This window comes from Phallusia mammillata, chromosome 3 (genome assembly GCF_965637545.1).
Source record: "Phallusia mammillata chromosome 3, kaPhaMamm4.hap1.1, whole genome shotgun sequence".
In the NCBI taxonomy this organism is placed as follows: Eukaryota; Metazoa; Chordata; class Ascidiacea; order Phlebobranchia; family Ascidiidae; genus Phallusia; species Phallusia mammillata.
This window is the reverse complement of record NC_137254.1, coordinates 17,767,805-17,838,184: the sequence shown is the minus strand read 5'-3', so window position 1 is coordinate 17,838,184 and position 70,380 is coordinate 17,767,805. Positions and strand designations below refer to the sequence as shown.

The 70,380-nt window shown below is 37.4% G+C and overlaps 6 protein-coding genes, 1 long non-coding RNA gene and 2 pseudogenes across 11 annotated transcripts in view; 5 read left to right on the top strand and 4 right to left on the bottom strand.

The window, feature by feature from the left end:
* The window catches only part of LOC145217639 (uncharacterized), a 23,552-nt gene extending 11,636 nt beyond the window's left edge, over positions 1 to 11,916 (bottom strand). The window contains exons 1-5 of the mRNA XM_080084940.1: positions 11,664 to 11,916; positions 10,038 to 10,157; positions 8,439 to 8,570; positions 3,526 to 3,636; positions 548 to 670 (exon numbers count right to left, since the gene is read on the bottom strand). Coding sequence (XP_079941066.1) covers positions 548 to 670; positions 3,526 to 3,636; positions 8,439 to 8,570; positions 10,038 to 10,157; positions 11,664 to 11,826 — 649 coding nt within the window. The 5' untranslated portion in view covers positions 11,827 to 11,916. The remainder of the gene's footprint in view (positions 1 to 547; positions 671 to 3,525; positions 3,637 to 8,438; positions 8,571 to 10,037; positions 10,158 to 11,663) is intronic.
* Positions 11,917 to 19,576: 7,660 nt separating this feature from the next.
* On the top strand, positions 19,577 to 26,913 carry LOC145217640 (uncharacterized). Its single transcript, XM_080084941.1, has 4 exons — positions 19,577 to 24,733; positions 24,794 to 25,009; positions 25,303 to 25,509; positions 26,143 to 26,913. The coding sequence occupies exons 1-4, from the start codon at positions 24,569 to 24,571 to the stop codon at positions 26,335 to 26,337; spliced, it is 783 nt and encodes a 260-aa protein (XP_079941067.1). The 5' UTR covers positions 19,577 to 24,568; the 3' UTR covers positions 26,338 to 26,913.
* A 3,024-nt stretch (positions 26,914 to 29,937) lies between these two features.
* On the top strand, positions 29,938 to 31,938 carry LOC145218710 (lactadherin-like). 2 transcript variants are annotated; one of them, XM_080086117.1, is made up of 6 exons: positions 29,939 to 30,110; positions 30,245 to 30,295; positions 30,355 to 30,417; positions 30,615 to 30,770; positions 31,269 to 31,438; positions 31,640 to 31,938. In XM_080086117.1, exons 1-6 carry the CDS (start codon positions 30,065 to 30,067, stop codon positions 31,775 to 31,777), a joined length of 624 nt encoding a protein of 207 aa, XP_079942243.1. In that variant the 5' UTR covers positions 29,939 to 30,064; the 3' UTR covers positions 31,778 to 31,938. The 2 variants fall into 2 exon arrangements, with proteins under 2 accessions (XP_079942244.1, XP_079942243.1); XM_080086118.1 differs by lacking the exon at positions 30,355 to 30,417 and having other exon boundaries at positions 29,938 to 30,110.
* A 7,047-nt stretch (positions 31,939 to 38,985) lies between these two features.
* On the bottom strand, positions 38,986 to 40,565 carry LOC145218713 (uncharacterized). The gene is made up of 2 exons (XR_013857701.1): positions 40,346 to 40,565; positions 38,986 to 40,217 (listed from the first exon to the last, which is right to left on the bottom strand). It is a non-coding gene; the product is annotated as an uncharacterized LOC145218713 (long non-coding RNA).
* Positions 40,566 to 42,154: 1,589 nt separating this feature from the next.
* LOC145218711 (lactadherin-like) lies at positions 42,155 to 44,044 on the top strand. 2 transcript variants are annotated; one of them, XM_080086120.1, is made up of 6 exons: positions 42,155 to 42,244; positions 42,380 to 42,430; positions 42,493 to 42,534; positions 42,712 to 42,879; positions 43,288 to 43,457; positions 43,654 to 44,044. In XM_080086120.1, exons 1-6 carry the CDS (start codon positions 42,199 to 42,201, stop codon positions 43,789 to 43,791), a joined length of 615 nt encoding a protein of 204 aa, XP_079942246.1. In that variant the 5' UTR covers positions 42,155 to 42,198; the 3' UTR covers positions 43,792 to 44,044. The 2 variants fall into 2 exon arrangements, with proteins under 2 accessions (XP_079942246.1, XP_079942245.1); XM_080086119.1 differs by having other exon boundaries at positions 42,484 to 42,534.
* A 2,736-nt stretch (positions 44,045 to 46,780) lies between these two features.
* On the top strand, positions 46,781 to 50,033 carry LOC145219767 (uncharacterized; annotated as a pseudogene).
* Positions 50,034 to 55,060: 5,027 nt separating this feature from the next.
* Positions 55,061 to 56,766, bottom strand: LOC145217960 (lactadherin-like). Of its 2 annotated transcripts, none has more exons than XM_080085345.1 (6): positions 56,707 to 56,766; positions 56,529 to 56,579; positions 56,425 to 56,475; positions 56,061 to 56,228; positions 55,405 to 55,574; positions 55,061 to 55,262 (listed from the first exon to the last, which is right to left on the bottom strand). In XM_080085345.1, exons 1-6 carry the CDS (start codon positions 56,750 to 56,752, stop codon positions 55,125 to 55,127), a joined length of 624 nt encoding a protein of 207 aa, XP_079941471.1. In that variant the 5' UTR covers positions 56,753 to 56,766; the 3' UTR covers positions 55,061 to 55,124. The 2 variants fall into 2 exon arrangements, with proteins under 2 accessions (XP_079941471.1, XP_079941472.1); XM_080085346.1 differs by having other exon boundaries at positions 56,425 to 56,466.
* A 2,752-nt stretch (positions 56,767 to 59,518) lies between these two features.
* LOC145219766 (52 kDa repressor of the inhibitor of the protein kinase-like) lies at positions 59,519 to 64,826 on the top strand (annotated as a pseudogene).
* Positions 61,979 to 66,702, bottom strand: LOC145217959 (uncharacterized). 2 transcript variants are annotated; one of them, XM_080085342.1, is made up of 13 exons: positions 66,555 to 66,702; positions 65,972 to 66,166; positions 65,544 to 65,918; positions 65,300 to 65,476; positions 65,118 to 65,202; positions 64,450 to 64,782; positions 64,261 to 64,392; positions 63,674 to 63,838; positions 63,307 to 63,603; positions 63,061 to 63,241; positions 62,828 to 62,993; positions 62,552 to 62,763; positions 61,979 to 62,483 (listed from the first exon to the last, which is right to left on the bottom strand). In XM_080085342.1, exons 1-13 carry the CDS (start codon positions 66,629 to 66,631, stop codon positions 62,248 to 62,250), a joined length of 2,631 nt encoding a protein of 876 aa, XP_079941468.1. In that variant the 5' UTR covers positions 66,632 to 66,702; the 3' UTR covers positions 61,979 to 62,247. The 2 variants fall into 2 exon arrangements, with proteins under 2 accessions (XP_079941468.1, XP_079941469.1); XM_080085343.1 differs by having other exon boundaries at positions 63,061 to 63,112.
* Positions 66,703 to 70,380: the final 3,678 nt, after the last annotated feature.

Below are 70,380 nucleotides of genomic sequence, written 5' to 3'. Positions count from 1 at the left end.
GGCGGACTAAAATGTTAAATGGTAAAAAATGATAAAGTTAAAAAGAACGTTCCTTCCTCGTGAGGTGGTTGCGAACTCACGAAAAACATGACAACAATGGAATTAAAAAACTAAAAAAAAACTAGTAAATAGTCTCGATCTAAAATCCACCATTTTGCGCTAAAAAGTTGGACTATGCACAATTTCAATTACCAAATTACCTTAGTACAAGTATACAGTGACTACATGCATTTAAAAGCGTTCTGGTCGAATCCCTTAGTCTTGCTAGTATAAAGACGGATATTCGACTCGAAAATCGCATTTGAAGGAGACACAAATATTAAGTCACAAGCCTGAGGAATGTACTTGACCGTCTAGAAATACAAAGCACTAGACGTTGAGCCTACTGATCAACTGATGTATCCAAAGCACCACACATTTTTCCATCCTAAACATATCCGCCTTACAATCATAGTTTCTACTTACAGTTTAGTTTAGAAGGATAGAGACTGTTTAATTTGGTTATTCAGCCTTGTGGCTTGTGAGTTTAGCTTTTAGTTTAACGAACCTGGGGGGGCACAATTGGCTTCGTCGTCGTCAAAGTCGGCGCAGTCATGAAATCCATCACAAACATATTGCGGTGCGAGACAGTAACCAGATCGACATTCATGCTCTCCGGGGCCACAACCTCCTGTGATGTTCGAACATAACATTAATTTCTACAACACATAGTATGCGGCCCGCGCCAATCATAATTAAACTTATCCGGCCCGCAGTGAAAAAAATTTGGTGACCCCTGGTCTAAAAGAATGAAATGAACAGGTTTTCTTGTGGTTTCAAATTTTTATTGTAGTGACATAAACAGGCTATGACTGTGCATATGTAACATACCATGTTAAGTACATTATACTTATACAACATGTGGCATACAGTTGAACTTTTGTATTTGCGTGTATTTTCCACCAGTGTATACCCTCATCGTTAATAATCATGCCATAACTTTGTTTTATTTGTTCTGTTAAACGTTATGTTCTGTTTCTTCGATATATGCGCTATTTCGTTGGCACTTTACTGTTTGCAATAAAAAACAACACGGCATTTGGTGTGTTATGCTTTGTAGCTCTAAACAACACGCAACACGCGTGTTGTATGAGTGTGTTCAAACAACACACCAGGTGTGTCGCGAAACTGAAGCTTCAAACAACACGGCAGGCGTGTCGTTCAACAACACACCTCCAAACAACACACCACTTGACAACACGGCTGAGTGTGTCGTGCGTTGTATACGGCTTCAAAATTGGCGTGTTGTTACAACACACCGGTTCTTAAAATGGAAAAAAAGTCGAGGTCATTATGAAATACACATTATAAGACATTATTAAAACATCTTGTTTTGACATTTCTAAATGGGAAACCCAAACGTCACTCTGATGTATGTGACATTGTTTACGAAGTAACTCACTTTATGGCAAATTAAATGGGGGCAGTTAAACGAAAAACAGCACATAATTGTAAGTCGGTTCGGGTTCGAGCCCAGGTCGAGCATTTTGGACCACGTTTGGGGTTTATACAAAAAAGGGTTTAAATCGGGCCTGACTTTACACTCTGTGTCATAATTTATATGAATAAATTTAACTCGGTGAGTAGCCAGTTGCTGGACCTGGCCCAATGTCAAAAAACTTTTAAACACTCTGTTTTACGACTAATCGTCGATTGTGTTTGTTGTCTTGGTTTTTCCTGAGGCTTCAATTTATAGGCCTGTCAATCAAATCTTCGGGCCTAAACGGGATTCACAAAAACATAACGATTCGGGTTCGTATTTCAATTTTCAGGCCTAGCAAAATAAGTTTTTCAAATGTCCATTGGTCCTCCAGTCCTATATCAAAGGCGCAATGACAAATAATCCGGTCACAAAGCACTCATACATATGGCAAGGCACAAACTAGCCCTCTGTGGGATTCGAAACTGAATCCATGTTATTTCGTGGACTTGCGCTTTAACAACAAAGCTACGCAGGCTCAGAGGGAAGCGCGACGAAAGTCGAACCACAAGAACTGTTGTCTGTCTCGAATGCTGCACATGTCAAATTTGCCTTTAGAGATCATTACTCGACCATCAGTCAGTTAAGGTGAATATGAATAAAACTGGGATTAGCCCTGAAACGTCTGTGCAGACCAACGATCACGGCACTGTTATATGCAAATCATAGTACGCCAATCAACGACGTAATACCGAATCATGTGGCCATCGAATATTCCCACATATCGCAAGGCACAGACTTAAAAAAACTAGCCTGTTATGGGATTCGAACCCACATGGTTTATTCCAGGACTCGCGCTCTATCAACTGAGACACGAGTCTCGAGCCTGTCTCGTTCTCGCATGCTGCAAATGTCAGTTTCGTAGTAGAGGGTCGGCAGTTTAGACAGAAATTAAATAAGATGACATGAATTTACTACTGGGATCAGCCCTAAAGCGTTTAAATTTCTGTCTTGCTGTATGTGGGAATGTATTGTGACGGTCTGATCTGGTTGAGATGACTTTACTATAATTTAACTGTGAGTATGCCCCGATCGATGGTCTGCCACACAAAAAACGAGCTGTGTTGCTTGATTGAAGAACTGTGTCACGAGCTTCATGAATAGCAAAAAAAAGTTTGGTCGCACTGTTGGCAGAAACAGTCAGAATAACAAAATTATGTGGTTTCGAAGTGGAAAAAAAACAGGGACATTCGAGCGATTGTTGGACAATCTCGCACCACACTATTGTAAAATATGATATATGATAATGGTTAATTCAATATGATACCAGTAACTGTAAACAGTGCCCATTGCTTTTAACGTGGTACCCACTGGGCATTGAAAGAATAATACACCACAACATACCAGGCACAACTAAATCACTTCCTGTCAATTTTCCATTTAAAGCGCAGACAAGCCCCGACAAATTATGCATTGTGATTTACAAAAAATGCATTGTGCCTTATCTTCTACAAACACGTAGTAAAAAGAAGTACCCAATACAGTGAATACTTTTTACTTTAATTTACTTTAAATTTACTTTAACTGGTCGCTGCAAGTGATATTTTACTTTGTTGTTGTTGTTTTTTGTTTTGTTTTTTCACGGGATTCGAACCCAGGAAGCACCCGGGGACGAATACCGATCAGGTTTTTTATGTCTGTATGTGGGTCAGTTTTTTTTTTTTTTTTTTCTTCACGAGGTTCGAACCCAGGACTCTCCCGGGGACGAATCCCGATCAGTTTTTTTTTATGTCTGTATATGGGTCAGGCGCGCCAGACCGTTCGGCCAAGTTCCTGCCGGGTCAGTTGTTTTGGTTAGTTTTAACTGCTCTATCCTCTAGCAGCGACCCCCAATGTCCCAATTATTCTCCAGAGCTCTTCAATGATGACAAACGTCCCCAGCGGGTCGCTGGCGCCCACGTAAAGAACTACTAGCATAGACGCTTCAGGGCTGATTCCAGTATTGAATTTATGTCCATCTTAACTTTTTATGTGTTTAAATAATATTTGTTAAATTAATTTCTTACCGGAGCAATCGGTGGCGATGTTTAGATAACATGAATTCAAAGAACAAGCAAAATACATTAGATTGCATGCCCCAGCACAGTCGAACTGATGAGGAGGGCAATTGTCCACATCTGAAAGACAAAGACAAAATAATCGTAAAGTTGCTTTGTTCTATCAACCACTGCGTTTCTTGCATCCATGACTCTTAGCCATAAAATATTAAAAGTTTCCCGACAATAGTCAAGCATGTTATATGCATGAAGTGGTAGAGCTACAGTGGTAGAGCTCATTTTCAGCGCTTTTGACTGATTTCGCACTATATTTAAAGGTAAAGCTACTAATACCATAACCCATGTTAGCGCCGCATTTAGCTATTTTCGATTGGTGGCGCAAAGAGCACAGATCCCTATTAAAAACGGTGAATCTCAAAATATGCTGACGGTTAGGGCTAAGAGGGTTGGGGTTAGGTATCATCATTAAAAATTCAATGAAACTGAAACTCTAAAATTTAGTTCCTAATGTAAGATTTTTAAAGACTTGCTTCCCAACCTTACCCTTCTTTGGCAACTATATCTGTGGTGTGCAACAGGCGGCCCGCGGGCCACGATCCGACCCGCTCTCACCAACACACTGATTCAGAAAAATAATGCAATTCTTTTGAGAATTCAGCAAAAATTTCTGCGAGTTTTTAGTGAATCTCCCAAGTTGCTATACTAAACGTAATAAGTATAAGCTAAACCAGCGTTTAACAACCGGTGGAATACGCAGCAGTTTGCAAGTACGTTACCGAATGTGACGAAATAGTTCCCTTTGTCTAGTAAACAAGTATTTTGTTACGAAGCCCAGTGTTGCGGCGAAGCGCTGTATGTTAAAAATGTGATGCTTTCGAAAAATTTCAAAATGATTGTGTTCATGAAAAAAATGTATGACCCTCGCTTGTGCTCCAAAACTGGTTATATGGCCCACCGACAAAAAATGTTGCACACCCCAGCACTAAATAAATGATTCAGATCCTCCACTTAACGAAAATTAGCTGAATGTGCGGCTGACGTGAGTTATGGTGTTAGAAGGTCTAACTTTGAATATAGTGCCAATTGAGGCATATCTCCGTCAAAAGCTTTTGGAAAAAATACGCGTTGATTTCCGTCGAGACGAAACTACACATGTCAGAGTTGTAAGACGGGCTGGGCTCTTCGGACCGGGTTTGGACGTTTTTTCATGAAAACGGACTTAATTCGGGCCTGACTTTACATTCTGTGTTATTAATTTATTAATTATAAATTACTTAGCTAAGTAGCTAGTTGCTGTACTAAACCTAATGCCAAACAGTCCTAAAACGTCTTCTTTAACCCATTGTCTAAGCCAGCGTGTAAAGACGTACAATGGCTTTATTATAAGCTTGTCAATCAAAGTTTTGTGCCTTGACGGGCTTCTCAAAAACGATTCGGATTCGGGCCGGCCGCATGGTCTAACAAAGGTTTAAAGCAGCCGTGTGCAACCTGCGACCCATTGCTTAAAGGTTGTCCGGCTCACAGGGCGTTTGGATTTCAAATGTACTGGCAAACGAGTCCAATTATTATATATTTTTGAGCAGATTAATTGCGCCTAGTTTTTCTGCGACATGACAGTATGCAACTAGAATCAAATGCGAATTTTACTTGTAGTTAAGCATATTTAGTATGCAACAAGTAAAACCACCTTGTGTTATATAAAGGTGCGACCCGCAATCTAACCATGGTAATTGTATTTGGTCCCATATTGACAAAGGTTGCACACCCCTGGTTTAAAGTATTTGTTGTACAGAAGTCGCTGTTGTAGTTAACAGCAAAAAAACATGATAAAAAATATTTTTATTGATGCCGTTGAGGCCTTGCAGACAGGGACCATGCAATTATGTTCAATAATTGAAACAATTAGCAAAAGCTCGCACTGAACACTTGTTTGCGTAATCGCAGGGGCGAACTGAAAGTGTCAAAGCGGTTTTTATGATTAAACCCTCAAGCACATTTTATTCGTCTTGCAAACAAACACCGCGGACAATAGGCGCATCAGCTTAAACATGCTGGCGTTTGAATACGTTGTGTTTACTGGCGATTGTTTGTACTTTTTGTGATCTCGAGGCCAAGGTTGGGTATTTAATATGTCACAGGGGACACAATATTAAGACTACGTAAGGTGAATACAACATCCTACTACCGCTTCCCAAACTGCTTTTTAGCATCATTTAATTAGGTAATTCTAATATAATTTGATGTTGAATGTACAGGATTCTCCTCTACCGAGTAATGTCCCATTCTTTTCAACAAACGAAGGAAATTGTTTGCGCATAATCGTAATATTATTTTGTCCGTGATGTAACAATTTTTTCGCCGATGGGTTAGAACAGCGGTTCCCAAACTGGGGTCCGCGGTCCCTTAGGGGTCCGTGAGGCAATTTTGGGGGGACCGCGAAGCGGTTGAAATAACTCTATAATCTTATTTGGCGTCAGTTTGTTCCACTAAATAAGTTTAAAATCAAAGTAGAATTGAGAATCGACTGTCTCCATCGCTAAACAATGGCCTTTATTGAATGACAACTATCAAAAATGCAATTGTTCGCGCACAATCGTAATGTTTTTGTCCTGTTTGTGATGTCACATGCTGTCTTTGAATGATTGTTATGCGCAAGGCTAAAATCCTGCAATCAACTTTCGTTTTTATGAAATACACATTAAGGCTTAAGGACCGCGAGCCCTCGAAATAATGGCAAAGGGACCGTTTTGAAAAAAATATGAAAAAGTTTGGGAACCACTGGGTTAGAAGAATTGCGCGAAATGGACCGTGCGTGCTGTAGTAGTAATTAAATTAGATTTTAAACTATTTAATGAAAATTTCGTGTTGCTGGGTGACACATCTGCTCAAAAGGAAGAACTTTTATGCAAATAACAATCTCATAGGGCAGTGGTTCTCAAACTTTTTTGACCGCGACCCAAATCTGAGCATTATGAACATCTCACGACCCAAGCCTCAAATATCAAAAAATGTAACAATTTCGAGGCCACGTCGTGGCCGCACTGGGTCTGCCCATGTCAAAATGGCTGCAGGTTTAACGAGTTCGATTCAACAATACTACATAACACAACACATATTGTGGCTTTGCAGCACCATAGAAGTGAATCCCAAATCTAAAAAAGGTTCCTTGTACGAATACTTACTCATCCTTAAACGGTAACTGTTACATCTCCACGTTCAGTTTCGCATGATAAACTTTTATTCCCCGTGCTGTGACGTAACAATCGTCATGTGCGTAACAGTACAATTGGAAGGCTATTGTCAGTATTTTGCAATGATTAGTTCATTTTACTGTACAACGTGGTCGAGTGAGTGGACTTTATTATTACTACATTAAGTAAATTCGTTTGGGTAGAATTGAACCACCATAGCGCGACCCATTTTTTGACCCTGCGCGACCCACGTTTGGGTCGCGACCCATACTTTGAGAACCACTGTCATAGGGGGGATTTTGAACCAGTGCCTTAGTTATCGCGGACCAAACTAAATATAATTCCTAAATCTGAAATTATATTTTATTTGAAGTCTAAGTTAACAAAGCAAATGTATAGTTTCATCCTTCAGAAATCATTTTCTGGACAAAAATAGTTTTACATGGTTTCGGCATCCTGGCAAACCTGGATCAATTTTATGAGGTTTTTGCATTTCATATAACAGTATGAAATAACACAGAATGAGTACAGTCAAAACTGTAAACAAAGATTGCCTCAATGTACCAACAAAGCCCTAAAATAGTTTTCTAGTAACTGTATGGTAACCACTCAAGCTTAAAAAAAGGAAGTTAGAAAACGAAACTTCAAAAAAACATTTTTTTTCATTTTGTCGTTGGTGTAACTTTCGCAACATAAAATCATGAAATCTGGCAATATTGCGTTTCAAACTTTTTTATGGAAAGAACAGCAAAGAGTCGAAATATCTTTCACGCTGTTTTTCTTGGGCGAGAAAACAAAGGCTTACCGCATATTGTCTAATTACCGCCAGCGACTTTCTCACTAAGCGACTCTCCAGATAGGAGCCGGGAATAACTGCGAGACAAAAAACTTAATACCCACTGAAAGTCGGTTAGAAATAAATAAATTCCGCACTGGACGGGTTAAAGTTACATAAAGTATATCAATATCTTGCGGCACCATTGAGAGCTGCAATTGCCATCCCAGTGTGCCGCGGCAGCCCGGTTGGGAACCACTGCTCTAGCCGCTAGCTTAAACACCCCTGGTTAAACAACGCTTGGTATGTTTAAATTTCTTTTATATAATTTGTGTTTAACTTGTATTGATGTGTACTCAAGCCAATAACTGGTTTAAGTGATTACCAGGCATTGTCACGTAAAATGTGACCGATTAATGTAGATTTAATTCGAGACATTTTGTGTAGTGCTTGTGTGCTGGTATTATCGCTATGACGTCATAATAGATGTGTCCATGGCTTATGTCCGTTATTTTGTGGTAGAGCTACTAACGTAAGAACTCACAGTAGCCAGGTTTGGGAATTTCCGATACGGGGCGCAACGAAGCATAGGCGTTTCTGCAAAATTGCTGACTGCGCGCAATTTGTGTAATAAACTGAATTGATTGCCAGACGAAGTAATCCTGCAAAACTAGATAAAATGTTTTCGACATAAAATTGGTTTAGACATGTTACGTTTGCATTACTGACAAAAGTGTCCGGACCTCTTTAATTTTTACTTTTTGTATCTGGTTGTCACGGTAGACTCATTTATCAGACAAATGTTTGCTTATGCAATTGCGAGATCTGATATTGCATAAGATTCCAAAAATACGTTTTGGTCCTCGCGGTCTCTCAGAAATTGCTTGGCGGACCCTTAAGGGACCGCGGGTCCCAGTTTGAGAAGACCATGACTTTAACCGATTACAGAAACTTACCAAGTGGTATTTCACTGGGATCACAACCACTTTCATCGTTGTTGCTTGCACAGTCATGAAAACCGTCACAGCGGTGATGGTTCGGAATACAGGCCCCGGAATCGCACATGAACTCATCAGCCTCGCATTGACCTGAAGCACAATTCCATTTTTACCCAATGATTTCGCTATTTTAACCTCATTGGATAATTAGGTTATAGAGTATACAGTGATTGTTTTGGGGCAAGTGGGACGTCACATGCGCTGATTGTAAGTTGTAAGTGTTCGTTTATGTGTGGGTACAGTTAACGAGCGGTGCGCATGTACAGGATCGCTTGGATCGCTTAGTGCAGGGGTCGGCAACCTTTTTTGCACTGCGGCCCGTTTTTGAAACTAAAATTTTATCGCGGACCGGTCTTTCAGAAACTACAAATTTTGGCAATAAAAACGCTTAAATTAGTTCATTATCCCCGGGATATATGGGCAAAATGTTTTATAGCATTAACCCTGAAAAATTATACGGCCCGGTAACGAACTTCTCGCGGACCGGTGCCGGGCCGCGGACCGGCGGTTGCCGACCACTGGCTTAGTGCACCTTAATATCACGTGATGCACCCTTTATTTGGTTGGTACATATAGATGTACCATGTAATATAAGAGTGTTACAAGTAATGTTTTAACATATGCGAGAAGCGTTGATAATAATGCATCAAGCGATCCAAGTGATCCTGTATATTTCAAATACAACCGTTAGAAAATCTCTTCTAATGCGCAGTAGTAATAAACCGGCGGAGCTACTAACACAATGGTAGAGCTACCAACATAGGTACTCACGTTACAGGCCTGCTAATTTCCGGTAGATAGCACAACGGAAATATTTCAAATGCAGTCTCGCTTTTAATTTAAATAACTGCGTTCTTTACGCCCTCAATCGATATTTAGCAAACATTTTGTGGTGTGAGTTTCTGTAATAATAGCTCCACCTAACACCATTCCTTACGGCAGACCCATGTTGCTAAATTTCGATAGGTGGAGTAAAGAGCACAATTATTTATTTAGCAGCCAAAGAAGGATAGGGTTAGAAAGTTTTAAAAAGTATAGTTAGTTTTATTGCATATTGAATGATAACAACTAACCCCATCCAAAAAAGCACTAACCTCCAGCATTTTTAGAGATATTTCGTTTATCGGAATTTAGCAAAATGTGCGACCGCCTTAAAGTATAGTGTCAATAGGTTTTCCCAATTAACCTGGCGCCTAAAATTGTAACCAATCATTTTGCACACACACATTGTCTCGTGCAGGTATCGGCAACCTTTTTTAGCAGGGCGTGCTGATTTACTTGTTATTTCCACATGGCAATGGCTTCGCGCGTTACTATTTTTCTGGGTAATAGTGGCTTGTGCTTGGTGATCCTAATAGTAAGCAGAAAGCAGAGTGTTTTGTGCAAGTAGGCTGATTTTTTAGGCAATGCAATGATAAAAAAAATCAGTGCAACTGGTTAAATTAGTCTTTCAATATCGGCAAATCGGTTGGCGTGCCATGAAAAAACACCACGCGTGCCACGAGGTACCGGCCCTTGTTCTAGTGGATGATCAGAGAATAAATTGAAACATCTTACCATCGCAGACCGGTTGTTCGTCACCTGCTGGGCAAACATTTGCTTCGCACAACTGCCTGTTCCAACGACATTCCATCGAGGGCATACACTGGAACTGATGAAATCTGCACCCCTCAGTAACTACACAGAATGCGGACAACATCAGAACTAAATACGAAAGTACTAAAGCAGAGTTGTAAGTCGGACTGGTTAGGGCTTAGGTTTTGTTAACAAACGGGGTTAATTCGGGCCTGATTTCACATTCTGCGTCGGTAATCTTTGTTAATATTTGTATCCCAGCTAAGCACATAGTTGTTTGGCTTAACCCATTGCATAGCCCAACGAAAAGCCTTGTTTGAAGCCATCGTATATTATTGTCCATTCTGTATGCCTTCTGTATCACAGGCCTGTTAATCAAAATTTCGTAGCTTCTTGAAAAAAAATCGGGTTGGGGCCTCGAGCTTATAGTTTTGAGTACGAATTTCGGGACTTCTTACAACTCTGCGCAAAGTGTTGTGTAACCAAAGGCGCTATATATAATAAGTGTATGCACATTGTTCTTTTCGTTGTTTATTGAACACCATGTACCGCTAAATTACCCGGCTTAATCGATTTACAGCATGGGTGCACAACCTGCAGCCGTATGGCCATGTGGCCGCAGAAACGAGTTTATGCGACCGTGATCATGTTTATTAAAATATACGTACTGGCGACCGTGATGTAAATCAACTTTTTTGAATTTCAACCTCTTCTAAACAGATTTTGTGAGACTGGAAGGAGTATTTTCAGCTTAGTATCCATTCGCGTCAGACTTTTTGCACGCTTATTGTGTGCAAACAATGCGAAAAAACAAGCGTCACAATATAGATTATGACGTCATATACAGTTACGACTGAGCGTCAGACTATGTAGCTAATCTGTGTATCATTTAGAAATTAATTTCAGCTTTTTAGGCGCATTTAACATCATGTCAGATCTTTCCCTGTCTATTTATTTTTTACCTTAGTTTTCAAGGCAAGTTTAAACTTAGTGTTCAAGACAATTTTCGGTCTTGTTCTTTCATGTTCGGGGCCTGTTTACAATTATGGACAGTGTACTTTGTATTTGAAATCTTCGGGTTGGTTGTGAAAAACAATTAGTGGTTTGCCTTCTATAACAAATGTGCGAGTGCAATCAGGCACTATTAAGCTTATCAAGCGGAATATATGACAAACAAATATTACGTTATATGTACACTATGGCGCCCCCAGTGTTTAATTGTTGTGAGCTGCGAATGTAACGTGGCAGTGGTAGTCTAGTTGTGGTCGGTTTCTTGTGGAAGACAGATCTGGTTTATCTGTCGCATTTTTAGTTCTGGTTTCATTATTTAATAAAGATGGTAACAACAGACAACGGTAGGTTTACAGGGGACTGAAAATACGTGTAACATAAATTTATGCAGGGGAATCCAAAACAAAATGACTCTCTGCTTTTAGAATAAAAATTGAAACTTTACACTTGCAGGTGTGGTCAAAATACGACAGGAGCAATTTCAGATGACTACATATGACGTGCGCTAATTAACTAGAAAAACTCTTCGGGTTTGAAGCAGTAACAAGTCCGCATTTGACAGTTAATGAGCGTAACCGATACTAATCTATTTTTTACTTGGACAATCCGTTTCGTCGTCACCAGCAGCGCAATCCTGCCGTCGGTCGCAAACCCTGGCAAGAGGAATACAGGCTCCAGATGCGCATGCAAATTCATCAGCTGTGCAGCCTCCTGCAATAAGGGGGAACGAAAGAACATTAGTGCGACTTTTTTTATCCATGAAAAATAGGTAAGGTGAAATAACACACCACAGCTTATCAGCAACAGCAGTAGTTCCTTATCACTATCTAAACACGTACTTTTTAGGGTAGTGGTTCACAACCGATGAGAAATTCCCACCAGTGGGAAATTGTATACACGTCGGGGAAATTGTGAAAGTAAATTGTACCTATGCCACAAATTAGCTTGTATGGTGCATTGAAACTTATACATTTTATGACGTAACAGTGCGTCTAATGGTTTCTATCATCACGCTATGTTCTGACCTAGAGTAACCTGTTGCTTTTGGGTGCTGTGGTGTGCGTTTTTAAACGAGGTCATTCTATAGTGGAGAGAATACAGTTGTATCGGACCTTGGACTTTTAATGTAAAATACATCGGACTTTGGACTTTTTAATTCAAAACATTTTAATTCGTGTAATTGTCGTGTCATATCATCTCGGTCAACCCCGTTCATAACTCGCCTTTTTCTACACAAAAGCTTGACCACCTGTTAAACCTGTTTTTCTTTACTGCTCCGGTCAATTACTGCTTAAGGCTATCGTTTTATCATCCCCTTACGTGTTAACGTGAAGCAACGTCTTAATCTGCTTCCAGCCATGTTAAACTTTACACTTCTATAAGCAATTTAAAGAATAATTACGGTTTAGAACACAGTTAATCTTCTCGGGCGTACGTTTTACGACTATGCCGGTGATAACGAGATTTGACCTGAACGCTATAAAGATCGACGCATTTTAGACTTAAAATCAGTTATCTAAAGTTACCTAGAGTTACCATAACAGCGCAAGAGTGACCAGAGTACGCATTGGAATTGATATCTCATTGTTGATTCGTGCGCGGTGACTTTTGTGTTGCGTGTTTAGCCGCAAGAGGCGTTTTCGTGGTATGCCTTATTGAAATATAATGTGGGAACGTTAATTTAGCTTTGCGTCTTGTTGTTTGTTTAGGCAGCGATAGTTTAATTATTAGAGTCAGATATACGGCAGTGTTTTTATTGTCTACCCACAGGGTCAGTACACAGTAAACATCTCGACAGTTCTTTATGTGCCAATAGACAGCGTTCAACACAAAATAGCAACAGTTAGGATATCTGACCTGACTAGTTAGTGACAATCTATATCGTTGTTTTATACTTTACTCGAATATCTATGGCCAAAAATCAGATTATTTATTCCTGAAAAATATTTTAATCAAATAAAGAACATTATTGTTATTTTACAGCACCAAACTTTATGATGAAAATACGAAAGGTAAAAATTTTGTGAACTCTCATTTAGGGACTTGAGTTGCCACCATTTACAATCTTTTTTTAAAAAAAAATGGAGAAGCACAAGTTTGTGGCATTATACCGAGCTGTCTACCTTCAATAAACAAAGAAAATCTTTTGAAATGTGAAAGCTTTAAAACAAAGGGCAAGCCTTTTCAACATACCGTCGCAGTTAATTTCATCTGTATCGCAATCTGAAAAAGAATCACATCGACTGCTTAACGGGAGGCATGCATTGTCCCCACATTGGAACTTGTGGTTCGCGCAGCTTTGGCCACTACCTGTTAATCAAAATAGTTAATAATTTGTTAGCAAATAATAATCTTTCTTTCTTTTGACTTTTTTTGAACTTGGCCACAAAGTAGTATTATGTCAGAGCCGAAAAAATTTCGCGGGATTAAAAAATAGTATTTTGCATAAAATTATCGGTTTCTTACCGGCTTTTATAAAGAAGAAGAAAAAGATTGCAAAATAATTCCAACGTAATAATGTCATGGCTGTGGTTAAAAAACTGAACCGAAAACCTCTTAACAAAAGAGTTCATTAGTAAGCATCCACAAATTGATGTTCTATTTTAGGAACCTAACAGATAAGTTGACCCAATCAAACATTGAATTGGATTATGCTAGAATGCACGATTTTAAATATTCTGAGAAAATATATTAAAGCCAGTATTTGGGTGCCTTCTGTTGGTTTCAGTTAACCTGACAATGACAAAAAAATGTTGAAAGGTAGTGATGCTTTACACGCAATTACTGGCTTTGCTTTTTTGCTCAGAACACTTTAATACCGATGTCATACTACAACACGCATTTGAAAAATCTCCAGCCTCGCAGGTATATCTTCCTACATCTACACTATGATATATCGCACACCTTACTGTAGAAGTACATAGCACTAAGAGGGCTTGATCCAATAAAACGTTACAACACGGAAACCGACTCAGGAAATCACATTAGGGTTGTAAAGCAAATGTTGAGTGATATTAGCTGATCTGATCATGCCGCGATGTTAAAACAGTCCTTCTAACTTTAAATTACCATAAATTCACGTATTACTACTTACGAACCATAAGATTTTTAAAACTTTCATTTGAGGCTACATGTGGAATAATACAAACGAATGCCTTAACAGTTTTATCCAAACTTTCATAAAAAATATAAAAAAATGAATAAATAAGCTAAATGAATTAAAAGTAAGTAACACGCATAAAAACCAGTGTTTCAAACAATAATCTGGAATTGCAAATGTGTTTTATTTAATGTAAAAGCCGACTTCACTGTGGTTCCCAAGCCGTTGCTTGGCCATTGTGAGCCAGTTTCATCTGTGCTGTATGTCCAGTTGTGGCATCGCACAGACTAGGTGATGCATGGGGTTGTACCCTGTGCTCCCAACAAACTGGAGTGCCGTTGAATGGCTACACTAGCCAATGCGGCCGATCTCTCGTCACCAGCTGCACTGATGAGACCTTATAGGTCGAAACAGTGTGCACTGTCTGCAGCTTATGTTTTATTTAAGTCCTGATAAAAATCATAACAGGTGAATTGCAAATACATCGGTTGATGCTGCGCAACTTAAATGCAAATGAAATCGCAGCAGCTAGCAAAACAGGAAACGGTTGTTGAATGCGGTATGGAGTATGGTTAAAAGCTGTGCATACTGGCAACCAATTGTTGCCAAGCGCGCAACAGTTAATATACAATCCAATGCTTCACAATGCATAGCAACGAAACGCACTGATTGTGTTTTACATTCAATTTATCGTCAATCTTGGGTTTATTGCAAGTCCTTTTGAATATAAATCCTGGTATATTGATTCTGGGAATCATTCCCTGTTCTGTTGCCATTGTTGCAACGATTTCCACCTCCCATAGTAATATCACACGTTTTGGGAAATCTTTATTTCCAGGTTAAAATCAGTTTTCAGTTTTTAAAAAACAAATATATTTCGCTAAAATAAGCATCTTCAGTGTCTACAGAGAGCAATAAAAAAGTTGTTACTGTGTTGTGTTTGTCGAACAACCACGTACTGCGAACCTGGATATAGCCGAAGACAGGTGGCTTAATAAAATCGATGCAAAAATTAACATTAAAAAAATGGTTTTACCGAGGTGTAAGTGACGTGTGTTTTTTTTTTCTTCGCCTCTTACGTTTTACTGTTTTTATCTTCCTTGCGTTTCTTATCTATCACTGCGTGTTTACTGTCGGTTTAGTCTGCTAGGCTTTCAGTTGAGAAAAGATCATGTTTTTTCTAATTTTAATCCCTTTTATTGCTCTCTGTAGACACTGAAGATGCTTATTTTAGCGAAATATATTTGTTTGTTTTTTAAAAACTGACAACTGATTTTAACCTGGAAATAAAGATTTCCCAAAACGTGTAATAGTACTTTTGAATGTATATTAGTTTGGTGCTGATATTGGCAAACACTGTGTTGGCATTGGTGTTAAAAATACAAATTGTTTCTTACATTTTAGCCACTTAGCTAATTTGCAACAAAACATAGATATTCTGCGTCGCAGATAACCCAATTTGCCACAAGTTAGCTATCCTGCAAGGTTTTAGTTAATTGTTTTCAAAGCGGTCTAAAAGCGTCTTCCAGGTTTAACTGGGGAAATGAAAACATTTTGGGAAAATTATTGTGTATAGTTGTGAAACGTTATGATGACAAAACGTTTTGACAGAACCCTCGACTTCTATTCTTCAGATATTAAGTAATGATTTCGATTCTAAATTAAAAAAAAACACCCGCTTTAAGATCAAGGGTGTTCTTGAAATGTGTTGTAATAAAAACGGATTAAATGGATTGTCAGTGACTTTACAGAGGAATTTATGCCGGATACGTTACAACTTGCATGCAAACTAACTCGAAACAGCTAGCAAAACAGGAAATAACGGTTGCTCATTGTGCTGAGGAGACTGGCAACTAATTGCTACCAATCGCGCAACAGTTAACATACAATCCAATATTTTTATTGGAACGAAAAACAGCGATGGATTTTTACATGCAATTTATTTTAAATCTGGCGTTTATTGTAAGTCCTTATATGAGAATATTAGTTTTTAGTCCACCAAAAGCTGGTTTTGACAAAAACGATGTTGGCATTGGTGTTAGAAATCCAATTCGTTTTTTACATAGCAGATTTTCCAGCTGATACAATGTAGACTGAAATCAAGTGTTTTATTCTTAACCTCGCAAATTCTTACTTTTTGTAGAAATTGGAATAATCGGAGTTCTCTCGGTTTGTTCATATTGTTAGTCTTACAAGATATGGATCAAGTATGTGCTCAGGTTGCATTTAATCAACCCGTGCTTAACTCTGAATCTAAAGCAAAAGAACATCTTACCATGGTGAAAAAATGGCTTGTGTAAAAATCGTCATCCCGGTCAGCATCTAAGAGTCATCTGTCTGAATAAGCTGTGTACAATTTCGGAGCAAGAAACAAGATATCAGAGTGATGGAGATTCCTGATAGATTTCTGAAACAAACCGACTATTAATTACAACGGCATATTGAAATATACGTTTTTCAAGCCAATAAATCATTTCATTTTGAGAAATGGGCACATGAACCCCGCGTTTATATTGGGTACATAAAATTCTTGCCTTAATTTGACAGAAACAAACTAAATTAACAAAAACAAGCAAAATAATTTTAATTTGTTTTTTACATACGTGACATATCTAGGAATTCGTACAAACTATAAGCAACCTGAATAATAAGTTTTTTTTCTTTTTTGTGAGTTTTATAGGTTAACGATAATGGCTTTTACACGTAATCAAACTTCTGTGTTATTTAGAAAGTTGCTTCCAGGTTTAACTGGGGAAAGAATGTTTTTGGGGGAAAACTGGTTTCACAAGTTGTGAAAAGTGATGATGACTAAAAGGTTCTTGGCAGAACACTCGACTTCTATTCCACATTTATAAAGTAATAATTTCGATTCTAAATTTTGTTTTAAAACACCCGTTCTACGATTAAAGGTGTTCTTGAAATGTGTAGTAATAAAAACGTAACGGACTAAAAGAATTGCCAGTGACTTTACTGTCGGAGTATTTATGCCGGATACGTTACAACTTAACAGGAAACAACGGTTGCTCAATGTGGTTGGCTGTAACCTGAGGAGACTAACAACTAATTGCTGCCAATAGTTAACATACAATCCAATCCTTATACAGCAACGAAAAACCCCGATACTTTAAACTTATCGTCATCTGATGTTCAATATTATTCCATAAATAAGAATTTGATTCATTGCAAATTTCGCAGCTGATACAATGGAGACTGGAACCAAGCATTTTATTACTAACCTCTTTGATTGTTACTTTCGGTTGGAATTTATATGAACGGAAGTTTCTCGTTTGGCTCATATTGCTCGTCTTTCAAGACGTGGATCAAGTTTGTAATCCATCTGTTGCATCCAATCAACCTGTGCTTCATTCCAAAGGAGGAGTCACCAAACTACAAATTACGGCCCGCGAGGTCATTTCATCCTGTCCTCAGGTGAAAGCAAAAAGCTTGTAGAGGCGTGCTAATTAAGTTAATCATCAAAAGTCCCGCATCGCATATACCATATAAGATTAACCTGTTCAGGCCCATATGCATCCTAGGGATGACTTTGATTTTGTCCCGTTTGACTAACGATTGACTTTGTTGTTTACTTGTGATGGAACGAAGGGGCATTGTGTCCTTTTTTTCGTCCTTATCTGTGTTTTTTGCCCCGCGCAACAGATTGTGCGCTTTTTACGCTTTTGCTGCTGTGTGTTTTGACTATGTTATCAGTTGGCCCAATTCAAACCTACTGTAAGCAGGTTTTTACTCGTCTTGTTCGTACTATACGGTTTAACTTGCGTACGATTCTTTAGCGCTGTTTGTTTTTAGTTACTGATGATGCCTATTATAATAGGTGAATATATATATATATGTAAACATAAAAAAATGGTTTAAGACTTCAGACTTGTAAAAGTTTTCAGTCAGGTATTGTCCCATAGGAAGATTTTTATGTCAACATAATTTTACAATTTAACAGTCGCCCAATCAAACTTTAAGATTGTAAAAATTAAAAACGTGCCCTTTTGCGGCCTCGTGAAAATTGTTTCGCGTGCCCCAGTTTGGTAGAGGCTAAGTTATTGCTTGTACCTTCCGCTTCATTTTCAAATTATCCAGCCCGCGACCACCCATAACTTGTGACCACTGTTCTAAAGTATTAGAACATCTTACCTACGCAAAGAAATAACTGGTGTAAAAGTTGTCATCCAGGTTCGCATCTACAAATCACTGTTCGATGTTGGCTGCGAGACATCTTTCAGTGAAGAGAAAGAACGCAAGATAGGTTGTCCAATTTCATAATAATAATCACAACGAAATCAACCTAAAAACAAAGTTTATTAAGTTGAATATAGTGCCCAACCCTACGTCAGTCTCACTTATTATTTTAAATTACTGCGCTCTTTACGCCATCTATCGGTATTTAGGAAATAATTTCTAGTGTGAGTTCTTTGTTAGTAGTTATACACCATACGGCAGAGCTACTAACACAAGAATTCGTAGTTTGCTAAGTACCGATAGATGGCGCAAAGAGCGCATTTATTTGAAACTAGGATAGATTTGCGGAACAAATTTAACATAAAGTACAAAGTTTTTAGGTTGATTTTACTGTTATTGCTATTATGAAACCTCAGACCAACAATAATGGCCCTAACCGGTAATATTTTTTGGCAAAATTGCATTTAAAATATTTAAGTTCGATACCTCCTGGAAATTAGCAAATCTGGTTATATTCTGAATTCTTACGTTAGTAGCTCAACCAAAACATACTGTAGTACGTAAAATTGTTTTTCTCAGTTACCAGCAATAGTTCCCTACCTGATTTTTTTTATCTTAAGGCTGCGTTGAGTTTGACTTGGTATCATGTTATGCGACATTCATCGAGTTTTTTTGCTGTCATTTATCTAAGTTTGATTCAACATGCCCAAGCCCGTTAATTGTTAGCAAGCTTAGGTCATAGAAATGTTTACCTAATAAGAAAACTGTAATAGTAAGGACTTGAGATTTGTAAACGGTTTAGGCCAATTTGGGTTGTGGTTAGGGTTTGTAATGAAAAAAATATTATCATAACTTGATCCCAAATAAGCAAAACAATTTAGTTTATAATACCACCGCTTCAAATTCGTGCCTAGTTAGAACTTGATTATTTGCCCAGCAAACCAAAACAGGCTTGATCCAAGAAATGAGAAAAGCAGCAGTAGAAATATGCTGGTAAATAGGAAACGAACAAAAGCATGCCCTCTTGTTTAACATGCCCAAAGGTACTAATTAATGATTGCCACAAACGTATTATGTATTTTGATGATATTGCGTATTAAATTACCTGCTACATCACGCTGCCGTTTGTCACTTGCCAAGTCCACACAAAACTTGAAGCAGCAGATTTGCAAAAACTCTGAGATGCAATATGTTCCTTCAATTGTCATATTTTATAAAATTCTAATTTATCTTTAAAAAAGCATCCTAAGATCTAAACAAACCAATGAAAGTTTACAAAGCGAGTTTGTTTTACTAAACCTGCCTTTTAGTACTATACGCCTCAACAGTGAACCCTAATTTTATAACTACAGACGCTTGCACGTTATCGCACTATACAGGAAACAGTTGTAATTTAAAACCAAAGCTCCCAGCCATGGAAGGCTTTAATGCTACTTAGCATCAATTGTATCGCCTTTACAACTTTGCACTATTTTACTGAAGTCTTGGTGAGGCAATGTGGTACGACACGTGCCGTCTTTTGACATTTGGTACGGTACGGTGATACGATACGGTACGATACGGTACGGTACGCTCTCAGTAACGAGGTACGTGGTACGGTCAACGCAATACGTACCGTACCGCACTGCCATCCTTGATTTGAGACCTATTGACAAAAGTTTTTTGACTAATTTGGTTTTGGCCTTTATAATGTGTTGTTAGTTATCAACCGTAACAACTGCTCCTATGGAAAATCTGACCATTAAGAGTGGGATAACTCGAATAAAACATGCTGTTACTTCAAAATCAATTTTGCGTATGACTAGGCCCATGGGCCTGCGCCATACGACACGTTTGCTATTTGCTAAATCTTTTCGGTGAATCCAATCACGAAAGCACAACAACAATCTTTTTGTCTCTTTTTGCGCACTCAAAATGATTTAAATGCCATTTAAATGCTGTCAATGCTAAACTTCAGTATGTCGCGATAAACAAGATGATTTGCCCGATTGCTGCGCTGTTATTTAACGTTTAGATAAAGACGGAGAATGTCCTATCTGACTCAAAAATAAAGAACTCTGAAGACCTGACTGGTAACAACTAGAAAGTAAAACAAGTAAGTGAGTGAGTAAGTGAGTCAGTTAGTCAGTGAGCCGATTTTCGGTTGTTTACAGACTGAAATGTTCCTGTGGAAAAACCTACATAGGAGAAACCAGACGAAACCTTGGAACGCGAGTTCATGAACACCAACAAATCGAAACGTCCGAGGTGTGTCAACACCTTCAGGCCAACAAAGACCATGTAGTGGACTTTGAAAATCCGGAAGTGCTTGGGTCAGGTATCGATTAATGTTACTGGAATCAATTTCCATTCAACGCTATAAACCGGAAATAAACGTTGATTCTAAGTCGGTTCCTTTGAATTTATTTAATACCTAAATAAATTATTGCGTATTTTGATGTGACGTGCTGTCCTACTATTGTTTCTTTGCTTGTAAAGATATTGTATGTTGTAGTTGCTCTGCTCCTGTTTCGTTATACGCACACTCGCAGGTGGCTTACACCTGGCGCACCTTTTTATCTATCGTTTTTTATGCGACGCTTGTTTCGCACCTTTTTATCATTCCTTCTTGCGACTCAAGTGTGTATAAACGGGTATAACTGATTTGGCCTTCAGCATGTCGCCTTTTACGTCTATTTGGGCCGTTAGTTTCACCATTAAACTAATGATTTGTGCGTTAATGTTTTTCATTAATTGTAACAGCATACAAACATAAAATCAAAAGATAATGGTTTAAAACTTTAAATTAATTCTGTGACACACTTGTTAATTGTGCTTGAAGTGTAGTAAAACAAGTGCCCAGAATGATTATATAGTTTATCCTAAAAGCATAATTTTAAATTTTCTTTTAATCTATCTACAGGTCACTTTCTAATGATCGATATTTTACCTTTTCGATAACATTTAACTCTCGGTAAAGGCGATCTGAAAAAGTTCGGTCCGCTTGCTGTCGGTAATTCTCTGTGGCGTCAATTGTGATGTATAAACAAAGGTCAGAAACTTGGCCGAATGATCCGGGGCACCGAAACCTGGACTTAAAAACTAATCGGAATTCATTCTCGGAAGAATGCTGGGTTCGAATCCCGCAAGTGCAAACAATTGACTCCGGGTGCATATCAATTCCAGCCGCAACTGTGGTTTTGGTTTTAGTCAGAAGCTATACGCAATATTTGATTGGCACCTGGCTGCCTTCGCTGTTTATATCGAGTAAAAAAAACTAACTTGTTTCCTCTGCGGCAAAAACTAACTTGTTTCCTGCAAAAATTTCTGTGTAAAGTTTGGACAAAAATACAAAAGACATCAACATTGTCGCAACACCTATCGCATGTCAAGGACATTGTAGTTTAAGGAAATGCGTGTACAAAGAGGAAACTAACATCTGTGGAACTATGTAACTAGCCTTAACAGATTACATCGAAAGGTAAAAATCGTACTTCTATTCCAAGTACAAATACAGTTATCAAACTTTGGATAATGTACACTTGTGTTATTCCTACCCCGACTAATAAGCGCAATGGACTTTGTTCCTGCGTACCGACTGACCTCTTCCCTCATGCATGTTCAAAAAGCAATCTAACTTTTCAAATCAGTGTATTTTTATTCGGTATCAGCAAGAACCGCAGTGCTAAACCATCCTGTAAATTTTCTGGTATAATGCTAGCGCTTCATCGGAAACATACGACAACGCTTTCTGCTTAACCCATTTCGACGGCTACATTTAACCATTCCAACCACGTTGCAAGACGGTATATAAGCGTTACACGATGTGCGCAACAATGTGCGAATCTTTTATTCAAAAATGCCGGAAGCGTAAATATGAACGTCACAATCTAAGAACTTTTTGCAAAACTGTGAATGTTGATCAGAGTTGATGAGCAAAATTATTAAACTTACTGTTCATTAAAGTCTTCATCTACCAAGCAACGACCTGGGAGATTCTAATTTTAAGTTTAAAGTATAAGTATTGGTTAAGTTTGTCGAGCTCTTCTGGCAAATATAATTTTATTCCGACGTTTCGACGTCCTATACAGGTCGTCTTCATCAGGGTAAATAACACTAAATGCGAATAGTACAGTGCACGATAAAATTACATTTGCCAGAAGAGCTCTACAAACTTGATACTATGCCTGGTAGCAATAGCTTATGTAAGTATTGGTCGTTGTTCGCATCTGCATATTTTCGAAAAAATGTGTATACATTGTACAAATAATCGCCGTAAGCTCCGTTGCGTTTTGAGCCCCATGACATATAGCGAATTATTACTCAAAACAACATCAAAGTAGCAAAAAAAGATTAATTTTAAAACAGCAAATCGCAAAATTGCGGCTATACTTAGTTGTACTATGCTGCTGAATTGCAGTCTGTTTTGGGCGTCAGTTTAGTAAGGAAGGAAGTAGGCTACATCCTGCAGCGACAAGTACATCTCCCAATAATAGCTGATCGTTTCCCCTCTTATATTGCTGGCTTTCCAGACACTTATACCGTTTACACTGTTTCCTAAACAATTTAAAATATTAAATTAACAAACCGAAATACAAGTGCAGAATGGTGGAGTGCAGTTTCAGCAAGGACACGCACCTATTCGCCTCACATTTACCCCAGATCGAGGTATTGTTTTATGAATTTGTCAGTTATTTTTAAAATATTAAGGAAGCAAAGGTAAAATCAAGAATTTTGGGCGCGGTTCTTAATGGTCCAATACTATGAACAAAATGTGTTGAATTTTTTGTTCTTGTTGTTTATTTTACTTTCTTTATGGTCGATCACATTATGTCTTTGTGTTATTGCAATACCACGCTAAATTATGTAGCCGTTAAAGCACAGGTGTGACGCGAGTTTACTAATACAAGAGGTTATGTAAGTTCCTTAAAGGTACTGTTACTCTCACAAGTTAGGAACGCAACAGGTTTGTGGCATAAAGTTTTAATAGTTTTGAACAATGTTTTTATGTTCTTGTCTGATACAGAATTCTTTAAAATCGGACAGTAACGTTGTGCTCTTTTCTCGCGTTCTCTCTTTGGTCTTGTTTGTGGTGAGGTGGTTATTCATTCCATTTTGGACTTCGTAAAAAATCAGCGAACTCTCATTAGCGACTTTAAATGCGACACCGTGCCTGGGACGAGAACTGTCTAAAGCAGGGGTCGGTAACCTTTTTTGCACGGCGGACCGTTTTTGAACCTAAAATTTTATCGCGGACCGGTCTTCAAAAAACTACAAATATTCAGCAATAAAAACGCATAAATTAGTTTATCCATTCCCGGGATATATAGGCAAAATGTTTTATAGCATTTAACCTGAAAATTTGTACGGCCCGGTAACAAACTCCTCGCGGACCGGTACCGGGCCGCGGACCGGCGGTTGCCGACCACTGGTCTAAAGCACAGATTCCGTCCTTTCGGTTAACAGTACAGGCCATGCCGTTTTGTGTTGGTCGTATCAATCGCCCTTGCTTATTGACATCCACAGGAAATAAAATCGTGTGGAAACGCTGATTGGATGAAGCATTACGCTGTTCGGATCGCAGTCAACCACTGTACAGTAGTGTCGCAATAAACATCAGCAATAGTCTCGTAGTAGAAAACCAAGTACTGTACGTGCAACGAATAACAAATAAAGATGGTTTACAGCAGAGGAGTCGAACTTAAACGTTGATGTGGCAATTAATTTTTACTGATTTCGTTTTTAAATAAAAAAGTGCATATATTTTGTTAAAAACTAAAACTTGTTCTTCCATAACTTTGTTCATTGGGTGTTGCACGATGTATATCAGGACAACTAGCGATTTTAGATCGACATTCTTGCACTTTTTTGCCGAACTGAAAATGATAACAACAGGGTGGTATAAACACATATTGCGCGAAAGCGGTGTATATTCTCTGCAGTATCGGAAGCCATTTGTAGCCCGCTATACACGCAGCTTGTTTTCGTCTTGAGAAAAGAAAACGTTTTTTGACATGTTACCGCTGTGCTGTAGACATTTTGCAAAAAATAGCCCTACAATAGTAGGAACTGTGTCCCCACCTCATAAAGATTGATGGAAATATACAAATAGCACTTGGATCCAGTTTTTGTTAATGATTGTTTGCTGCTGCATTGTTTTGTGTTATTTCAGGTGCGTATAACACATTGCTTAAGTAGTTTTTGTTCAATATAGTGTCGTTATTAAGTAAAAATGGAGTCGCCCAATTCTGAGAAACATTTGGTCTGGTTCAACGAATACACTGGCATGCATTACGGTGCTCACTACCTCCAAAAACGTTGGAAAAAATTTATTTCTGTCGAAAATTTTGAATGTGTCGCAAAACTTTCGAAGTTGACTATTGACGCTGTTGATGAGGTAATTAGAATATTACATTATCGATGTTTTAACTTAGATTTTGCCTTTTATTTTTCTCAGGCGTGCACCAACACAAGAGCTCTGGATATTGGTTGTTGTGTTGGTGGTGTGACTTTCAAACTGGCAGCAAAATTTAAAAACGTTATTGGCGTCGATTGTTCCCAAAAATTTATACAATTTTGCGACAAACTGAAGAAAAATGGAAAAACGACAATCTATTCATGTGAAGAGGGTGATCTGGTAACGGAAATGATGGCCGAAATACCAGAATCAATTGTAAGTCTTTGTTTTTAGTCAGAACGTGATATTCTTCACCCAGTAACCTTTTACAAGAAAATCGTTTTTTCTTCAAAGAAAATGTGTTTTATTTTAAGTAATTATTATGGACGATAAGTAGAGAATACTTTATCCAGCAATAGTTTGTCTAGTTTACTTTAGTTTAATTACTTATTTACCCAGCTAAAACAGACCTGGTGTACTTTTAAGTTATTATTAGATTGACAATTAATAAGAAGGTTTATTGGTCGTACAGTCTACATAGACAAAAAAAAATTACATGGTTCCTTTAGGATCGAAGCAGGTGTAGTTTCTTAGTGAGAGATGTAAATGATTTGCCCCGTGGTATTGGAACATTCGGTTGTGTGGTGGCAAGCAACGTTCTTGATAGTCTTGAAAATCCATTACAAGTATTAAAGATGCTCCCTAGTCTTCTGGATGATCACGGTATTTGTGTGATTGCTTGTCACCACTATTTCTTGGAAGATTTTACACCAAAGGTAATGTGAATTTATCTTTACAAATGACTAACTCATTGATGTTACTTCCAAACTTGCAGATTAATAAGGGGCCCAAATTTGCTTTACACCCTTTGACTGAGCACACAGCAAGGAAAGTTTAAGTTTAGTCAAATTATCCGCCAGTGGTGTCCAATCATTTTGATTGCAGCGTGTGCGATTTGCAAATGATTTTTAATGTGTGTGTGTTCTAACCGTTTGCAAAATTCTTAATGTGTGTGTTCTAATACATTTTACGGACATTTACTCACCAAAAACTAACTTTGCCTCAAGATAAACTTTAGCAACATTTGTCTTGTAAATCTGTTCTGTAAAAATGTGAAGAAAGGTATTATTGCGTAAACACAATATTATTTGTGACGCTTAATGAATCCCACTAGCTAAAGCAAACGTTTTGATACCTTTCCCAAATAAAATGTGGTTTAAATAAGGATTGTTGGTAGCATTTGTTGTCGGTTGGTCCGGTAATTGGTCGTTATTTATAGAAGTTTAATTTAATTTCTTGTGAGATAAAAACTGTCTAAGGATTTGTGAATGCCCATGTTGTTTTGGGTGTTTTTTTTGCTAAGCAGCTCTTTTGCACAACAAAATAAACTTATACTTTAACAAATGTAGGAGAACTGGCTTGGTGGTTACCTTAACGAAGACGGCCAAGCGGTTACAGCATCAAACAAAATAAAGGAGGTTCTGTGCAAGGAAATGAAACTAGTTGAAACAGCTGAAATTCCGTTTCTAGTGCAAGTTCGATCTCGTTTACTTCATTTGTACATTTCAGAAGTTCAAGTCTGGAAGAAGTTACCAAATGTTTAAGCTTAAAGATAAGACACTGTGACCGAGAAAATATATCACTTTTTTGTTTTCAGTTCCAAAATTTGCTAATTCTTTTTAGGAAATTGGTATTCAATGGTTTCGTTTAAGTAACGGAAACAGTAAAATCTGCCATTGATAGCAAACTAACTAAATCCAATTGCTAAATTGTCAGTCATGGTATATGTTCCGTTTTATAAGTGAAACAACTATTTTGCTTTTTTTTATTTAACATCTCTTTCGTTCGTCTCAATAACTCTCCATTCCGTTATCCCAATAAGTGGCTGTCTTTCACCAATATTTTAAACCGGCTTACTGTTTACCCGCTTTGTGTAGGGGCTCGTTTACAAATGTGTAAGTTCGATTTTTCCTTCGTAGGCTACATCGATCTACAAACGTTTGGTGTACTTTCGTTTGTAAACCAACGCAAACTACAATGTCAGTAAGCTGGACTGATACAACCGATTTTTCACACAAAGTATTCCAGACTAAACTTAAAATTACAAAACATCTGTTGGATTACTGATACAGCTTGATTGTCGTGGCAAAACACAAATAAAAGTGCGAAAGCAAACACAGCATACCTTGTTTATCAACATAATTTTTTATAGCCGAAGTTTTCGGTTGTGTAGCAATAAATTGTAGAGCTCACTCAAATTTTGGCAGTCGATACTATTTAGTCATTTAGAATGTAGATAATACAATAATTCAACAATACCTTCTATACATAGGACCCACTGGTTGATTATTTCTATGATATTACACTTAAGTGAGAGCTACTTACGCAAGAACTCTCTGTAGCAATGTTTGCCGTCGATGGCGCACCCAAATATTTCAAAGGAACGAGGCCGAATGGTCGGGCGCGTCTGACCCATATACAAAAATGAAAAAACCTGATCGGGATTCGTGTATCCTGGGTTCGGGAGTGTCCTGGGTTCGAACCCCGTGAAAAAAATCTCACGATTTACGGCAATTGGGTTGGTTTGCGGTTTCATGATAATAATAACAAAATATCAACCTAAAAACCCAGTTCTTTGTGTTAATAGTAGTTCTTAATCCCATCCCAGTCTCGCAGTTAATTTAAATAACTGCGCTCTTTGTGCGTCATCTGTCGGTATTTAGCAAACATTTTCTACATCCGAAAACTGCTGCTTTAAAGACCGTCGTTGGTGATTGTAGATTCAATCTCCTCTTATTTCCTACAAACTTTTTAGGCAGAACTTTTCATGCTGTAAATTGTGAAATTATTCACCATTTTTCAGCGAAGACTCTTATTTGGATAAAACTATCTTGCAAATTGATATAAAACATATCTTGCATCCCCAGCTATTGGTAACACTGGGCCTGAAGCAAAAGAATGTGCCGACTGTTGGTCGAAGATTACCTCAAAAACCAGATCAATTGCGTAAAACAAGAGAATAAATCCTACAAAATATTTGTTGTACTTTTGGCAGTCTCCAGGTGTTTTCAAATATTCGCAAACGTTTTGGTTCAAATTCACCCTGACCTGTTTTAAGTTTGCTCAGTTACTAACAATGTTGTAAGGTTTGTACGATATCTTTGTACAACATTTCTTATAAACGAGGCAGAAAAAGGCGCCGTTGTTGTTTGCACAAATAGGTTAAGAATCATTTGTTATGCATAAGAAGTCGTGAAGGAATTGAGACGACCAGCAGGGGCGGTAGAGGCAACGAAACACGGTGTTGGTTCTTTTCTGTATCGCCTAAGAGATTTGGGACGAATAATTATAAATATACTGATAAAAAATCTCTGCTGGACAACATAGTATAATATCTTAAACAAAATTAAACTTCTACCTGCAAAATGTACTCATGAAATTAAATCTACACGTGTTTTTTGTTGATTTAACTCCAAACTAAAAGGCAATTGGCTTTTCATGCTTAAGTTTGAATAAAGCAGACTTGATTCAGGCCTTACTTCACACTCGGCAAATATGTTTGATTAAGTATCCCAACCAGGTTTTCAGGGCATTGTTTATACTTTATCATAGTAAGCTAGTCAAACGCAAAACAGTGTGCATTCAACGTTCCTCGTGTTTTGTTAGGACAAAATCGGTTGATTAATCATTTTATTAAAAAAATTGAGGTCGGTTGTAAACTAATTTCTTTTCAGTTGCGGATTCAGTGGGGGCAATCGCGTCTTCTAAAATATGCTGTGGTGCAAAAAAAGCTGCTAAAGTGTCAGAAACAGGGATATAATAGACGTGTTTATCACATTATTGTGTTATTCGTCGTACATATCTCTTTTTTATTGTTATAATGACGTTATTACAGTCTTGTCACGGTATGTCTTTGAACTGGTATAACTATCTTCCAGAAATAGGGGCAATATTGGGTGTTACATGTTCTTTGACTTTATTTAAACATAGGCAATTGCTCAGTTGAGTGTTCAATTGTAGTACAAGTGGGATCCGCCTTTTCCAAATTTTACCCCTGCCAGATTTTGATGGCAAAGCACTGTCACCTTTACGAACCTATTTTAAAAACCTGACGTTTTAAAAAGCCCGACATAAAACTCACCAGAAAACTCGTTTGTGTTTGAAACAGCCACACAGGGCGCACCATCTGGGCAATTATTTCATATCACACCTCGACCCATCAGCTTTTTTTTCAACAATTGTTTAATAACAAGGGGAAAGAAAATCATGTGATAACCATTTACTTAAAACGTTGCACCAGCATTTCTTTCAAGGGGCATGTTTGGAAGCAAGGCATGTCTTAATTCTTGAGGTGGCATTAGCACATTCAGCATTATTCACCCTGATGAAGGCGACCTGTATAGAACGTCGAAACGTCGGAATAAAAATACATTTGCCAGAAGAGCTCTATAAACTTGATATTATGCCTGGCAGCAATACCTTGTGCAAAATGTTGTCTTGTCGCCATGGAAACCATTGTTAAACCACCTTGATATGGTTTTGCGCCTGACAATTCGGTTTTGCGGCTGACAACAAATGAAGTCAACTTTGTGCGAATTTAATTAACCAAACGCAGTAGGGTGTTGGACTTTTTAGTTTCTCGTAACTGCATCATTTTCATTTTACCATTACTTTAAACGTGTATACCATACATCGCTTCCCCAAAAGCTATCGTTTTTCCATGGACCTTAATCTCCCAGCCCTTTCACAAATAAAACTAGAATAAAGCCCGAAAATAAGTTTGTTTTACCAAGAGAAAATTTCGACGCAAATGTGGCAAAATGTAAAGTCAATTCGGAATCAAGCCTGTTTTGAAAATGTGTGATTGACACTGACGTTTGGGAAACGCCAGAAACGATCACGAGCAATCCGTTATTGTCTTTATGATTTATATTGTTCTGGTGGAATTTCAAAGGATTCAATGTATTTATAACCGCGCATGCAGAATATGGAAATGTGTGATTGACGTTACCGCATGCAAAACGACAAAACACATTTTTTACAAATATTAAATGATGAAATTTGTTATTCAACGTACTTACATTATTTTTAAAGCTGTTTGGAGAGGATTTAGAGGATGCTGAGTTCATTTTTACTTATGCCTCTTTTCGATTCACTTTTACAAAATCAACTCTTGCTTTTGTGGTTACTAGTGGCAGCATTTTTTTAATTGCTCAATTAATTTCATATGAAAAATGACCAATTTGAACCACTGCAAAAAACTAGCTGTTTACGTTTTGCAGGATACTGTGTAGCCACATTGAATTTAAAACCACCATCCAAGTCTTCAAAATGCTTAAAGATATTGTAGTTCTGCTGGCAGTCATAGTCTTGTGTAGTAAGTTATTTTTTGTTGGATTTAAACTATAGAACTAATACGTGTTGTAAGTAAAAGGGTTATAATCGGTATCCACACTGGTTTCACTTCTCACTACGTATTTAAATACTTAATTTATTTTAAATACGTTCCAGGCGGATGTAGATTTGCAAGCAAGTGTTGTGATCGCAGTGATTGCGGAAAAGGTTGGTCTTAAATTGGATTTGTAAAAATATTTGATTTTAATCATTCCATCTACCTGCAGAAAAGCTTGTTTTAAATCAAGCAAACAAGGAGGTTAGCAAGATAAATATCCAGGCCAATAGAGGTAAAACATGTAGCAGAGAAAATACGTTTTGTTGCACAGAATTTGTGAAAATCAGAAATGTAATAAAAATGCGATAACAAACATTACCGATATCTTGCAGATAATAAGTTCTTCAAATTTTTTGAAAAGCGATTGTAAATTAATCTTTTGAAAAATAATAAAAAAATTCCACACCTAATATACCAAACGTTTTTCAGATTCTTTGTGCAAGTTGGGACTGAAGACACATTATATTCTTGACAGTGCTATAACAGCGTCGTCTCATTGTTTAGACGATGAACATAGCCCAAAGTGGGGAAGACTTGATCAAGCGTTTATTCCCCATGTTTCGGTTGGATCGTGGGCAGCAGCAGGTCAGTAAAATCAGACGATAGTTGATATTTAGTTTTAAACTGACTACATCTACATCTAAATTTTGGAAACTAAATTTTATAAAATGTCGTAACTGACTAATTATCGTAAAAATGGTCCAGCTGGATCCAATACAGGGCGTTTATAAATCGGATTTGTGTGAAAGTGAACACTAACCATGTGCTTAAATAAATACATAAATATAATAGTAGGTAAACTGTTTTTTTTGTTTTTGTTGGTAAACTGTCGGAGATAGTAATTGGGATACAGAAAATTAAAACGTTTATGTCAAAATAATCGTGTAAAGTTTCAGAAAGATAGTTTTTTTTTAAATCATCCTTTGAGGGTTTTTTATTTTAAATAATGGTTTGCCATGCGTAGGGATGCACCCAACCATATGTAACCTTTAACAATTAACGCTTTGTTGTTCATACTTCAATCATACATTGTGCTTGAAAATATTCTTTTGTGACATCATCGATATTGCTTCTGATACGCAGCTAATGGTAATGAATGGATTCAAGTAACCTTAGAAAATGCTACAACAATTACCGGGGTCATTACCCAGGGACGTGCTAATGCTGAACAGTGGGTAACAGAATTCAAAATCTCGTATTTCGATTCTGATCGCACTTGGAAAAATGTGACCGACACTTCAGGAACGACGAAAGTAAGAAGAAAACTAATGTTTTTTAACAACATATTCAGACTGTTTGGATTTTGCTTGATTGATATACGTTCGGCCTTATCTACTCAACACTCCGTTAAAAGTTCGGGTAAATAATACAGAATTGCATTGTTTTATCGGCAAAGCCGTAGAAACCTGTATTTGACAGTATTTCGAATTAAGTTTATTGAATTTTTTCCACAGCTGTTTAGTGGCAACTGGGACCAGAAAAGCCCGGTTACCAACATGTTTCATCAACCAATTATCGCCCACAAACTCCGAATTTACCCCACCAAGTGGCACAACCTTATTTCACTGCGCCACGAATACTTGACATGTTAACCGTTTTTCGGAATGGATCGTCATTTTGAAAACCAAAAGGCATTTAGTTTTTATCAGTTATTGATTTACACGTAATTCACATTCATTACATGTCGTTTTATGACGGCAACAATTTAGTCTTTTTCGACGTATTGTTCAATTACAATAAACACTTCATGCAATTGTGTGTCACCGATTTTAGTCAAATAATACTCACAGCATATCTAATGCAAGGTTTTTTGCACAAAGCGAAGATAGATACTTAAGTGGTATTTAGAAGATCGAAAAATAACCGATGGTCTAATCTAAAATATATTAGTAAGCGTGTGATATGTTACGTCTTATAAAGTTTGACACAACTCACTCAAACTTTCTGTTGCTATTTACAAACGATAGTGTATTATTGCATTAACAACATAAGTATTTGGATCTAACATTAGCGTGATCAAACTTGCGCCCTGTATATGATTTCGAGTGACAGCTTAATACGCAGAGTGATTGTATGTGAAGAACGCACGCAGGCTTAATAATCAAGTATTTCCCAAATACATGCGCGATAATGGCGAAGGTACGAAATTCCCTCATTAAACATTTTGAATGTATTAAGGCGATTTGCACATCGACTCGCTGGGCCGGGGCCAGAGTGCAAAACCTTTACGCTGTGAAAACCGCATTGCAGATTCTTTTTTCACCAAAGGCCGCCAAGTGTTTGCTTATACTTGTTCAAATTACTTTTATTCTTTTAGTTTCAAAAGACTTTTATTTTTTTAGCTCCAAAAGTGGATGTAATAAATAACAAAAAACTCATTAAATATATTCAGAAACTTGCTTTAGGGCAGGGGTTCCCAACCTTTTTGCGATCTCGTACCACTTGGACGCTCTGTAATGCACCACTTCTTGCAGAACAACCAACTTAATCTAATCATATTTTATTCAGAAGAATAATATTGACCAACTAAAATAAAACTAAAGCACCACACTAAATTTAATGAGATTTTTGTTGCGGTCTAAATTTGAAAACAGAGCATCGAAAGTATTTTCCGGGCGCACCTAGTTTTTGTGAAAAAAACGGAAGCTACTCGCGTATCACCTGAAAAACCTTTGCGTACCACAGGTTGGAAACCCCTGCTTTAGGGCGACTGAATCTTTTCGTTCCATCAGGATGCTATCCCTGCGTGCATGTGGCAACCATTTATAACCACAAAACCGGCATGGTTAAATGTAAAGAATGTTTTACAAACCTCGATTTGGAGATTTAAGATCTTCCAACATCTCACATGTAGAAGGACAAAAGTTGACGTGTTTATCACAGCGTCGTGTTGTTTGTCTCAGACATCGCATTTTTATTGTTAGAACGACATTATTATTGTCTCGCCGCCTGCTAGAAATAGGGCAACAGTGAGTGTTATAAAATTATGTTCTTTGACGTCATGCAAATATGGGCAATTGCCCAGTTCAGTGATCAATTGTTGTATATGTGAAACCGCCCGTTTGTTGTTTTACCCTTTAAAAGATTTTAATGACAAAACTCATGTTTATTATTATCACTTTACTTTGCAAACCTGGCAACGTATTACGTACTTACATTTGCACCCCAAAGCAAATTCAATTTACTAAGCTCACATGGAAAGTCTTACAACGCATGATGAAATGTGATGACACGTTTCTATGAACGATAGATCTGCCACCTTGCATTTGCTATTTACCTCATGTTAATATTGGATATGTAACTGAAACTGTTAACTTTTACTCATAAATATTTTACTTTATAATGGTATTTACCACATGTGCTTGAAGATAATTTTTCAAAGAACAACTTCCGTTTGTACCGAAATATTTTGTCGAAGTAAAAAAATGCATTTGCAAACTTATCCACGCGTATATATTTACTTTCATGCTTCTTTTTCATTTTTGTGTTGCTGGTATTAATTGGGGTGTGCAGTGTGAATAGTATAAAATAGGGGTTTCGAACCTATGAGTAGAAATGCGAGGTCTCATACAGCGACAAACTAATTCGAAGACTGATTTTGTGACGACCCAAAACGTCCATACAATCACGCGGCCAACTAAAATTTATTCGTTTTTTATTTGAGACTTTAATACACGATACTTTTCAGCATTTTGGATCCGTGCATGTGATACAAATGAAGGCTCTGTTTGAATTTATTTACCAGTTTTATCATTACATGCAAAAGTACATTAGGCTGATATGAGAAGTGTGACCGTGGTGGATGATAACTTTCACCCATGACTGCTGAATAATGGCGCTTGCCATGTTTACTTGAAATACACAAACACTTATTTTGCAGAGAACAACTTGCTTACATTGTTTACTCAGGTCCATGGTGAAAGTAACAGGTCCATGGTGAAAGTTTCAATACTTGGAAGACATTAGTCTTGTCGCCATGGAAACGCTTGGTCAACTGGCTTGATATGGTTTTGCGCCTGACAATTCGGTTTTGCGTAAGACAACAAATGACGAAACCTTTACCGCGAATTGAATTTGGTTAACACAGCAGAGGGTTGAACTTTATTGTTTTACGTAACAACATCATTTTCTATGTTACCATTACTTTATCCCTGTAACGTAGTTAGATTTTTCACACATAAGAACAGTTGCGCTTTCCCCAAAGCTGTCGTTTTTTCTATTGATCTTGACCTCCAAGTTCCAAGTCGTGAGCGGGTCCGAAATCGGGCCCCAAACCAGACATTTTACAAAAAAAACTGGAATAGGGCCCGAAAATAGATTTGTTTACCAAACGGAAATTTCGACACAAATTTGGCACAGTGTAACGTAAAGTCCGAATCAAGCCTATATTAAAAATGTGTGATTGACACTGACGTTTGGGAAATACAAGAACGAAATATCACGAGCCATTCTGCAATGTCTGTTATTGTCTTCATAATTTATACTGTTCTCGTGCAATTTCGGTAGATTCCAGTGTATTTATAACTGCGCATGTTGGATATGGAAATGTATGATTGACAATACCGCTTGCAAAACGACAAAAACATATTTTTTTCACAACCAATTAATGATGAAATTTATTATTCAAAGTACTGAATAAATTAAAACGCAATTTCGGCAAACTCCATCATTTTTAAGCTGTTTGAATAATACGTCGAAAATGAATAACTGTTGCCTTCATAAAACGACATTTGATAATGGTGAATTACGTGTAAATCAATAACTGATGAAAACTAAATGCCATTTTTTTTCAAAATGACGATCCATTCCACAAACCGATTTAGCATGTCAACTATTCGTGGCGCAATGAGATATGGTTGTGCCACTTGGTGGGGTAAATTCGGAGTTTGTGGGAGATAATTGGTTGATGAAACATGTCTGGCTTTATTCAAATTCACTCTGACCCATTTTAAGTTTGTTCTGTCACTGAATATGGTTGTAAGGTGTGTATCATATCTTTGTGCGACAATTGTAGTAAACGAGAATAAAAAGCGCCATTGTTGAGTGGTTAAGAATCATTTGTTAATCATTTGCATGCAAAGTTGTAAAGGAGTTAAGACGACCAGCGGGGGCGGTAGAGGCACTGAAGTACTGTTGCTTTTCTTCTGTATCGCCTGAGAGATTTGGGAAACTTAAGGTTGACAAATAATCGTAAATACACTGATAAAATCTCTGCTGGAATAACACAACATCGTATAATATCCCAAACACAAATAAACTTCTATCTGCAAACTGTACTCATGAAATTAAATCTACGCGTGTTTATCGGCAATTAAACGATTGACTTTACATGCCTAATTTTGAATAAAGCAGACACTCGGCAAATTTTTTATCTTTTCCTTGTTGATAACATTACAACGTATGTTTCGTACTTACATTTGCCAGTCCCCCCCCCCCCCCCCACAAAAAAAGAAAAAAACATGTTCAATTTACCCCCAGTTGGGAAACTAAAGATGTTCAAACTCAAGAAAATCAACAAAACTTAAGCAACATCAAAAATATTAAAAACAAACAAAATGCCAGTCAAATGACGTTAAAAGGGCTCTGGAACGATAACAACGTCGTGACTGTTTTTGGTCATGGAAGTTGTGCGTTGATTTTTCAACGAATCAAAGTCAAATGCTGAATAAAACTCGTCAGAAAACTCGTTTTTAGTCGAAACCGCCCCCTACCTCGACCAATCAGACCGCCACATTTGATCACGTGACATTATTTGATAAACGAATTAAATGCGAAATTCGAACGTTCATAAAATGTTCAGCTTGAAATGTTTTTGTGACCTGTTTACCATAAACTACTTTGAGTGCCGTAATTCCTAGGGTGGTGTTGTTTTGCAAGCCTAAAAAATAACCCGTCATTACGCTCACATGGGAAGTCTTGCTACGTATGATGGAATATAGTGACACATTGTTATGAACGATAGTTATGTTACAATGCCTTTTAACGTAAAGCTGTCACCTTGCATTTGCTATTTACCTCATGTTAATATGAATATGTAACTGTTAACTTTTGCTCATAATTTTTCACTAAACAACATTCGTTTGTACAGAAACAACAATATATAGCAGCATAACAAAGTATTGCTCATCCAGCAGTTTTTATTATAAATAATCGACGTTTCGACGATGAAGGCGTCTTGTATAGGACGTCGAAACGTCGATTATTTATAATAAAAACTGCTGGATGAGCAATACTTTGTTATACAGTATGCCTGGCAGCAATAGCCTATTTCATATAGCAGCATGTTGTTGTGGAAGTAAAAAAAAACAACTAAAAGTTACTCGTTTTTTATTTGTGACGTTAATACACGATAAGTTTCAGTATTTTGGATCTTTGCAGGTGACTCAAATGAAGGCTCTGTTTAATTTTGTTTACCAGTTTTATTACCACATTAAAAAGTGGCAAAATTTACTGCATGATTCCCTCCACGAATTGCTTATGTGGATTTGTTAAGGGTCTTTCATAAGTTTTCTCTTAAACAAGTATTTAAAGACAAGGGGAAAAAACATGCGATAACCATTCGTTGCACCAGCTTTTCTCTCAAGGGCACGGTTTGAAAACAATGCATGTCTTATTTCTTGCAGTGGCAGTTTTGCGTTGCTTGCAAGCGGTATAACTGGTGTCGTTCTACAAGCGAATGAAATATCGAATTGCTACGCTCTCATCGAAGTCGTGTCAGTCATATTCGTATACAATGACGTATTCACGTTAATGATGTCGCACCTCATGTTAATACGAGAAGTGTGATTGTGCCTGATAGTTTTTACCCATAACAGTTAAATGATGGTGCTTACCATATTTACTTACCAACACTTATCTTGCACGAGAATAACTTGCTTATATTGTTCACACAACTGTGAATCGGAGTCAAGGGGTGCCCGGTGACAGTTTTCGTCAAACCATAAAAAAACAAGAGAACACTCTGACCATTAGGTTTTGCGCATGACAACAAATGACGAAACCTTTGCCGCGAATTTAATTTGGTAAACACAGCAAGGGGTTGAGCTTTATTGTTTTACATAACAGCATCATTTCCATTTTGCCATTACTTTATCCCTGTACACCATCACTGTACTTAGATTTTTCACATGTTAGATCAGTTTCGCTTTCCCAAAGGATGTCGTGTTTTCCCAATGATCTTGACCTCCAAGTGGTAAGCGCATAGGCGCCGAGTAGGCGGTTGCGGGGTGGCGCCGCCACCTTGAGTTTTTGAAGCACGGTGGGCATATTTCCAAAATGTAATCTATTTCGCATATGGGGCTTTTTTAACCAATCACAGGTATCGTTTTCACCGCCGCTTCGTCAGTCCAAACCAATCAGAGAACACTTTGCCTTTGACCAATCACAGGACACGATGCGTGACAACCATGCAATCAACTCATTTTAAATTTTAAGTTCCGTTTCGCAGGTGTAGCTTTTTCATTAGCATTGCTTAGAGTTATGCCAGTTTAAGCATATGTATGTAGTTTTAATGGTAATAGCATTGTTTATAGTGATGCCAGTGTAAGCGTACTATGCGTGTAGTTTTAATAGTAATGGTAATTAAATTAAAAAAAACTGAACTTTAGTTGTTGTGTAGGCAAAACCATAGACCTTTAAAGTTGCAGCTAAAACTCAAAAAATAGAAGCACAACATTTCGTAGAAGCACTTGCTGGATTGGTAGTAACAAAAGAAAGAACCGAAATGTTTTTTGGAGGAAAAAACTTCAGCAGAAGAATAGTCAAATTGGCTTGGATAGAGTGGACAGTCTTTCTGCAGATGTGAAATCTCTGATACAAGCTGGAATTCCAAGTTGTCTTTGTACCAGCAAAAATTTATCCAAATTTTACCTTGAATTTTTGTCAAAAAATTGGTTTGGTCAACCAATCTGACGACTGGGGGTTGGTCCAAATTTTGACCGTGTATCAAGCCAAATTGGGGACAGCTATGTCAATGAAGTTAATTATTTGAGCCCTAATTTATACCGATTTAATTTCCAATAAATGTGTATCAAACATTTTCTAGTCCTAAAAAATTCCAACATAAAACCAGTGCAATTAAATTCAACACTCTATGCCTTGTATCTATAAATGTTTAAGTCAAACTTAACACCGAGGCAACTTAACAAATGCAATCAAATAGGACCAAGTTGCTTGTAGCAGATAAAGAAGTGCAGTTGCCAACAACCACTCTTATCCAAAGCACACTATTTCAGGATTGAGTGCTGTATCATTGTAGGACATTTATTGTTGCCGCATGGAAGTATGCTTAAGCCTCAGCATTTTCGACGATGTTTGTGTCATTATTAATTTGATCATGAACATATCATAACTCAATAGAACAATCTTCACAAGAGATTGTATATATTTATGTATATTTTCTAAAAAAAAGAACCTCTACATTGCCAAAACTATCAAACTTCGGAAAGGATAGACTACAGAAAAAGTCTGGCTGACCTTACACAAGCATTTCAAAATTTATGTGTAACGTATAATTGGGGTCTTAAAAAAGTTATTTCAGATTGACGCAGTGCATTCCAAAAATGTTTTAATCTGTATGTATTGTCTCAAAAGATTATGAAAAGTATTGTTACATTTTAAAGATCTGTTAACTTGTGAAACTAATATGTGCAACTTGTTTCATATTGGTGATAAAATGAGATTAATGTTTGTTTAATAAAAATGAAATGGTTTTGGATATTTGTGGAAAGTAAAGACAACAAATTAAAATTGACTGCTTGCTTATGGTTAAACACTATGCCTGCCTTTTTTAAAGTCATCATTATGCTTGCCATTTTCCAGTTTATTAATTACACATATACGACCACAAGACTCACGAAGGCAGTGCAATTCGGGAGGCTTATACAGGACACTTTAACGGATACACTGCAGAAAATGAAAAATTTGGTGTACTGGGTAAATTGGTAGTGAACAAAAAGGTTTTTCAGGCCTAAATTTTTTTAATGACAACAAGGTCAAGGCAACCAGTAGTTTTGACACCAATATAAACAACACTAGTTTTTGACAAGATATTAATGTGAGGTTTCCAACATGTTTATACAATCATACTATACCAAAATCTAAAATAGAATGATGGTATTTCATTTTGTTATTTCCAACTATTGACCATGAAAGCTTTCGTTTACACATTTTAAATATCTTTTACAGAACCTCAGGATTTGATACATGTGTTTTGCCCCACCATAACTTAAATGAGTGCTTTTTGGAAGGAGGTGCATAGGCAATTATTGTTCTGTACTTGCCAAAAACAATTTTAGGACAGATTGGAGAGGTCAACAAATCAACTGACGTGGGCCTATATGCTATTAAAAAAACTAAATGCAAAAAATAGCACCCACAAACACTTGGTTACAAGAAAATAACACAGCATTTGAACTGGGTATTTGTATAATCCAAAGGTTGTTAACAACAAAAGATGTCAACTCATTACAGAATTGATAGTACACTGCAAAAAATAATGGCTCACTATTGAGCCATAAGGACCAACCTTTAACTGTACTGACTCATTTTTCCCTTATTTTTTGACTGGAAATGAGCCGAAACCATTTTTAATTTTCAGCCAACAAACTTTTAATGTGAAAGTAGAAACATGGCTCATTACAAGCCGATACTGGATTGATATAAGCCATGTTTAAAAAGATTTTTAAAATGGGCCATTCCAAACCATTTTTGGCTTGAATTCAGCCTTTTTTATTTTTTGGCTTCATAGCTAGCTAATTTTTTTTGCAGTGTAAGATTATACTGCTGATCACTGTAAACATTTTGGAAGTTTAAGCAGTATGTTGATTTCAGATATTTATGTCATTTAAAGTATGGTAAGTGATGGTGATTATAGGTCTCTATAGCCATACAGCCTTTTAAAAGTAGCTTTAAATATAAAAGACCAGCCCTCATTGTTGCCATTACATGCAAGCATTGCATTTTAGTAAACATGAACACTTCTATCTTGCTGCTTGCTTTATCCGCGCTGTTGTTTTCACGATGCGATGGTATCTAAAACAAAATTGCATATATTTCTCTGAAAGTAGCCTGTGTGCTGCTGTGCATAATATCAGTAATTTTACAAAGAGAAAAATATAATCAGTCTAGTTTATTGCAATACATTATATACTGGTCATTACCTGCACTTTTGTACTGAATGCTTCCATTTTCGCCATATTTTCAAAATAAAGTATTATTTTGACTTGAAAAAGCAGTGACGACCTTACAACATCAAAAATACGCAAAGTAAACCACTACGCAACGGCCTACGTGACGTAACGAAAGTCCGCAAAAATCCGTCCCTCTGATTGGTTAAAAAAGCCCCATATGCGAAATAGATTACATTTTGGAAATATGCGCACGGTGGCGGTCACCGTGGAAATTTTGGTTAGTTCGTAGCGGTATCGTACCAAATATTGTCATTTTTGAAGAAAATTGGAAACAATTTTGATTTTAAACAAACATGCTGGCGATAGAGCCACAAAATGTGGCTTAAAACTGCAACCTGTTTTGGTTAGTGCTTTGTTTATGACGTCAAACACACAATTGTCTGCCAGTGAACGGGCCATTGTTGTGTACAGTGCAATTCTGTTGTAATAAATGGTTAAACTTGACGAAACATTTTTTAAACGTTGCTAAACCAACGATAAAAGTTACAGCAACGTGTTGCATCATACATACGGTATGTGTTTTTCTGATTTTGACGAACGTTGCATTCTATAGAAAGTTTGGTTGGCTTTGAATTTGAGTTCTTGTGGTTGCACGCATTAGTGACGTCACATGAAGTTACGTCATATTTTATGTCCGCCACCTAGCATTTTTGTAAAACTCGGTGCCTATGGGTAAGCGGGTCCGAAATCGGGCCCCAAATGAGCCCTTTTACAAATAACATTGGAAAAGGCCCGAAAATAGGTTTGGTGTACCTAGAGGAAATTTCGACACATGTGGCACAGTGTAAAGCTGGGGCGTGCAACTGTTTATCGCAGTGGGCCACAACTTACACTTTAAATAATGCTGGGGGCCAGACAATAAAGCAACACATAGATTTTTAAACAGCTTATTGAATAGCAAAGCGCATGGACACAATCAAGTTACTCTTTGAGTACTTTTTAATCAATAGGATATGTGCTAACCTTTTCGTTGGATAAATATCAATAATTTTACTGCACCTATAAATCACGTTACTGAATTATTGCTAGAAAGGCAGTTCTGTCATAATGCACACTATGATGCAACAATGGGAATATGTCGTCACAGTGTATAAAACCTTATTACGGTGTGACGTTGTACAAAGTCAAAAATACCAGTAATTGTGTATAAATAGCAACATTCCATGCTCTAACGGTAAAAAGTATACATAATTAATAGAGCATTGGTAGTCTGCGCGGGCCACGCAAATAGGTGCCGCGGGCCGTATGTTGCACGCCCCTGGTGTAAAGTAAGGTCCAAACCAAGCCTGTTTCAAAAATGTGCGATTGACACTGATGTTTGGGAAACGCCAGAACGAAATATCACGAGCAATTCTGCAACGGCAGTTAGTGTCTTTATAATTTATACTGTTCTTGTGGACGTTCGGTGAATTCCAAGGTGTTTATAACCGCGCATGTAGGATATGGAAATGTGTGATTGACGTTACCGCTTGCGAAACGACAAAACCACATTTTTTTACAAACAACAACTGATGAAATTTATTATTCAGCGTACTCAAATAAAATAAAACGCAATTTCGGCAAACTCCATAATTTTTTAAGCTGTTTGGAGAGGATATAGAGGAGTTTTAGTTATGTTTCATTTAGTTTATGCCTCTTTGCGATTCACTTTTAAAAAATCAACTCTTGCTTTTCTCATTTACAGAGGCAGTATTTTTTTAATTGCTCAATTAATTTCAGTTGTAAAATAATCCATTTGAACGACTGTAAATAACTAGCCGTTTACGTTTTGCAGGATACTGTGTAGCCACGTTGAATTTCAAACCATCATTCAAGTTTTCAAAATGCTTAAAGAAGTTGTAGTTCTACTGGCAGTCATAGTCTTGTGCAGTAAGTTAATTTTTTGTTGAATTCAAACTGTACAATTACCAGGTGTTGTAAGTAATACGGTTATAATCTGTATCCACTTTCGTTTCGATTCTCAGCACCTACTTTAACACTTAGTTCAATTCAAATACGTTCCAGGCGGATGTAGATCTGCAAGCAGGTGTTGTGATCGCAATGATTGTGGAAAAGGTTGGTCTTAAATTGAATTTGTTAAAATATTTGATTTAAATGATTCTACTTAGTTTCTACAGAAAACAAGGAGTTTGGCAAGATAAATATCCAGGCCAATAGAGGTAAAACATGTAGCGGAGAAAATATGTTTTGTAGCACACAATTTGTGAAAAATGTACCAAAAATGCGATAACAAACATTAACGATTTCTTGTAGTTTGTAATTTTTCAATTTTTTGAAAAAGCAATTGTAAATTAATTAAAAAAGGATTCCACACATAACATACCAGACATTTTTAGATTCTTCGTGCAAGTTGGGACTGGAGACACATTATATTCCCGACAGTGCTATAACAGCATCGACTTATTGGCGACCAGATTTGGACGATCAACATAGCCAAAAGTGGGGAAGACTTGATCAATCGTTTATTCCCCATGTTTCGGTTGGATCGTGGTGTGCGGCAACAAGTCAGTAAAGCGTATGATAGTTGATGTTGTGATTAAACTGACTATAAATTTGTGTGGAAGTGAACAATAAACACGTCCTTTGATAAATAAAGAAAGAAAACAGCAAATAAATATGAAAATGAATAAATAAATACAATATGGAAGGTAAACTGTTTTTCGTTGATGTTGGTAAACTCTTGGAGATAGAACTCAGTAAACCACCTTAGGGATACCAAAAATTAAAACGTTTGTCAAAACAACAGGGTAAAATTTTAAAAAATTAGTTTTTTTTCCAAATCAACTTTTAGGCTGTTTTTTACTTGACATGATGGTTTGCCCTGCTTAAGGATATCATTATTGGGCATTCTTCAATCGTTCATTTGCATGAAAATATGCATTTGCGAAATCAATATTGCTTTTGATCCGCAGATAATGGTAATCAATGGATTCAAGTAATCTTAGGAAAAGCTACAACAATTACTGGGGTCATTACCCAGGGACGTGCTAACCTTGATCAGTGGGTGACAGAATTCAAAGTGTCGTATTTCGATTCCGATCGGACTTGGAAAAATGTGAGCGACAATTCAGGAACGACAAAAGTGAGAAAAAACTGATGTTTTTTAACAACATATTTGGACTTTTTGGATTTTGCTGGATTGAGAAACGTTCAGCCTAATCTACTCAACACTCTGTTAAAAGTTCGCCTAAAATGTATAAAATTGCATTGTATTATCCGCAAAGCCGTAAAAACCAGTATTTGACAGTATTTTTTTAGTTTATTGGATTTTTCCACAGCTGTTTAGTGGCAACTGGGACCAGAAAAGCCCGGTTACCAACATGTTTCATCAACCAATTATCGCCCACAAACTTCGAGTTTACCCCACCAAGTGGCACAACCATATCTCACTGCGCCACGAATACTTGACATGCTAAAACGGATTTTGGAATGGATCGTCATTGTGAAAAAATAGCATTTAGTTTTCATCAGCTACAGATTTACACGTAATTCACTATCATTAAATGTCGTTTTATGAAAGTAACAGCTGTTCCTGTTCGTCGTAGTTACAATAAACACTTCATGATTGTGTGTCACCGATTTTAGTCAAATAATGCACACTTCATATCTAAAGCAAATATTTTTGCACAAAACCAAGCTAAATTCTTTAGTGTAGTGTAACCATATTTGTTAATGCCATTCCCTGACAAATTTATCTCAGATGCGATAAACTTTTTTGCTATCCAAACACTTCTATTGCGGAATAAATTTAGAATATTTGAAAGTACATTTTTAAACATTAACGTTAATGGAAACGAAAAGTATCACAGAACTACCACAAAATATGTTGCAAGAAAATTGAAAGAGGGCTAAAGTAGTTTATAAAGCTCTTCTGGCAAATGTATTTTTGTTCCGAATGTAGGGCTAATATAGACTACGTATAAATCTGTTTTAAACGGTACTCTATACTGAGAGTATTTGAACTGAACAGTATCTGACCCTTCAACAGGCAGCATGGTCATCGACGATCACCGTTTATTTAATTTATTAACAGAGAATGGAAAGTATTTTCAAAGCCACGAAATCAGTCGATATAAATCTTGGAATATATATTTCGCCTAATGGCATGTTCACTTCCTATATAAACCACAAAATAAAACATCGATAAAAGGATTAAAAGTAAAAACACAACAAAACAAAGTGAGACGAAAACGCTGAACTTAAAACAAAACACAGGAGACATTGTTAACACTGCCGATTTAAAATTGGTTTGACAAGCAACGTTTGACAAGCTGCCCCAACTGCGGGTCACGTCTTATCTGTCAGGCGCGCACGTCAACGTTTGGACCGATGCAGACAAAAACAGACGAAACACCGGGCAATAGAGAATAGACAACAAAAAAAGAATAGAAACCGAACAATCGTTTGTAAAACAAATACAACAGGACGAACAAAACTTGACTACACGCCACAACCGATGCGATTGGCGATTTGCTTTGCATTCCGTCTTTGTCTGATATTTGCGAACCCCTTGCCTCTGTTTTTATCTGCATCTTTGTGCCCAAAGCGTTGACGTGCGCGCCTGCCTGACAGATAAGACGTGATCACACACAAAATATCCACAAAAAACAAAATATTTTCCAATAAAAAATTTTGATTCCTTTATGATTATTGCCGATAAACCGTCCGCAATCCGGCCGTGTCATAACACAAGTTCTACGGAGATTTTTGCTTTAAGTAGGTTGAACCTTATTTTATTTGTTGTAATGCATGATCATATTTGGCATTTCAATTAGATTTTACCAGCTAGAAATCTTGTCATTTGCTTCTTTAATTGATTTAATGTTCTATAATAATTTATTCGTTGTATAAAAATTTGTTTGTTTACTTCTAGACCAATAATTTTTAACCTTTTTTCATCAAGGGGCACATTTTAGCAACCAAATGAAACTTTTGACCCACTTTCAAAAATGTCCATATTTATTTAAAAATCATCAGAATAAACTCCCACTTTGGAAAAAGAGAACGGGTCTAATCAGTGGAGGCTCGTGCCTAACATTTCTGGGGGTGCTGCTCCAAATCTTAGCCTTCATTGGACAAATGTTGGCAATTAATAGAAAAGTCACATTTCTAGTTTTCTAGCCATTGTTTTTTTGCAGAAAAACAAGCAATACAAATCTTAATTAGCAACTCCATTCTGACGTAATTTTGGATTACGTGTGAACAGCAGACGGTATCATTTGTGGATTTTGTTCACTTGCACAGCGACAGACCAAACTCAATAACATGCAATAATAATGTGGCACAAAAGCATACGTGACACAGACTCGAAACGAAGCCGTTGTAAATACGGTAAAACACAACAACAATACACAGAAGAAAATTGTTAATCAGTTAAACGAGTCGAAAAAGGTCGAAGTATTTCAGTTGGACAACATTTAAGAAAAACTGGTTCTAACAATGACTACTAACTAACACACTTGCTATTCAGTCATTAGTATGGCCTTGTTTCATATAAGTAACTTCAACATATTCTATAACACTTTGCACATTATCGCCACGTAAAAAATAGCCATAAAACTTTTTATTGGTATCATAGCTCAGTGTTTCCCAACCTATGGGTCGCGACCCAAAGTTGGGTCGCCTGAACATTCTGTTGGGTCGCTTGTTTTAGTGCGAATAAGAGCATCTGCTTGATTTCGCCTTGTAGCGTGTTTTTTACATATATATATTTCCCAAGGCTTTAAATTGTTGCCCAACAATAATTTTATCACAACTTGTAATGATGGTTAAAACTGTTTGTGACGTCATAAAGTGATGTGTTAGCTCACAGTTGGGCGTTGTCTGGCCAATAATAATTCGATTCAGCTCCAAGTTCGGGCTAAATGGAAATGTTTGGTCGAAAAAACAACACTATTCGTTCGTTATAAGACTATTGATTTGCTAAACTTGCGTAGTGATTTTCAACCAGCTTTCCAAATTTACAGACAAAGATACAACTAAAAAAAACATGTCCATGGGTCGCGAGAAACCACTAAACAAAATTTTGATGAGTATTTGGGTCGCGTTAAAAAAAGGTTGGGAACCACTGTCATAGCTGACGAATTTAACAACCACATTACATTTGTGTCAGAACTTTTGTTTCGTTGTGCTTCCTTTTTACAACCATAATGGATCACAAAGTTATAGTTTGGGCAAAATAATTGATAGCTTCTTCCTTTTCAAACGACAATTAACAAACTGTTTTTTTTTCTATTTAGTGCTAGCACTGCAAGTGCAAGTCTTTTGGAAATAATGGTGTTCCTTAGAAATGTTTGCATCATTTTCAGTGTTGAAAAGAACTGTTTTGCCTTTGAGGGACTCATAGAAGTTCCTAGTTAACTGGCTTTTTTCAAAAAGTTTCAGTAACTTTTCTATCAATAGGATATGCTTGGTGGTCACTACTATCTCCTCTGTTGCTTTGATCTGAACTTGGATGATAAAATTCTTTTGTTAAAAGGACTAAATTTTGCACCAACACCTAGGCTAGGTGGACAGAAAACATTGAATCACAAGAATGGCTAACCGCAATGAGCTATATCCGAAGAATTGAGTCCATTTTTTTCGCAGATTGCAACAATGAAGAAGATCGTATTAATGAAGTTCCACCAAAGTTAAAGTTGCAAAAGTTTACTAGACCCTCAAGAGACCAGCTAAACGATACAACAATAGCTTATACTGAAGGAGCGATGGCTAAAATGAGAAACCTCGGCATGTCTGTAAAGCGTCAATATCGCGATAGAAACAACCTGGTTCCAGTTATGAGAAAAAGCTTTGTTAAGTTGAGAAATATGGTGAAACGGAAACAAACAGTTATTTGCAATGCTGACAAAGATGGGAAGATTGTAGTCCTTAACCACGCGGACTATGACCTCATCATGAAACGTGAATTGGAAAATTTTGTCTGGACCGTCCGCCGAATATTTCTCCATTTTCCACACAGCTTACGCGTATCCACTATTTAAGACGCATAAGCTACTGGAAGAACATCTGCAAACAATCAAAGCAATAGATATTCCTATTCGGCTCCTACAAGCGGCAGGTCAAATAACAACTTTCAGAGTTACAGCATTTCTAGAATATCTACTTAAACCTGTAAGTGTGAACTACTGCAAATCTGCAGTGGATGGAAACTGCCAAGACACTAAGCACTACCTACAAAGCCTTGCAATATGGGAATCAAGTTTGAAAGAAACTCAACCATTACATCTTGTTGTTGCCGCAGATGTAACAGCCCTACATCCAAACCTTCGCCGCGACTTGGTAAAGCAAGCGTTATCAGCAGCTTTAAACACACACACCAATTTTAGCGTCAAAGGAAGAATTCTACTTACTCAACTTGTTATGTTCTGCTTGAGTAATGCAGTGACTGAGTTTAAGGATGCTTACTATAAGCAAACTAGCGGCATTGTCACAGGCGACAACCATTCAGTTTCGGTTGCAAACATTGCCGTTCATTGCATCGTTCAGTCACTCAGGGATGTGATATGTGGCACTCATCTTTTCAAAAGGTACATAGATGACATATTATGGATATCTTCTGGAAGCAAAAATACTAAACAAATACAAACTTCACTTAAAAAGGGATTTGAAAACTACGGTCTGACACCAAGGGCGTCCGCAGGTTTTCGGTTAGGGGGGGTCAAAGTGGGTTCACTGTGCCCTTTCGGCCGGATGCAAAATTTTCTTGAAAATTTGACCATTACACCATCCAGACAATTTATCATTTTTATCAGTGTTTACATTTCTACGGATTTTTATCAAAATTGGCCAGAGCACAAATTATCAGAGTTATATACTCGTTTTACTGCATACTATTATCGTGCTCAAGTGAACTTTGCGCAAGGTGTAATATATACATTTGGGGTAATAATGCACTTTGTTTTGTCATAACTGTGTGGTTTCCGCAGCGACCGACTGCTAGTAGTTCCAAGAAGAGATAGTAAATAAAGGTAAGAACAGAGAAAAAGAAGCATTTCAATTACGCGATGGTATTTAATTGGGAGTCTACAATGTTTAAAACCATACACAGAAAAAAGTTATGAGTTGTGATTATATCAACAGCAAATTTGAAAATTACCGATTGTTCAAATAGCTTAGTTTCAATCTGGCAAGGACTGGTAGAAGTGTGGCAAGCTGTAAATGCAGTTTACCAGTAGCCTATATGTAGTGATTTGACATTTGCAGTGATGAGCCTAAAAAGATTTGAGCATTCTGCACTAAATCCCATCAATTATTCTGATATCTACGAACCACAAATCACCATATAACTGCATTTGTCAGTAAACTAAAGAAATTGAACAGCAAGCGTATGATTATGTGGATATCGATGTATCCACAGAGTAAAAAGTTTTTCGGTTAAGAACTGTCTCGTTCTTTCGTGGGTATCAACAAAAAAGAACGTTGCCTATTGATAACGGAAATAGTTTTATTTTTGGAAAATGTTTAAAATTACCCCCTCTCCCAATCTTTTGATAGATTTGCGCCACGCTCTGATATATATCAAAAACATTTATTGGAAGTGTATCCAAACTTATTGTTCGAATTTTGCTGCAGTTTTTTTTCATTTTTCATCCAACAATTTTCCAGGGGGGGTCAGCTGCCCCTATATGCGGACGCCCATGTCTGACACTCACATTTAGGAAAGTGTCAACTGAGGAGGAAGGCAAGGCTTTGGAGTTTCTTGACGTAGACCACATCACAACAAAGAGTTCACCTAAAGGTTTTACAACAAGGGACTACATCAAACCAACTGCAGAAGGACGTAGTTTTCTAAACGGACAATCACACCACCCGCCGTCGGTTTTTAAATCGATAGTTTTTGGCGAAGAGATTCGCATGCGTCGATTAAACGAATTAGACCAAGATTACCGTAACAGTCTTAACAGAGTGAAGGAGAAGTGCATCCTTTCTGGGTTTCATCAAGGAATGACTAAAGACATGCTACACATCGCAGAGGGTTGGAAAGAAAGGTTTGGGCCGAAAGACAAAACTAGACCTCGCAATCGAATTGTTTGGGCTACGGTATTCCCTTCTTGTGTTTTACTGACTCAAAAAGAGAAAGCTATGGAACCTTTGGCTTTCTATTACATACAAAAGGCCGCCCACACTGGCACACTTTGTTACGAACTTCAAAGCTTTGTCCATCAGTAACTCAGGCAATGACAACAGAACAAGCTCTTCAAGTCCATGCGGAAAATGTGCACTATGTGGCAATTTTGGTAATCACCAAACTATGGTAGGCTATACCACCGTTTTAAAAACGCCCACAGGCAGTATACAACTTCGACAAAATTTAACTTGTCGCAACTACGGCATTTATGTGGCCGCTTGCTACAAGTGCGGCAAGCAATATGTTGGTCAAACCAAGACCAAGTTTTCCACACGGTGGAATACCCATCGCACTACTTGGAAAACGTTCGACTGCTCGGCAAACAATGACCGAGCTGCGCTACTGCGCTACTGTGCGGAGAACCATAGTGCGATATTAAAGCACAAACCGCAAATCCACATGTGTTTTTACGTCGTGTTCGTGCAAATGCCTCCACCAAATCTTTTAGATATTTTTTAAGACAAATGGCTCAACAAAATCACGGCCGAAATTAACATCAAAAAAGTGATTTTGCCGCGCGCGAGGTAATTGCATCTTTGTGTTTCTAAGCCCTCAATGTTTTGTTTTTTTCGCCTAGAGGTTAATTTACTTTCCTCCGTGTGTTTTCAAAGGCTTATCAGTTTTATCACGTCTCCTTTTCTCTTCTTTCCTCGTTTCGCTTGTGGCCACTCGCCAGTTGTGGTTTGCCTCTGTGTTTCACAGTGGTTTAATTTGTACAGTTTTTAAAACATATTTTATAACTATTTTATTTTTCACAACTTTTTTTCGACAGCCTACTACATGTTTGCTTTTTGCAGAAACTGATGATGCCTATTTATTAAAGCGAAATATATATTTCTGTTACTAAAAGAAACGATTTATGCGTTTATCTGTTTTTATGAAACAGTCCAATTTTATACTGATCAGAAGCAAGAATCTTCTTTCATACATTTTATTGTCTGCGGGAGATTCGTTAAATAACAAAACTGTTTCAGCTCTGTAGAATGTTCATTCTTAAGAAATATTTCCTGTGAAGCAATTTAGCAGCTACTGTTTAGAGAAACAGTACATGCTCATTATGTCAATACACAAGATTACACTTGGTGACAAATACTGTCCACATGGTGTGTTAAGAAACCAAAACTTGAAATTTTCATCACTAAGGTATTTCAAAATTCTAGTTGCTTCTGCAATTGTTTGTTCTGCACTCGACATTGCCTGAATTTTAGTGAGGCATTTAACTCCACAGTCACAAAGCTGTTTTTCTCTTTGTTGGCATTCAACACTAAAACTGAGTATTTCTTGTTGTTGCTTATTTCTGCATGACATATTTGGAATAGCTGATGATCCCATTTTTCTCAAAACTTTTTATGCAGACTTTTATTATAAAGGTTAATTGTGACTTTCCAAGGTGTTGGATGACCTTTTTTTTCAAGGTGTTAGATACACTTTTTAATTTAATGATAACTGCAAAAACTGAAGCTCACTTACAGTCATCTTAAAAAGTCACGACTAACCTTCAAACAAATAAATTAAAAGATGGCAAAATAATTATTTACCAGTATTCACTGCCGACCTTAACAATATAGCAAACGGGTTTGGCTTTGGAGCACTGTAGACCAGGAACGGACAACACAACTGCAGGCCGGTTCACACGCTACGTGATTGGTGGAGCTGCGCGAGCCGCAGCACCCTGTCGCTTATTTCGCCCGGCTATAGCTTTTCCAAATGCGCATGCGCACAACTGCAATCGTCACGAAACTGGAGTAGCAGTTCCACCAACATATTAATGCCATAAATTTTTTAAGAAAAAAATGCCGATTGAGGCGAAAATTGTACTGATAAAAATTATACTTAAGAATGAAAAAATAAGTGTAATGAAAGTTATCTGTAATATTGTGGCAGGAATATTGAGTAAAAATATCTTTGGGGTGCTGCAGCACCCCAGCACGAGTCGACCCTTGGACTAAGAAGCTTGCTGGTGTGTTCGGTTTTCATTATTGAAATATTTTTTTTACAACACGCTGAGACGCTTCACCTACTACAAGTGTTTTGATGCTTTGACGTTCGTTTGCCCATGAGGTGCTGTGGTACTTTCATTGAATTATCTTCTATACTGCATAGTGGCGTGATAAAGCATTTGTTTTCTATCGTTTTGTCAAAATGGAAAACGAAATAACTTCAAATGGTTTGACTGATTAATTGCTTTCAGATGTTTTTATTTAGTTATTGCTGACAAACAATTTTACTGTTTATCAAAAGCCTTCGCGACCCCTAGAAAAAAGGCAAGCGACCTCGCAACCTGCCGGGTAAAATCCACTGCTTAGAAGACTGTCGTTGGTCATTGTAGATTTAATCAGCTCGTATTTCCTTTGAGCTTTTGAGCAGGATATACATCAACTGGCTGGGTCTTCTACTTTTATTTTCATCAAACTATCTTGCAACTTGATATTAAACACATCTTGCATTTCTAGCTTCTGCTATCACTGGGCCTGAGGCAAAAGAAATTTCATGTTGGCCGGAAAACCTTTTTTTGTACTTTTGACAGTCTTCAGGTGTTTTAAAATATTCGCAAATATGCTGGTTAAAATTCACACAAAGAAGGTTGAGAACAATTTGGTTTAAGAATAATTTGTTGTGCACACGAATTCGTGAAAGAGTTGAGACGACCAGCAGGGGCGGTAGAGACACGTAAATACAGTGCTGTTTTTTAAGAGATTTGGGAAACGTGAGGTTGACGAATAATCATTAATGTACTTATAAAATCTCTGGCGAAAAAAAAACACAACATCGTATAATGTCCCAAACACAACTAAACTTCTATCTGCAAATTGTACTCATCAAATTGACTCTACGCGTGTTTTTTTTGTTGATTAAACTCCACAATCTAAAAGGCAACTGGCTTTTCATGCTTAAGTTTGAATAAAGCTGATTTGATTCGGGCCGGATTTCACACACGGCTAAATATGTTTAGTTAAATATCTAAGCCATGTTTTTAGGAGATTGTTTGTAGTTTATCACAGTAATCTAGTCAAACGCGAAACAAAGTGCATTCAATGATCGTTTTATTTATGTTTTTGTAAGATTTTTTTGTTGATCTTGTGTAAAACTAATTTCTTTCATTTAACGATTCAGTGGTGGCTCCTGTGGGGGCGATCGCATTCCCTAGAATATGCTGTGGTGCAAAAATGCCTGCAGCAGTGTCAGAAACAGGGAAAAACTTGACGTGTTTATCACAGCGTCGTGTTGTTTGTCTCAGACATCGCATTTTTATTGCTACAACGACATTCTTATTGTCTGGCCACGGTATGTCTTTGCACTGGTACTGCCATCTGCTAGAAATAGGGCAAGAGTGAGTGTTATAAGATTATGTTCTTTGACGTTATGTAAACATGGGCAATTGCCCAGTTGAGTGATCAATTGTTGTATATGTGAAACCGCCCGTTCGTTGGTTTACCCTTTAAGAGATTATGATGACAAAACTAATTTTTATTATTATCACTTCATTTTGCAAACATGGCAACGTAATACGTACTTACATTTGCACCCCAAAGCAAATTCAATTTACTCCAGGTTTGGAAAATAAAGACTTTTAAGTAAAGAAAATCAACAAATCTTAAGCAACATATCAAAAATATCATTAAAAACAAAACGCCAGTCAAATGACGTTAAAAATGCTCTAACTCCTGACTTGAACGATAACAACGTCGTAACTGTTTTTGGTCTAGGAAATTGTGCGTTGATTTTGCAACTAATAAAAGTCAAATGCGGCATACAACTCGAAACCGCCACCAGGGCGCGCCTTTTGGGCGATTTGTTACATATCACACCTCGCACTACGCATAACTTAATACGAAATTGGAGCGCAATAATGCATAGGGTGGCAGATTTGCCTTCCTCAACGCGTCATTAAGCTCACATGGAAAGTGTTACCACGCATGATGAAATGTGACGACCCGTTTCTTTGAACGATAGATCTGCCACCTTACTTTTGCTATTTACCTCATGTTAATATTGGATATGTGACTGTAACTGTTAACGTTTACTCATAAATATTTTACTTTATAATGGTATTTACCACATGTGCTTGAAGATAATTTTTCAAAGAACAACTTCCGTTCCTACAGAAATATGCTGTGGAAGCAAAAAAGTGCATTTGCAAACTTGTCCACGCGTATATATTTACTTTCATGTTTTTTTTTCTTCTTTTTTTTGAATATTTTTTGTTGAATACGTACCACCAGTATACGTATCACTTATATGCAGTAAAACAGGTTGATTTTATGTAACGATTTGTATTGTTTGTTATTTTTTACGTCCAATGTTTGAGATGAAAATCCAGTTCTTTGGGTTTTATTCGATCTTAAGCGGCCATGGCGTAATTTAAAGTGATTGCTAAATAATCGTATTTCCGAACTGCATTAGAAGATTTTGTGGTGATGGAAGGCGTTTTTACCAGCTTAATAGCCATACGCATCAGAGCGTGCTTCACGTGGTTATTAGGCAGTCACTCGAAACCTTATGCAGGACTCGATTGTTGCGTCAAACCAACATGGTTGTTTACAACAAACTTTCATCGGTTTCCAACCGGTCTGTACAAAAACGTTATGTAATTCGCCACCATGATGTGCCTGGAGAAGACATCTCTTTCTTTCCCAAATTTCGCTAGAAACGTTGTATTTCAAAGGAAGCTTACTAATTTAATGTAATTATCTAATCGCAAATATTCGCCCGATTGTGTCGCCCTGGAGGCACGCCAATTTCTTGGCGCCACCTTCTTGCATTTTTTTACGCCCACCACATTGTATATATGTCTTTGTTTTATGTTATGTTGGACAGTGTTGTTTTATCGGGCAGTTGTAAAGTCCGCTAGTTGAATGCAGTTCCTTTTGAGCGTAGTGCCAGATTATTCTTATTTTGGCAGTTTAATGTTTTATCATTACGTCTTTTGTATCATAATTGTTTGGGTGTTACTTATAATGGAATCGCTTGGTGTGGAATTAGGTTTGTTTATAGACAAGTTTTCTCTTCTCAATATATAGTTAAGCTAATATACACAATTCTTAAACAAAGGCCATAAGCGAACTATAGTGAACTCACGCAATAATAAGCATAAGCTTGAGAAATAATCTTCACTCAAAATTAAGTGGCGTTCTATGATAGCTTAAATAGCTAATTTAGACTTAAAAGGATAGTTAGAAACGTTACATTGATCACGTTCATGTTTGTGTTTTTTCAATCTGACACTTATGTTATTGGTGCAATAATACACCATCTTAAGTAAGTACCAACAAAAAGATTCAGGGATTTAAGTCAAACTGTGTAGGACGTAACGTATCTCACACTTACTAACATATTTAGATAAGAACGGTGTTTTTTTGATCATCCGATTACAACCATATTATTTAGCTAGGCTTTGTGTCAAAAAATGCTTTAGATATGCTGTGTCTATTATTTGACTAAAATCGATGACACACAATTGCATTAAGTGTTTTTTTGTAAATGAATAATACGATGAAAATGAATGACGGTAGCCTTCATAAAACGACATTTATGATTAGTGAATTACGAGTAAATCAATAACTGGTAAAAACTAAATGCCATTTTTTTTCAAAATGAAGATCCATCTTAAAAACGGTTTTAACATGTTAAGTATTCGTGGCGCAGTGAGATATGGTTGTTAAACTTGGTGGGGTAAATTCGGAGTTTGTGGGCGACAATTGGTTGATGAAACATGTTGGTTACCGGGCTCTTCTGGTCCCAGTTGCCACTAAACAGCTGTGGAAAAAAATTCAATAAACTCAATTAGAAATACTGTCAGAACTTTTAACGGAGTGTTGAGTAGATAAGGCTAAACGTTCATCATTCGAGCGAAATCCAAAAAATGAATATGTTGTTAAAAACATTTATTTTTTCTCACTTTTGTCGTTCCAGAACTGTCGTTCACATTTTTCCAAGTGTGATCAGTATCGAAATACGAGACTTTGAATTCTCTCACCCACTCTTTAAGGTTAGCTCGTCCCTGGGTAATGACCCCAGTAATTGTTGTTGCATTTTCTAAGGTTACTTGAATCCATTCATTAACATTATCTGCGTATCAGAAGCAATATCGATTTCGCAAAACAACATTTTTAAAGTGTTAATTATTAAAGATTATGATGAGGTGCATGGTATTCTTAAGCACGGCAAACCATCATGTGGGATAAAAACCGCTTAAAGGTTGATTTGGAAAAAAAATAACTTTTTGAAACTTTACACGATTATTTTAGCACAAACGTTTTGATTTTCTGAATCCCAATGTGTTTTGTTGATTGTTCAAATAAAACGACAACAACAAAAACCGTTAACCTTCTATGTTATGTTTAGTTTTTTATTAACCTATTTATTGATTTAATCACGCGGTTATTGTTCACTTTCACACACATCCGATTCATAAATGCTCTTTATTGGACCCAGCTGGTTCATTCTTACCATACTTAGTCTTTACGACTTTTTAAAATAAAAATGTTTCTCAAAGTTGGATATAGATATAGTCAGTTTAAAAATGTCGATTAACTATCATACGATTTGACTGACTTGTTGCCGCTGCCCACGATCCAACCGAAACATGAGGAATATACGCTTGATCAAGTCTTCCCCACTTTGGGTGATATTGATCGTCCACATTTGGTTGCCAATAGGACGATGCTGTTATAGCACTGTCGGGAATATAATGTGTCTTCAGTCCCAACTTGCACAAAGAATCTAAAAATGTTTGGTATATTAGGTGTGGAATCTTTATTAATTTGTAAAAAGATTAATTTACAACCGCTTTTCAAAAAAATTTAAAGAATTTACAATCTACAACACATCGTTGATGTTTGTTATCAAATTTTTATTGCATTTATGTTTTTCACAAATTCTTTGCTACAAAACATATTTTCTCTGCTACATATTTTACCTCTATTGGCTTGTATATTTATCTTGCTAAACTCCTTGTGTTCTGTAGAAACTAAGCAGAATCATTTAAATCAAATATTTTAACAAATCTAATTTAAGACCAACCTTTTCTGCTATCATTGCGATCACAACACTTGCTTGCAGATCTACATCCGCCTGGAACGTATTTGAATGAACTTAAGTATTAAAATAGGTAGTGATACCGAAGTGGATACTGATTATAACCGTATTACTTACAACCCGTAATAATTCTATAGTTCAAATCCAACAAAAAATAACTTACTGCACAAGACTATGACTGCCAGTAGAACAATAACTTCTTTAAGCATTCTGAGGACTTGGATGATGGTTTTAAATTCAATTTGGTCACACAGTATCCCGCAAAACGGCTAGTTTTTTTTACAGTGATTTATATGGATTGTTTTGCAACTTAAAGTGATTGAGCAATTAAAAAGGTACTAAAAATAGAAATCACAAGAGCAAGAGTCGATTTTATAAAAGTGAATCGCAAAGAGGCACAAACAAAGTGAAACATAACTAAAAAATCATCTATATCCTCTCTAAACAGCAAAAAAGTTATGGGGTTTGCCGAAATTGCGTTTTAATTTATATGAGTACGTTGAATAATAAATTTCATCTGTTGTTGTTTGTGAAAAAGTGTGTTTTTGTCGTTTCGCAAGCGGTAACGTCACTCATCCATTTCCATGTACTACATGCGCGATTATTAATACATTGGAATCCACCGAACTTCCACAACGACATTATAAATTATACAGACAATAACTGACGTTACAGAATTGCTCGTGCTATTTAGTTCTGGCATTTCCCAAACGTCAGTGTCAATCACACATTGATGAAACAGACTTAATTCTGACCTTACTTTAGACTCAGCCACATTTGTGTCGAAATTTCCCCAGGAAAACCAAACATATTTTAGGGCCCTATTTCACTTTTATTTGTAAAAGGGCTGGTTCGGGCCCGATTTCTGACCCGCTTACGACTTGGAGCTTGGAGGTCAAGATCAATGGAAAAAAAACGACAGCGTATGGGATAGCGAGTCAGTTCTAATATGTGAAAAAAATCTAAGTACGTCACAGAGATAAAGTAATGGATAGAGGGATAATGTAATAGTAAAATAAAAATGATGCTGTTACGTAAAACAATAAATTTCAACCCCCTGCTGCGTCTACCAAGTTAAATTCGCGGTAAGGGTGACGCCATTTGTTGTCAGGCGCTAAACCATATCAAAATAGAATTACACTGTTTTATCCGCAAAAGCGTACAAACCAGTATTTGACAGAATTTCTAATTGAGTTTATTGATTTTTTTCCACAGCTGTTTAGTGGCAACTGGGACCAAAAAAGCCCGGGTACCAATATGTTTCATCGACCAAGTATCGCCCACAAACTCCGAATTTACCCCACCAAGTGGCACAACCCAATCTCATTGCGCCACGAATAGTTGACATGCTAAATCGGTTTGTGGAATGGATCGTCATTTTGAAAAAAATGGCATTCAGTTTTCATCAGTTATTGATTCACAAGTAGTTCACCATTATCAAATGTCGTTTTATGAAGGCAACAGTTATTCATTTTCGACGTATTATTCAAACAGCTTAAAAATGATGGAGTTTGCAGGAATTGCGTTTTAATGTATTCAGTACTTTGAATAATAAATTTCATCATTAATTGGTTGTGAAAAAAATGTGTTTTTGTCGTTTTGCAAGCGGTAATGTCAATCACACATTTCCATATCCAACATGCGGGGTTATAAATACACTGGAATCTACCGAACTTGCACGAGAACAGTATAAATTATGAAGACAATAACATACGTTGCAGAATTGCTCGTGATATTTCGTTCTGGCGTTTCTCAAACGTCAGTGTCAATCACACATTTTTAATATAGACTTGATTTGGACTTTACGTAACACTGTGCACAATTTGTGTCGAAATTTCCCTTTGGTAAACAGATCTATTTTCGGGCCTTTTTCCAGTTTTATTTGTAAAAGGGCTGGTTTGGGACCCGATTTCGGACCCACTCACGACTTGGAGCTTGGAGTTCAAGATCAACGGGAAAAAACGACAGCTTTGGGGAAAGCGAAACTGTTTTAATATGTGAAAAATGTAACTACGTTACAGGGATAAAGTAATGGTAACATAGAAAATGATGCGGTTACGTAAAACAATAAAGTTCAACCCCGTGCTGTGTTTACCAAATTCCATTCGCGGTAAAGATTTCGTTATTTGTTGTCAGACGTAAAACCGAATTGTCAGGCACAAAACCGTATCAAGCCAGTTTACCAAGCGTTTCCATGGCGACAAGACTAATGTCTTCCAAGTATTGAAACTTTCACCATGGACCTGTTACTCCCACTCACGGTTATGTAAACAATGTAAGCAAGTTGTTCTCTGCAAAATAAGTGTTTGTGTATTTCAAGTAAACAAACGCCATTATTCCGCAGTCATGGGTGAAAGGTATCATCCACCACAGTCACACTTCTCATATCAACATGATGTAAACAGCACAATCGCAAAATGCAAGTGGAAACGGACATTGTGACATTATTAACACATTTTCAAACCGGCTCCTTGAGAGTAAATCTGGTTGCATGCTTAACGCATGTTTTTGCCACTTTTGATAAAACTGACAAACGAAATCAAACAAGGCCTTCATTTTTATCACATGCAAAGATCTAAAATGTTGAAAAGTATCGTGTATTAACGTCACAAATAAAAAACGAGTTATTTTTAGTTGGTCACGTGATTGTATGGAAGTTCGGTGTCGTCACAATATTAGTCTTCGAATTAATTTTACGCTGCATGAGACCTCGCACTTTCTACTCATAGGTTCTAAATGTTTGTTGTGTTTCAAACGAATACAATTATAACAGCGAATCTCATGGCTCCCGCTCATTTCGCCACGCGTGCATTGACCAATATTCTCCATGGCTGGCCTATTCAAGCGTTTTGAAAGGTGCTCTGTACAAGTATTGTGTGTTGGTTCCTCAACCATTGCATCGAGGCAAAATGGGCGCGTTTATTGTGACCCCTTTTATTAAGTATAAAGATTTCAATGAATGCGCGAGAAATCACATGGCTTCCTCCTGGCACAAAGGCGCATTGCAAGATCGTACAGGTTTTCTCAACGCCGTGCAAAACCCAGAGGTGTCAATCTCGAGTCAAATGGCTGAAGCAGTTGCCAAAGTAGTCACAAAAAAACGTAAGAAACTTCTTCCTATCCTATCCAGCATCCTGTTTTGCTGCAGTCATAACATTGCACTCAGGGGGAAGGAAAGTAACTCGGGTAACTTCTTCGACCTCCTTCAGAGTAGAAGCAGGGGACACTATCGTGAAGGATCACATGGAGAGCGCAAGCAAAAATGCAAGATACACATCCGTTCGTATACAGAACGAGTTGATAAATCTCTCTGAAGAAATAGTGAGAGATGGAGTTGTAGAAGCAGCAAATACTTCAACCGGATTTTCCAATATTCCAGACGAAACTGCAGACGATTCAGGCACCGAGCAGCTGTCGATCGGTGTAAGATTTGTTGATCTGCAAGGTCAGCAAAATGACCTAGCCACCATACGTGAGGAATTTCTTGGTTTCATTCCTCTTCAAGGGATGGATGCTGCCACAATTGCAGATGCTATTATGAACGAAGCAAAAAAATTTGGTCTTAATCTGAACAAACTGTGTGGCCAAGGCTACGATGGATGCTCAAGAATGGCAGGAAAAGACAACGGTGTTCATGCCCGTATTAAAAGTATCTAACCCAAAGCCACTTTCGCGCACTGCTCCGCACATTGACTTAATTTGATCGTTAACGATTTAAATTCCGTCGCAGATGTTAGCCACACAACTGGGACTGTGAAGTCTATCATCAAATTTTTCCGTGAAAGTTCAAAGCGCAGGAGGCTCGTTTCGAGTGTACCTTTGTTGTGTGATACCAGATGGAGAGCGAAGCATTCGCAAGTTTTCAGAGAACTTTTGTGCAATCTATATATAACTGGAGCTACTTGAGATAAATCAGAACGAGTCACAAAGTACGCGGCAGCACATCAGCTTAAGTGTACAGCAGGAACCACAGTGTTTCTCATCTGTCTGAAGATCATTGCGAAGTACTCGGCAATGCTGGAGCCAGTTACCCAACTGCTACAGGCAGTTGACATGGACATGTTTGGGGTTCGAAAGGTTCGAAATCATATTGACCTGTTGTTGAAAGCTTTCCGGGCTCACAGAGAGGGAGCTGAGCGTGTGTTTTCAGAGGATATCATGCCCGAGGTAAAAACTCTGGCAGATAAACCTGGTTTCGACATGACTGTACCCAGGCGATGCGCACGCCAGATCCACCGGTCGAATGTGGGAGGCACCATTGATAAATATTATCGTCGTACCACCTATATATATATCCCTTACATGGATTCCTTGATCCAATCTCTCGAAATTCGCTTTAGTGATAGCAACAAACCGTATTTCAACATTTTCAAATTGCACCCCAAAGAAATGCAGCAAAAGACGGGAGTTTAAACACATCGTTCCATCTGTAAAGGAAATGTATGGCATTGACAATCTTGTCGAAGAAAGTCTAGCGTGGTATGACGTACAGAGGCCACTGAGCAGCTCCTTAGGCATGATAGAGCTGGTGAAGCACACCAACATGTTTCCTGCAGTGCGCAAAGCTATCCTCATCGCACTGACGCTGTCTGCAACTTCATGCGAAGTTGAACGGTCTTTCAGTACCCTTCGCAGGGTAAAGACCTGGTTAAGAACAACCATGAGTGATCAACGATTGTCCGGCATCTGTAAGCTCAGTGTTCACCGCGATAAAATAAAACAACAGAAAGATGTGCTAATTAATAAGATCATTGACAAGTTCGGTAGAGACCCACGGCGTCTTCCATTTCTGTTTCAGGAATAGTTTCTGTGAAACTGTGTGTAAATCAGCGGTTCCCAAACTGGGGTCCGCGGTCCCTTAGGGGTCCGTAAGGCAATTTTGGGGGGACCGCAAAGCGGTTGAAGTAGCTCTATAATTTTATGTGGCGTCAGTTTGTGCCACTAAATAAGTTTAAAATCAAAGTAGAATTGAGAATCGACTGTCTCCATTGCTAAACGATGGCCTTTATTGAATAACAACTATCAAAAATGCGATTGTTCGCGCACAATCGTAATGTTTTTGTCCTCTTTGTGATGTCACATGCTGTCTTTGAATGATTGTTATGCGCAATTTTGCATATCTGGCTAAAATCCTGCAATCAACTTTTGTTTTCATGAAATGCACATTTAGGCTTAAGGACCGCGAGCCCTCGAAATAATGGCAAAGGGACCGTTTTAAAAAAAATATGAAAAAGTTTGGGAACCACTGGTGTAAATGTTTGTTGTGTTTCAAGTTGCTGATTTTTCGACCCTTATTTATATCCGGAGGATGTTGTGCACGCTACCTAGCCTTCTGACAAAAATATTTAAAAAAATAAAATATATCTTCTCGCCAAAAGAAGATATCGTTTGCATCTATGCTCTTATAGTTATACCGAACAAAAAGTAAACTGAACTCACAAACGTATTTACACTTTTTATTGCAAGTCGTGTATACCACACTTTTTTAAAAGGCGTAAAACTTAAAACAGTACTAAAACTTCGTAACAGCATCTAAAATGTTACAATCTAGTAAAACACTTTTCTAGCAACACTAAATACATGATAACAGTTATGTACATGGCTGACAAAGTACAATTTGGCGTATTTACGCAGAGTTTCTCCATACGTATCTTTTAAAACGCAGTTTCGTCCACAACTACCACGTTTACTCGTTGGCGAGGTTCTAACTGTTGACGTCGCAACTTAAATGCTCACGTATACAAACGTAGAGCATTTTCGGGGCGTTTGAGTAAACAAGAGGATTGAGGGCGCTGTTAATCGGAAGCAGAATTATTGCTGAAACTGCGTACATCTCAGGGGGTACAGTTGCTCCACCAAAGTTCAAGAACGCCGTTATCGAAATTGGAATCCAGCATAAAAAATCAGTAAAGATTAACCGAAGTATTTTCTTCTGCATTTCTGTTGTGCAAATTTAAATTAAACTGTGTTTCAGTGGTACATAAACTTTTCTCTTAAGGTTTGTTTACCTTGGCTTTGTTTTTCCGCTCTTTGATTTCTTGCCATTTCGTTCACGTGCCTGCTACTGGCAACTGACTTTTTGTAAATCCAAATGTACGTCACAGCCACAAAGAGAAAAGCTAAAAAGTTGAGAATGATGATACCAAGAGAATATGCCCAAGCTTTGTCGGTCGGTTTTACATAAAGTTTACTTATGCAAACGCTGTTGGTGCTGTAGTATCTGTGGAACACAATTCAGAACTGTAAAAACGCAATATTGCATAACTTACATGTTAATTGCATACCCGAAATGTCCTGCGATGTCAAACATTTGTGTGTAGTTGTAATCTTCCAAAACATTTACAAAATCTTTCCAGGAATAAATATTTTTTAGTGTCACAAGTGCCCTGGATTCGTTGACAGAAAAATTATGTTGAACAACTACAAATTTTTCCATGAAAGTTTGCATACCTATAAAAATATAATGATGCCTCAAATGACAAAATACTGGTTGATACAAAATTTTAATCTTGCTTACTTGGAAAATTGACAGCTGCATTTTGGAAAAACGGGTTTTCTTTCATCCAGGCCTGGGTTTCAAACAAATGTTGGAATTGGGACGTAAGGGGAATAAAGGCCAGTGTACATGAAAATAACCAAGACAAAACAATAGTGAGAATACCAACTACGCGGTTTGGATGTAGAGATGCATTAAATGGCTGCAAAATGTGTTTTGTTTTCTTAAAAATACGAAAGTGTGCATATTAACAACTGAAGTACTCACGTTCTTTACGGCATACAAACGAAATAATGTCAACAGAACCATTGTAAATACTGATGTTTCACTGGACACGGAAACCAAGATCCCCATTGTAGTGCAACTCGCACTTGACCTCCAAACAAGGTCATTGGCACAGTAGTTTCCTGAGTAGTGCACACCAGCCGCTCCCAGCATGAGCAGATAAACTCCCATAAGCAGGTCGGAAGCAGATAGATTTAGTACAAGAAGATGGTTGGTTCGAAATGCAGCCGTTTGCATTTTTGTTGCCACCAACGTTTTTGTTTCTGTAACGATGACTATCTGTAATGAAACTAAGTATCAAACCGAGTTTTACACCGTTTGTTACAAAAATGTTTCAGTTCTACTGTACCAAATTTCCAAATAATGCGAGAAATGCCATTATCCACACAAAAGCCCGTAACAATGGATTAGCAATCAGTTCGTATCGCGAGAAGAAAATATTTCCATCTGTTCGTGCCGACTTTGTCGGACATTCGTCACTCCAATCAGAACAATCGCCAATTCCGTTGAATTTCTGTTAAAGATATTTTAGCAATCACTACTCAGTAATAATAGTAGGAAACAATACCTCTTCTTAAGTTTAATGGTGAAAATAACGGCCCAAATAGACGTAAAAAGCGACATGCTTTATTGTTCAAACGTTTCGGCAAATGCTCATGCAATCATCAGTGATATGAAGGCCACATCAGTTATACCCGAATGATAAAAAAGGTGCGAAACAAGCGTCGCATAAAAACGACAGATAAACCTGTTTCGTCAGGCGCACACTCGCAGGTGGCTTACACCTCGCTTCTGCGCACCTTTTTATCTATCGTTTTTATGCAACGCTTGTTTCGCACCTTTTTATCATTAAGCATCTCGCTTTTTACGTCTATTTGGGCCGCTATTTTCACCATTAAACTTATGAACAGATCCGTATATAGTGTTCCAAACTACCTTTTCTTTCTTAACAAACAGAGGTTGTTTGTTTTCACAATAGAACCTCCCGTCCTTGGTGCAGTTCTTTTCGTCACTTTGATCGTCACAGTTTATTACAAAATCACAAATCTCTGCTTTGCTGATGGAAACCTAAATACCATGGAATTTGTTTTTACTTCGAGTCGAAACTTTACCAAAGCAACATACTTTAGCTCCATTTAACGCTGAGCAAATGACTCTATCCTGGTGGGCGCAAGTTTGAGGATGTTCGTCACTCCGGTCTTTGCAATCTACGAAACCGTCACAAACTTTTGACCTAAATTGCTCGGTAATTTCGTTCACAGTTTCGTCACTTCCGTCTTGGCAGTTAATGACGCCATCACAAACTTGAAATTGAGGGATGTTGAGAAGACCGTCGGTAGTGATACAATGTTTGCGATGAATGCACAGACGAGGATCCTCATCGTGACGGAAACGTGTACCCTCAAGGATAATAGCGGATCTGCAATCTTGTTTCCCGTCGCATATCTTCTTTATTGTCTAATCGAGAAATTGTAAAACAAAGTTGAAAAACACCACATAAACTTACTTGTTTTTTATGGCAAAAGATGTTTTTACATATGGCAGCATAGAGTATTTTTGGTTTGCAAAATTGCAGTTAGTCATGCAGTTTCAACTGACGCTAAAAACAGTGTGTTAGTGACACTGACACAACAAAAAAGAAACATTTTTATAAGTAAAGAATATTTGGTCAAAATTTATCATGCCGTCTAAGATACAAACAAAGAAACGAATAGACTAGCTCAAGCAAAAATAGTGGTTCTTAACAGCAAAACACAAAAAGTAAAATTCAAACATAGAATATGTGTGTTTACGATATATCGGCACCACCAACCGCCTTTAACAGTGACGTTAGTTGTTGTTGGGGTTGTGCAGACGGCCTCTACGCTTTTATTGACACTGAAAATATTCAAATTAATTAGCACTGCCAAAAAAATGTTTTGTCACAAATCATAATTTCAAAATAACTACAATATACTAAACTTGTGACACGTACAGTCGAAACTTTTTGCAATCTTTGAGTTCCACCTTTTCACAAAGACACTCATCGCTCTTATCAGGACAATCAATGACCCCGTTACACACACTTGACCTTGAAATAATCATGGGGTCGTTTATGCATTGGAAGCACAAAGTGTGATTGAAAGTGACACCAACGAAACTGCGAATATCTCTGCAATTAAAATAACAAATTGTGAATTCTCGATATTTTGGGGGTATTTAATGTTACTTAAACATACCTGGGATCTCCTTTCAGTTTTTCGGAAACTGGTGTGAAGCAGAAATCAGCTGAATCGTCGCAATCCTGAATGGTGTCCCACAACAACTGCTGAGGCAACGTACACGTTTTGCCGTTTCGGATACACTTAAAGCCATGTCCGTTTGCTCGGGACAGGGAAGGGCAGTTGTTACATGGATTACCATCACACACTGATGAACGCTTCCAGCAAACTGATTTCGAACACCAAAAGTGGGAGGGGCAGAGATACTCACACGGGGAAATTCCCTCACATGATGCATGTGCGTTGCACACCTCATTATGAGTCAGTGCACAATAAGAGTTGGTTTGATACAATTTATTGTGACAAGTGCCATGAATGTCGAAACAGTTGCAACTAAACAAATTATATTAGTTTTGCTGTTTTTTTGTGTGAATAAACAAACCTACCGTTTGTATATTGAGACTTTTGTTTCATTTTCACAATTATTGGGAACCTTTTCATCACAATCACATTCATCGCTCATATCAGGACAATCTCCAACGCCATCACACACACTTGATCTTGAAATGACCATCGAATCACTTTTGCATTGAAAGCACAATTGGTTGTTGAATGAGACGTTCAAAAACTCACGCAAGTCTCTATGAACGAAACAATATTTTTTCTGCATGCAAAATCATATTTTTAGGGAACCACAAACTCTTAAGTCAGATCGCTAAAGATATTTAGACACAAATAGGCTATTTTTACACATGATGTGGATTATTAGTTGATTCTTTTCCCATGTTTTTTCTATCACATGCTACATTAACCTAAAAAGAAACCTATTTGACACAATTACAATTAAAGCTGTTTCGTATTTAGAGGTTTTCAGGTAATTTTAATATACCATATTTGTCTGCTTTTCAAAGTGCTACGGTAAAAGTGTCTGATAGCTAAACGCGAGAGAAAAAAATTGATATGATCGCCGCTTGGTGAGACAAAACAAGCAAAAGTAAAGCAAACTGGCAACGAACAAAATTATTGTACCTGCCATCATCATTTTCGGGTGTGTAACATAAGTCAGAGCCATTATCGCAGTCTTTTACTCCATCCCACAGGAACATTTGGGGAAGTAAGCAAGTCCGGTTGTTCTTGACACATTTGAAGCCGTAGCCGTTATTCCAGTGTTGAAACGCAGGACAGTCATTACAAGGATTGCCATCACACACAGTCGAACGCTTCCAACAGTGTGAATTTGGACAGAGAAAGTGGGATGGGCACCCACTGTCACACAATGTTTTATTCCGGCATGAAATTTTTCCTTTGCAATACTCACGCCTTCGTAATGCGCAAACCTTCGTTTGTTCGTTCCTTGTGTTGTCGCAGCTGTAAAGTGCGGCGATTATTATTGTATGTATAACTTAGTTTAAGGATTAAACAGGTTTCCACAATGTTTTTTTTTTCAAAAGTTATTCACGTCATGACTGTAAAGCCTAAAACTCCTAATTTTTTTGGTTTTGCTATGTTTTCGGAGCCTGATATTTGCCTGATGTAGTTTTGAGGTGAAGTAGAAAATGTAAATTGTTTCTCATCACTTCCATCGTGGCAAGCGGGAATGCCATCGCAAAACGCGAAAGCGTAAAGACTGGGCCCTGCATCATCGCAGTTGAACCCTGCAAAAACAACATCATACCGTTGTATGCTGTTGCCTGAACCAAATTAAATTAAAAGCTGTTTTTAAGGCAACAGTTTACAGCTACTTTTAACATTTTAACTATTGCTGTTCATTACTTCTAAACTTACAAGCCGAATAGCATGCAGCTGGTACGATCAACCAATTTAAGATTGCAACAAAAAACAACATTTCTAACAAAACAAAGTAGCGGTGTTGTGAACAAGTTGATTTGATAATCGTTTTACTGCCCAACAGGCCTAGTACCTAAAATCTATAAACAACAATGTAATAATTAAAAAGGGGCAAATGTAAATTAATGTCGGCTGTTTTGTGGTAAAAAGACAGTTTTTTGCAAACTATCTCAACCTTCAAACCATCTCAAATTTTGATTGTCAGTGCGGTTGTTTCGCATCAACCGTGGAAGGTAAGTGTCTCGAAGCTTTATTTAATTACGGGATCTTACGACGTTTGTTTATTTGTTTGTTTTTACCTTTCGTTTGTTACTGGTAATCTTTTAGGCGAAACAGAATTATCATGCAAAACCTTTTCGATTCCAATATCTTTTTGAAATCGTATCAATGTAGCGTTACACCCTCACGTGCTCTTCTGTTGTTTCTGAGCAATGCGCTAAAACAAGACCAAACAATAAAATTGACTTGCAACGCTGTCGCCGACATATGCAGCAAATCATACAACCGAACACGTAAGTTCAGTTGCAAGAGCGCAGTTAGGACGCCATTGTAAACCAAGGGCTGCGTGTCTAATTGCTCACATTGCGTCAGGAAACCGCTGACGCGATGAAATTCGTGCAATCGCTGCAGTTGACAGCACGCAGGTCAAGAGGAAGCTGTTGACAGCATCCAAATTATACTTGCAAAAATCTCAGTGACTGACCGCACAGGCCAGTAATAGCGAATCAACTTGAGCAAAGCAGTGGTTGTCTGTGCGGAAATATGTCAATAAATTGGTTTAAACGAATTCGATTTTTTTCCTACATGGAAAAAGGTAAAGTTGTAGAAAACAAGGAGTGCAAACATATATTAAATACTTTTAGCTGTTTGCTGTACAACTGGCGTAGGCAATTAACACATTCGTAGATGACCTCAAAAATGCGCAGCGTTTCAATAAGGAAATCGGAGCGATGATTTTGCGAACGAAAGTGTTTCGTAACATACACCACCCTTTGTAGCCAAAACTGACTATAGAAAACTGCGTTGTTGCATTGACGTTCTTTGGCGACAGTTAAAAGTGTTTTTGTTGACTTTCATCGTTGTTTTTTTACCAAGGTTGGTGCCTGATCGCTATCACGTTTTATTTAGCGTATTTATTCAACAAAAAAATCGACAGGCCTTCGCTGAAACTTGAAACGCAGGGGCCTTTTTTCATGGTAAAAACACTAAAGCAAACTAGGATAGTGCAAAAATAAAACATTGAAAACCCTAGTCAATCATTACACCACGATATATCACATAAACAAAATACCTATTCAACCGGGAAAATACCTATTCAACCGGGAAAATACCTTTACTAACATGGCCTTTATAGTTTTATACACTAACTTGGAAGCACAAACTGACAAGCACATCTGCCACCTTGACACGACGGTTTTTACTGATGGAGCATGTATGGCGTCAATAATGTACTATGAGTATACCTTTAAGAGAAAAAGGGAAACACCGAGTGGAAGACATGTCGACCTGGAAAACGCTTAAAGGGCCGTGTCAAACACATAAAGTGCAACATTAATTAAAGTGTCACCAACATTAATTAAAGTGTCAATGTGTTAATTTTCAACATCGGGAAAGGTTTATGTTGCTTGGTAGATAACGACTTTAATGAACCATATGTTTATTAATTTGCTTACACTCGCTTTCAGATACTGATAATGCCATCATGGCAAAACTATAAATATCTCAAGATCTTAAGAATGAATGACTTAGCGTTTGATAAACTGACTAAGATACATATTTGGTGTTTTTGTAAAGGTTGGGGAACAAGGACTGTGGCCAAAGTTAAAACAATAAGTTAATCAAGTCTGGTGCACATTTTGGCCTCTGCAAAGTTCGCAAAAAGTGCTTACATTTAAGCTTTTGGACACCTTTACAAAAACACCAAATATGTATCTTAGTCAGTTTATAAAACATGCCCACATTTGCGAGCACATCGTGCAAAACGCTCGTATCCCGTCTCGCAACGAGTTAAAATGGATAAATATAGCCGTCGACATGGGGTACAACAAGTGCTATGTCTTCAAAGGTTTATTCTATTTGGACCTTATTTAATAATTTGACCTACTGTAGGCGCTGGATAGTGGCAGAATTACATGTGTGTCTTTCGTCACTGCTGGGGTGTCGAATTAGATTCAAAGCAACTGTTAAACAGAAACCGGTGGCATATGCCGATGAAGCGCTAGCATTATACCAGAAAATTGACAGGATGGTTTAGCACTGCGGTTCTTGCTGATACCGAATAAAAAATACACTGTCTTGAAAAGTTAAATTGCTTTTTAAACATGCATGAATGAAAAACACAGTCGGTACGCAGGAACAAAGTCCTTTGCGCCTATTGGTCAGTATAGAAATAAAACAAGCGTACAATATCAAAAGTTTGATAACTCTATTTGTGCTTGGACTGGAAAAGTACGATTTTTTCGTTTTGTTGTGATCTGTTAAGGCTATCCCCACATATGTTAGTTTTCTCTTTGTACACGCATTTTCTCAAACTGAAATGTCTTTGACATGTAAGAGGTTTGCAATAGTTTGATTTTTTGAAGAAGATTTTTTTGCAGGAAACAAGTTTATTTTTGCCTGAGTCAGCAAACATGATTAAAACTTCCTTAAAACGGCGAAGGTAGCTAGGGGCAAATTAAATATTGCGTGAAGCTTCTAGCCAAAACAAAAATTAAAGTTGCGCCTGGAATTTACTCAATTGTTTATGTATGTTTTTTCTTACGTAGTTTGAACCAAGCAAGCTCCCAACAATAAATCCCGATCAGTTTTTTTAAGTCTGGATCAGCGCCCCAGATCATTCGGTCAAGTTTCTGATCATTGTTTTTTTTTTTTTTTTTTTCACGGAGTTCGAACCCAGGACACTCCCGGGGACGAATCCCGATCAAGGTTTTTAAGTCTGTATATGGGTCAGGCGCGCCGGACCATTCGGCCAAGTTCCTGCCCCAACTGACCATTGTTTATTTATTTA

Bases quoted from the DNA above. Each gene is read 5' to 3' on its own strand.
- LOC145217640 (XM_080084941.1), top strand. From the start codon at position 24,569: ATGGAGTCGCCCAATTCTGAGAAACATTTGGTCTGGTTCAACGAATAC. The intron at 25,010-25,302 runs GTAAGTCTTTGT...TGGTTCCTTTAG, and splicing joins CCGAAATACCAGAATCAATT to GATCGAAGCAGGTGTAGTTT. The intron at 25,510-26,142 runs GTAATGTGAATT...TAACAAATGTAG, and splicing joins TGGAAGATTTTACACCAAAG to GAGAACTGGCTTGGTGGTTA.
- LOC145217959 (XM_080085342.1), bottom strand. From the start codon at position 66,631: ATGTTCCTGTGGGATGGAGTAAAAGACTGCGATAATGGCTCTGACTTA. The intron at 65,203-65,299 runs GTACGTGTCACA...GAATATTTTCAG, and splicing joins GATTGCAAAAAGTTTCGACT to TGTCAATAAAAGCGTAGAGG. The intron at 62,764-62,827 runs GTATGCAATTAA...TGTGTTCCACAG, and splicing joins GACATCGCAGGACATTTCGG to ATACTACAGCACCAACAGCG.
- LOC145218711 (XM_080086119.1), top strand. From the start codon at position 42,199: ATGCTTAAAGAAGTTGTAGTTCTACTGGCAGTCATAGTCTTGTGCA. The intron at 42,431-42,483 runs GTTGGTCTTAAA...GATTCTACTTAG, and splicing joins TCGCAATGATTGTGGAAAAG to TTTCTACAGAAAACAAGGAG. The intron at 43,458-43,653 runs GTGAGAAAAAAC...ATTTTTCCACAG, and splicing joins ACAATTCAGGAACGACAAAA to CTGTTTAGTGGCAACTGGGA.
- LOC145217960 (XM_080085345.1), bottom strand. From the start codon at position 56,752: ATGCTTAAAGAAGTTATTGTTCTACTGGCAGTCATAGTCTTGTGCA. The intron at 56,229-56,424 runs GTAAAATATGTA...AAACATTTTTAG, and splicing joins AAATATACAAGCCAATAGAG to ATTCTTTGTGCAAGTTGGGA. The intron at 55,263-55,404 runs GTGAGAAAAAAT...TTTTTTCCACAG, and splicing joins ACAGTTCTGGAACGACAAAA to CTGTTTAGTGGCAACTGGGA.
- LOC145218710 (XM_080086117.1), top strand. From the start codon at position 30,065: ATGCTTAAAGATATTGTAGTTCTGCTGGCAGTCATAGTCTTGTGTA. The intron at 30,111-30,244 runs GTAAGTTATTTT...AATACGTTCCAG, and splicing joins GGCAGTCATAGTCTTGTGTA to GCGGATGTAGATTTGCAAGC. The intron at 30,296-30,354 runs GTTGGTCTTAAA...ATCTACCTGCAG, and splicing joins TCGCAGTGATTGCGGAAAAG to AAAAGCTTGTTTTAAATCAA.